We start from the raw sequence: 61632 nt of genomic DNA, 5'->3' as shown, positions 1-61632 counted from the left end.
GGACTGCCACACCGGCTGCTGCTGGAGCAGTCCTGCAGCCAGCCACAGGGATGGCTGCATGAGCTGCTGCTTAGTGGCCTCCAGCTGCTGGCTCTGGGGACAATGGCACCCCAGAATCCACCCCCCCCCCCAGAGCAGCCACAACCCTGGGCCCCCCAGCTAAGATTTAGTCAGGAGTATTTATAGAAAAGGTCACGGGCTGTGAAATTTTTGTTTATTGCCTGTGACCTGTCCATGACTTTTACTAAAAATTACTAAATTGTAGCCTTAACAATGAGCAGGTGTTGATGACTTCAGTTGTTGGGTCTCCTACATGAAGTCCAGCAGACTATCTCCCTTTGAGAATCCTACCCTCTTCTCACAAGCTGACGAGAAGCTTCACAATCTCAAAGACTCAAGGGCCATGCTGAAATCACTGGGAATTTACACTCCTTTCCCTAAGAAGAAAGGAAACAATTCTGCCTTCAGTTTTACCAACGTTACCTGCTTTTCCAGCTTAGAAAGCCTGACCATTCCACAAAAAAAGGGGAAAAATAACAGGAGACGGCCACTTCTTCAGTTTTCTTCTGCAACAGGTTCTTCCAGACACTTGGGAAATTCCAAGCAGTCTGTTTTGATTGTGTTGTCGAGGACAGAGTATCAGTTAGTTTTGTGCCAGTTTCTCCTGACCGTTTTTTCCAACAGTTTATCCCAATTCCTGTGAGCTCAGGCCCATATTACCATGGATCGACATGTTCTAAGTATTGTGGAACAGGAAACACCTTACAGCTAATTTCTATCACTCCATCCCACTCCCCTTTGTCAGGGACCACTCTTGCAAGGCTGATCTCTTCCAGGAGGCCAATCTCTCTTCCATTTGAGAGTTATAGAGGAGGTTTCCCCTCTCCAGTGAGGGAAGAAGTTTTATTCACTTCCAGATTCCTTAGGCAAAAGAAGGTCTCAGGCCCATTTTAGACCTGAGATATCTGAACAAATATATAAAGACAATAAGATTTCACATGGTCACCCTGGCCTTGGTTATCTCCATCCTGGAGATTAGTATGCTGCCCTTGACTTGAAGATGCATATTTCCATGTGCCTATGCTTCAAAATCATAGGAGATTCCTAAAATTTCTGGTTAACAGTAGTCATCAGTTTACAGTCCTGCCCTTTGGCTTCTCTGCAGCCTCAAGAGTATTTACAACATGCATGGCAATGGTGTCTGCTTTCCTAAGAAAAGCAGTTGTGCAAATATTTCCATACCTGGACAATCAGTCTTCTCTCTAGTTCAGAGGATAAAGCTTATAGGGGCAGTCTTGGATTCTACAGTAGCCAGCACGTTCCTACCTTAAGACAGATTTCAATGTTAACCATTTCCACAGACCTAAAAACCCATCTAACCACAACAATAAGAAACTGCCTCAGACTTCTGGGACACATGGCCTCCTGCATGCCAGACTTCATCTTAGAAAGTTATAGGGCTGGTTAAAGTCAGTATACTCCTTAGCTCGTCACCCATTGGATATGGTGATTCGAGTACCTGCAGGAGTATTAGCCTCCTTCGACTGGTGGGTGGATCCAGTTAATGTATTTATGGAAATTTCCTTTGCCCCTTTTTTACCCATATTGACTCTGGTTATGGACACTTCATTTGTAGTTTGAGAAGCTCGCTTAGGGAACCTATGTACTCAAGTTCTGTGGTCATGTCAAATTTTAACTCTCTGCATAAATGTGTGGTAGTTGTGAGTCATTCATCTGGCCTATTGGGCTTTTTTCCCTCACATCAAAGGAGAGGCCCTACATGTCCTCATGGAGAATGCTGCAGCAATGTTGTATTTGAATAGATAGGAAGGGGCCAAGTAGGACTCTCTTGGTCAAGAGGCGATACAGCTTTGGGAGTTTTGGATCACCAATGCAATTAATCTCAAAGCATCCAATCTGCCTGGTGTTCAGAACAGCTTGGTGGATCACCTGAGCAGATCATTCAGCAGAGCTCATGAGTGGTCTTTCAGGCAGATATTGTGAGATTTGTTTTTCAAAACTGGGGGCCCTTACATAGACTTATTTGCTACTCACCACAATAGGAAATACCCACTCTTTTGTTCAAGGGCAAGTCATTCAGGGATCTCTGATGTACATCTTCCTGCTGTCTTGGAAAGACAATCTGCTGTATGCTTACCTTCCATTCCACCCATTTCCTCAAGCAGGATTAGATTCACATTATCCTCATAGTACTGGCGTGGCTTCTCCAGCATTGGTTCTCCAGTCTGCAGAGCCTCTGCACCAGGCTCCTATGACACTACCTCCAGAACCTGACTTGAATTCCCAGGACCACGGTCACCTACTACATTCCAATCTGACTACTTTCCATTTTATGGTCTGGATGCTCCATAATTAATGCCTCAGGAAGGTCCAGTGTTTGGGGAAATGTACAAAACAGTCTCCTGAAAGCTTTCTACTAGATACACATAATTGTTAAAGTAGAAATGATTCTCCTTATGGTCACAGCAAAAGTGTTTAGACAGTCTAAGCATGTTTTGGACTACTTGTTCCACCTGAAACAACAAGGCCTGTCTATTAGTTCCCTCTGAGTTCACCTGTTAGTTATCTCCACTTTCCATCCTACAATTGCTGGCTGCTCAGTATTTTCAATTCTGATATCAATCAGGTTCTTAAAATGTCTGGAGAGTTTTTATCCTCAATTTGTGGATCCCATCCCTGCCTGGGTCTTGAATCTGGTGCTAGCAAGATTGATGAACCCTTTGAACCCGCTTTTCACTATCTATGAAAGCAGCATTTTGGTAGCTATTATCTCTGTGGGAAGAGTGGTGGAGTTACTAGCATTGGTAGCTGACCCTCCTTACAGCCTTTTATAAGGACAAAAGTCTACTTATTTTCACATCTAAAACTTTTGACTAAAGTAGTATCGGAATTCCACCTCAGTCAAGTGATATACTTACCAACTTTCTTTCCTAAGCGCCGTTCTCATAAAGATGAAGAGACTCCATGTCTTGTATGTTAGTGTGGAGATTAATGGAAGGAGGAGGCACACATTAGAGCCCTAGGGGGGCTCACGTCAGCGCCCTAGTGGGGCTCTGGGTGATCACTACTTCCCACCACCCTACACAGGTTGATGGTTATGAGGTTAATGAGGTTAAGTAGTGTCCGCAAAAGAGAAACTAAACAACTGATTATTCCTCAATAAAGGTTTTTAATGCTTCAAATATTAGTTAGTGGTTAGGATTAAAAACAGAGTGTGCCTTTTTGTTGCTTGGCAACCATATCTTCAAGAAAGTTAGGAATAATTCCAGCTGTTGCATCCCTGAAAGGTTAAAATAATTAATTTACTGGATTTATGTAAAGTAACATTTTTACCTTGTTTTCTCTTTGTTTGTTTGTTGTTTTGTTCTGTTTTCAATGCTTTATCCTTTGGAGGTTTCTGTAAAAACTATAACTTTTAAAACAAGGTGAGAGAGCTAAAGTGAGGAAAGGCAGGGGAAATGGGGGGTGAAGCAGCATTACAGACACCTGGAGGACACCACTATTTACCTCTCTCCATTCTGAAAACTGACCATTTATTCCTACCCTTTGTTTCCCATCTTTTAACCAGTTACTGATCCATGAGAGGACCTTCTCTGTTATCCCATGACAGCTTGCTTCTCTTAAGAGACTTTAGTGAGGGACCTTGTCAAAGGCTTTCTGAAAATCTAAGTACACTATATCCACTGGATCACCCTTTCCACATGCGTGTTGACCCCCTCAAAGAATTCTAGTAGATTGGCGAGAAACCATGTTGACTCTTCCCCAAGAAATTATGTTCATCTATGTGTCTGACAATTTTCTTCTTTACTATAGTTTCAACTAATTTGAAACAAGGCCTCTGGTCCGCACAAGAAATATCTCTCCACATCAATGTCCAGGAACTGAGGGCAGTGCGCCTAGCGTGTCAGGTATTCCATGAACACCTCCAAGGCCGTTGTGTTGCTGTCTTAACAGACAACCCGATGGCCATGTTTTACATCAACAGGCAAGGCGGAGTGCGATCGTCCCTACTATGCCAGGAAGCCATATGTCTCTGGGAGTTTTGCATAGCCCAATCAATCGACCTGGTGGCGCTGTTTCTCCCAGGAGCCCAGAACACCTTGGCAGATCGCCTCAGCAGGTCCTTTATGACTCACGGGTGGTCGATACGTCCAGACGTTATTCATTCCATTTTCCGAAGTTGGGGGTTTCCCCACATAGACCTCTTCGCCTCCCACGAGAATCGGAAGTGCCAAGTGTTCTGCTCTCTCCAGGGACGCTCTCCGGGCTCCCTGTCAGATGCCTTCCTGATACCGTGGAAAGACCAGCTGCTCTACGCCTTCCCTCCGTTGCCATTGGTCCACAAGGTCCTTCTGAAGTTACGCAGAGACGAGGCCCGCTTAATCTTGATCGCTCCAGCGTGGCCCAGACAACACTGGTACACCACACTCCTCGATCTGTCGGTGACCAAGCCAATTCCTCTCCCATTGTTGCCAGACCTGATCACTCAGGATCACGGCAGGTTATGCCATCCGGACCTGCAGTCCCTTCATCTCACAGCATGGATGCTGCATGGCTGACACAATCTGAGCTGTGCTGCTCCAGTTTGGTGCAGCAAGTCCTTCTAGGAAGTAGAAAGCCCTCCACTAGATCCACACATCTAGCCAAGTGGAAATGCTTCTCCTGCTGGTGTGCCCTAAAGAATGCTGTCCCCCTACAGGTTCCAGTACCTACCATCCTAGATTACCTTTTGTCACTCAAACAACAAGATCTAGTGGTATCATCCATCAAGGTACACCTGGCAGCGATTTCAGCTTTTCACCCGGGCGAAAATGGCCGCTCAATTTTCTCCAATCCCATGGTCAGCAGGTTCCTCAAGGGTTTGGAATGTTTGTATCCACAAATCCGTCATCCGACCCCTACGTGGGATCTCAACCTCGTCCTTTCTAGACTCATGGGTGCCCCCTTCGAGCCGATGGCCACCTGCTCGCTTCTGTACCTTTCCTGGAAAACAGCTTTCCTCATCGCTATCACATCGGCGAGATGAATATCGGAGCTTCGAGCTCTCACACTGGATCCACCATACACGGTGTTCCATAAGGACAAGGTACAGCTGCGACCACACCCCGCCTTCCTCTGTAAGGTGGTGTCTGCCTTCCATGTCAACCAAGACATCTTCCTTCCGGTCTTCTTTCTGAAGCCTCACGCTTCGCGACGTGAACAACAGCTACATTCCCTAGACGTTCGCAGGGCTCTCGCCTTTTACATCGAACGAACTAAGCCTTTTAGAAAGACATCCCAGTGGCAGACCGGATGAAAGGTCTCCCGGTCTCCACGCAGCGAATTTTGTCTTGGATTACATCGTGCATCCGTACATGTTGTGACTTGGCGGGTGTTCCAACTACCCGGCTCACTGCCCATTCTACTCGGGCTCAAGCGTCGTCCTCCGCCTTTCTAGCTCATGTCCCCATACAGGAGATCTGCAGGGCAGTGACTTGGTCATCCGTACATACCTTTGCTTCTCACTATGCTATAGTGCAGCAGTCCAGTGTTTGGTTCAGCGGTTCTTCACTCCGCAACATCTAACTCCGACCCCACCGCCTAGGTAGGGCTTGGGAATCACCTAATTGGAATCGATATGAGCAAGCACTCGAAGAATAAAAGACAGTTACTCACCTTTGTAACTGTTGTTCTTCGAGATGTGTTGCTCATATCCATTCCAAACCCGCCCTCCTTTCCCCACTGTCGGAGTAGCCGGCAAGAAGGAACTGAGGGGCGCTGGGTCGGCAGGGGCATATATCTGGCGCCATAAGGCGCCATAAGTCCAGGGGGCGCCTCAGCCGACCCACCGAGAGTTGCAAGGGTAAAAATCTTCCAACGATTGTGCACGCGGCGCGCGCGCGCACATCTAATTGGAATGGATATGAGCAACACATCTCGAAGAACAACAGTTACAAAGGTGAGTAACCGTCTTTTTTACACTTCACTTGCCAGAGTTTATGCTCCTTTCTATTTTCTTCAATAGGATTTAACTTCCAATTTTTGAAGGATTCCTTTTTGCTTCTAACTGCTTTTTTTACTTTATGGTTTAGCCACGATGGCACTTTGGGTTCTCTTACTATGTTTTTTAATTTGAGATATACATTTAAATTGAGCTTCTATTATGGTGTCTTTAAAAAGTTTCCATGCTGCTTGCAGGGATTTCACTTTTCACACAGTACCTTTTAATTTCTGTTTAACTAACTTCCTCATTTTTGTGTAGCTCCCCTTTCTGAAATTAAATGGTACTGTGATGGGCTTCTTTGGTGTCGTCCCTCCCTCCCCCCCCCCCGAGATGTTACATTTTATTATGTTATGATTACTATTGCCAAGTGTTTCATTTATATTCACCTCTTGGACTGGATCCTGTGCTCCACTTAGGACTAAATCGAGAATTGCTGCTCACCTTGTGGGTTCCAGGACTAGCTGCTCCAAGAAGCAGTCATTTAAGGTGTCAAGAAACTTTATCTCTGCATCCCGTCCTGAGCTGACATGTACCCTGTCAATATAGGGATAGTTGAAATCCCCCATTATTGAGTTTTTTATTTTTATAGCCTCTCTATCTCTCTGAGCATTTCACAGTCACTATCACCATCCTGGTCAGGTGGTCAGTAATATATCTCTACTGCCACATTCTTATTATCCAAGCATGGAATTACTATCCATGGAGATTCTATGGTACAGCTTGGTTCATTTAAGGTTTTTACTTCATTTGACTCTATGCTTTCTTTCACTTATAGTGTCACTCCCCCTGCCTCATGACCTTCCAATATATTTTATACCCTGGTATTACTGTGTCCCATAGATTATCCTCATTCCACCAAGTTTCTGTGATGCCTATTATATCAATATCTTAATTTAATGAGGCATTCAAGTTCACCCATCTTAGTATTTAGACTTCTAGCATTTGTATATAAGCACTTAAAAATTGTCACTTTTTACCTGTCTGCCATTATGTGATGTAATTGAAAAGGACTCTTTTTCATTTAGAGTCATAGACTTTAAGGTCAGAAGGGACTATTATGACCTCCTGCACAACACAGGCCATAGAATCTCACCCACCCACTCCTGTAATAAACCCCTAACCTATGTCTGAGCTATTGAAGTCCTCAAATCATGGTTTAAAGACTTCAAGGTGCAGAGAATCCTCCAGCAAGTGACCCGTGCCCCACGCTGCAGAGGAAGGCGAAAACCCCCCAGGACCTCTGCCAATCTGCCCTGGAGGAAAATTCCTTTCCGACCCCAAATATGGCGATCAGTTAAACCCTGAGCATGTGGTCAAGATTCACCAGCCAGACACCCAGGAAAGAATTCTTTGTAGTAACTCAGATCCCACCCCATCTAACATCCCGTCACAGGCCATTGGGCATATTTACCACTAATATTCAAAGATCAATTAATTGCCCAAATTAGGCTATCCCATCATACCATCCCCTCCATAAACTTATCAAGCTTAGTCTTGAAGCCAGATATGTCTTTTGCCCCCCACTGCTCCCCTTGGAAGACTGTTCCAGAACTTCACTCCTCTGATGGTTAGAAACCTTCGTCTAATTTCAAGTCTAAACTTCCTGATGGCCAGTTTATATCCATTTGTTCTTGTGTCCACATTGGTACTGAGCTTAAATAATTCCTCTCCCTCCCCGGTATTTATCCCTCTGATATATTTATGGAGAGCAATCATATCTCCCCTCAGCCTTCTTTTGGTTAGGCTAAACAAGCCAAGCTCTTTGAGTCTCCTTTCATAAGACCGATTTTCCATTCCTCAGATCATCCGAGTAGCCCTTCTCTGTACCTGTTCCAGTTTGAATTCATCCTTCTTAAACAGGGGAGACCAGAACTGCAACAGTATTCCAGATGAGGTCTCACCAGTGCCTTGTATAATGGTACTAACACCTCCTTATCTCTACTGGAAATACCTCGCCTGATGCATCCCAAGACCACCTTAGCTTTTTTCATGGCCATATCACATGGCGGCTCATAGTCATCCTGTGATCAACCAATACTCCGAGGTCCTTCTCCTCCTCTGTTACTTCCAACTGATGAGTCCCCATCTTATAACAAAAATTCTTGTTATTAATCCCTAAATGCATGACCTTGCACTTTTCACTATTAAATTTCATCCTATTACTATTACTCCAGTTTACAAGATCATCGAGATCTTCCTGTATGATATCCCGCTCCTTCTCTGTATTGGCAATACCTCCCAGCTTTGTGTCATCCAGAAACTTTATTAGCACACTTCCACTTTTTGTGCGAAGGTCAGTAATAAAAAGATTAAATAAGATTGGTCCTAAAACCGATCCCTGAGGAACTCCACTAGTAAACTCTCTCCAGCCTGACAGTTCACCTTTCAGTATGACCCGTTGTAGTCTCCCCTTTAACCAGTTCCTTATCCACCTTTCAATTTTCATATTGATCCCCATCTTTTCCAATTTAACTAATTCCGTATGTGGAACCATATCAAATGCCTTACTGAAATCGAGGTAAATTAGATCCACTGCATTTCCTTTGTCTAAAAAGTCTGTTACCTTCTCAAAGAAGATCAGGTTGGTTTGGCATGATCTACCTTTTGTAAAACCATGTTGTATTTTGTCCCAATTATCATTGACCTCAATATGCTTAACTACTTTTGCTTTCAAAAATTTTTCCAAGACCTTCCATACTACAGATGTCAAACTAACATGCCTGTAGTTACCCGGATCACTTTTTTCCTTTCTTAAAAATAGGAACTATGTTAGCAATTCTCCAGTCATATGGTACAACCCCTGAGTTTACAGATTAATTAAAAATTCTTGCTAATGGGCTTGCAATTTCATGTGCCAGTTCCTTTAATATTCTTGGATGAAGATTATCTGGGCCCCCCGATTTAGTCCCATTAAGCTGTTAGAGTTTGGCTTCTACCTCAAATATGGTAATATCTATCTCCATATCCTCATTCCCATTTGTCATCCTGCCATTATCCCTTTAAAAACTGAGGCAAAGTATTTGTGTAGATATTGGGCCATGCCTAGATTATCCTTTAACCTCCACTCTATACTCAGTGTTTTGCGGTCCCACTTCTTCTTTCTTTGCTTTCTTCTTATTTATATGGCTATAGAACCTTTTACTATTGGTTTTAATTCCCTTTGCAAGGTCCAACTCTACATGACTTTTGGCCTTTCTCACTTTATCCCTACATGTTTTGACTTCAATAAGGTAGCTTTCCTTGCTGATCCTTCCCATCTTCCACTCCTTGTAGGCTTTCTGCTTTTTCTTAATCACCTCTCTGAGATGCTTGCTCATCCAGCTTGGTCTACACCTCCTGCCTATGACTTTTTCCCCCTTTCTTGGGATGCAGGCTTCTGATAGTTTCTGCAACTTTGACTTGAAGTAATTCCAGGCCTCCTCCACGTTTAGATCCACAAGTTCTTCAGTCCAGTCCACTTCCCTAACTAATTTCCTTAATTTTTTGAAGTTATCCCTTTTGAAATCAAAAACCCTAGTCACAGATCTATTTTTGTTTATTCCTCCATTTAGTATGAACTGAATTAGCTCATGATTGCTCAAACCAAGGTTGTCCCCCTACAACTATTTCTTCTATGAGTTCCTCACTACTCACCAAAACCAAATCTAAAATGACATCCCCTCTTGTTGGTTCAGCGACTACTTGGTGAAGGAATCCATCAGCTATCACATCCAAGAAAATCTGAGCCCTATTATTATTACTAGCACTCGTCCTCTAGTCTGTATCTGGGAAGTTAAAGTCTCCCATGATCACACAATTCCCATTAGTATTTTCTTCATTAAAAACATTAAAGAGGTCTCTATACATATCCAAATCAGATCCCGGTGGTCTATAGCACAGCCCAAGCACTATCCCAGGGGAGACTCTAGTAGCTTTCTTCCCCAATGTGATTTTTGCCCAGACAGACTCTTTCTTATCCATTCCATCACTTCCTATTTCTTTACAGTCTACCTCATCATTGATATACAATGCTACTCCACCACCTTTGCCTTTATTTCTGTCTTTCCTAAACAGCACATACCCTTCAATACCTGTACTCCAGTCATGACTACTATTCCACCATATTTCTGTTATTTGACTGTTTCTTATCAGATCCTACCCGTATTTTATCTTCCATCCTCTCCTTCGTACAAGGATATAGAGACTCCATTAATAGATCCAACCCTAAGGAATGTTGCTGTCCAAACCATGTGCTCCTCTGCACCTGTCAGCTTTTCCCCACCCCTTAGTTTGAAAACTGCTCTATGACCTTTTTAATTTTATGTGCCAGCAATCTGGTTCCATTTTGATTTAGGTGGAGACCATCCTTCCTTTATAGGCTCCTCCTTTCCCAAAAGTTTCCCCAGTTCCTAATAAATCTACCTCCCTACACCATCATCTCATTCATGCAATGAGACCCTGCAGTTCTGCCTGTCTAACTGGCCATGCACATGGAACTGCAAGGATTTCAGAGAATCCTGCCATGAAAGCCCTGGACTTCAATCTCTTACCTAGCAATTTAAATTTGGCCTCCAGGACCTCTCTCCTGTCCTTCCCTATGTCATTGGTACCTACATGTACCAGGACCACTGGCTTCTCCCCAGCAGTACACATAAGTCTCTCTAAATGTCTTGAGAGATCCTCAACCTTTGTACCCGGTAGGCAAATCACCATGCAATTCTCCTGGTGATCGCAAACCCAGCTTTCTATGTTTCTAATAATTGAATCCCCCATTATTATTCAGAAAGGATTCAGAAAGGAGTTGTTATTCTCTGTCCCCAGTACCATTCAGGAGAGAAAAAATATCAGAGAACCCACATTATTCTAAATCTAAAAGATCTTCCTCATCAAGGAAATCTCAGTCCCCTTCTGTACTTGACTTACTCCTGAAAGATCCTGCCTAAAATGCTGGGGGGAGTCCCACATTAGTGACAAATGTCACATCTGTAAGGTATTCAAGCCTTGCTTTAAGAAGGCTAGAGCAGCCATGCTGAAGTATCTTCTTAGGGAGGCAGCTCACTATCAGAGTTATCGCATTTGGAACAGATGCCTAGTACTGAAGCTTCAATATGGAGCACCCCATCAGAGATGTTTATGGCACCACATTCTCTATCACTGGTGCCAAAGAAAAGACAGAGGCCTTTCAAAAACTCGGTACTCCATTTGGCAAGGATAAAGTTTACCTCCACCCTCACCCTAAGTTCCTAACGAATTTTCATGTTAACCAGGCAATTTGTTTGCCAATTTTCTTACTGAAGCCTCATTCTTATAGAGATGAGGAGAAACTTCATTCATTAGACATGAGAAGAACTTTAGCTTTCTGCCTTGACTGTACTAATTCCTTTAGGTCCTCAACACAGTTGTTTGTCATGGTCATGGATAGAATGAAAGACCAGCCAGATTCTATTCAGAGGATTTCATCCTGGATTTCTTCATGTATTTGTGTGTGTTATCAGTTAGCTAATGTGACTTCACCATCTAGAGTGTTGGCCCATTCGACTACGGTCCATGCAGCATCAGCAGCCTTCCTGGCACAAGTGCCTATTCTGGACATTTGCAAAGCGGCAATGTGGTTGTCAGTGCACACGTTTGCTTCTCATTATGCTATTGCAGTCAGTCCAGAAGTGATGCCACTTTTGGATGTGTTGTTCTACAATCTCTGTTCAAATTGACTCCAAGCCCACCTCCAGGTTAATCTGCTTGTGAGTCACCTACAGTGGAGTAGACATGTGCAATCACTCATAAAAATGAAACTTATCTACCTTTCCGTAACTACTGTTCTTTTATATGTGTTGTACATATCCATTCCACAACCTGCCCTTTGTCCCCTCTCTGTTGGAGTCGATCTGGTAGAAAGGAACTGAGGTTTCAGGGGGGCTCCAGCCTTTTATACCTGCAGTGGCATGTGATGGCAGAGGGCACTCATGTTGCTCCTATGATTATTGCTTGAGGGAAAAAGATCTCCAAGAATTGTGCATGGGGCACTCACACACCTATAGTGGAATGGACATGTGCAATACAATTCGAAGAACAAGTCACACAAAAGTAAGTAATCATTTTTTATACAGGAGGTAGACTTATCAGTACCCATCTACTTCACAAGTTCTGGTACTGTCTACATCCTTGGCACTGTATAACTCAATACAGGTTTTGATGCAGCAAATGTTAGTACCTACGATGAGAGAGGCTCCATGTAGCTATGACCTATATGTTCGGTACTGTCACTGGGAAACCTCAGGTGCTTCATCAGTACCTACTACATCTCATAGTAGAGCTTGATTGCTGGTCCCTTCTACACTCTCTGTTACCACACCTTCATGTTCTCTGACTATTCCTTTTCTTCTTTGGAGTTGGAGGTGGGATCTTATACATCCTAGTTCTATTATATGAGGTCACAAAATTCACCATCCTTTCCACAGAAATCCAGCTCTCAGCACTGATGATTACAGGAGCAGTTCTAGGAACAAATAGCCGTGGGATATTTTTGGAACCCATGGAGCATGTCACTAGCTTCCTGTGCTTCTCTGGTACCTTGCCTAGCTAAATCACCTCCAAGGCAATGTCAATCCTGGTATCCGTTTCAAAGCTGGATCTAGACCCAACTGACCAGTTCAGAATCTTCCTGTGCAGCCACCCCGGATACATCTTCCTCCTCTCTTGATGAGGCAATAGTCCCAAAATCATTGTACCTGACTCAGGATGATTATATACCAAGAATTATTTGAAAGATTGGCTAATTTCTTTGGTACATAAGGGGAGATAGTGCAGGAGAAGCCACATAAATTGGTGGATATCCTGCATACCTCAGGATCTTAAAGAGTAGCACTACCAATTAATTAAAAAACCCAATTATTAGAGATTGTGCAAACAGTATAAAATCCAGACCAGTGATATATATGTGGTGCTTTAAAAGGGCCAATTTCACAAAGCTGAAGACAATTATGAACCGAATGAGCTGGGAAGAATTAGAAAAATGTGAATGATAATTGTAAAAAGAAGAACAGGAGGACTTGTGGCACCTTAGAGACTAACAAATTTATTAGAGCATAAGCTTTCGTGGACTACAGCCCACTTCTTCGGAGTCCACGAAAGCTTATGCTCTAATAAATTTGTTAGTCTCTAAGGTGCCACAAGTCCTCCTGTTCTTCTTTTTGCGGATACAGACTAACACGGCTGCTACTCTGAAATGATAATTGTGAATCGTTTAAGAACACTTTAGTAGATGCCCAAAAGGCCACAATTGAGCAAGAAGGAGTATTGATTAATAAAAAAGTCTGGTTTAGAGGGGAAGCAGAAACAGCTATACAAATATAATATTACAAATCAAAGAAAGGGGAAGTTGATAGCCATAAATATAAATCTGAAGTTAAGAATTGTAAAAAATTGATAATGGAAGTGAAGGCCCACAAGGAGAAATCTATGGCTAGTTGAGTTAAGGACAATTAGAAGGCATTTTAAAGTACATTAGGAACAAAAAGAATCCTGAAAATGGTATTGGTCCATTACTAGATGGAAATGGTAAAATTATCAATAATAATGCAGAAAAGGCAGAAGTGTTCAATAAATATTTATGTTCTGGTTTTGAGGGGAAAAACAGATGATATAATCAGATCATATGATAACACTCTTTCCATTCCCCTAGTATCCTTGGAGGATGTCAAACACCTTTTTCATAGCTTCATAGATTATAGGACTGGAAGGGACCTCGAGAGGTCATCGAGTCCAGTCCCCTGCCCGCATGGCAGGACCAAATACTGTCTAGACCATCCCTGATAGACATTTATCTAACCTACTCTTAAATATCTCCAGAGACGGAGATTCCACAACCTCCCTAGGCAATTTGTTCCAGTGTTTAACCACCCTGACAGTTAGGAACTTTTTCCTAATGTCCAACCTAGACCTCCCTTGCTGCAGTTTAAACCCATTGTTTCTGGTTCTATCCTTAGAGGCTAAGGTGAACAAGTTCTCTCCCTCCTCCTTATGACACCCTTTTAGATACCTGAAAACTGCTATCATGTCCCCTCTCAGTCTTCTCTTCTCCAAACTAAACAAACCCAGTTCTTTCAGCCTTCCTTCATAGGTCATGTTCTCAAGACCTTTAATCATTCTTGTTGCTCTTCTTTGGACCCTTTCCAATTTCTCCACATCTTTTTTAAAATGCGGCGCCCAGAACTGGACACAATACTCCAGCTGAGGCCTAACCAGAGCAGAGTAGAGGGGAAGAATGACTTCTCGTGTCTTGCTCACAACACACCTGTTAATGCATCCCAGAATCATGTTTGCTTTTTTTGCAACAGCATCACACTGTTGACTCATATTTAGCTTGTGGTCCACTATAACCCCTAGATCCCTTTCTGCCGTACTCCTTCCTAGACAGTCTTTTCCCATTCTGTATGTGTGAAATTGATTTTTCCTTCCTAAGTGGAGCACTTTGCATTTGTCTTTGTTAAACTTCATCCTGTTTAACTCAGACCATTTCTCCAATTTGTCCAGATCATTTTGAATTATGACCCTGTCCTCCAAAGTAGTTGCAATCCCTCCCAGTTTGGTATCATCCGCAAACTTAATAAGCGTACTTTCTATGCCAATATCTAAGTCGTTGATGAAGATATTGAACAGAGCCGGTCCCAAAACAGACCCCTGCGGAACCCCACTCGTTACGCCTTTCCAGCAGGATTGGGAACCATTAATAACAACTCTCTGAGTACGGTTATCCAGCCAGTTATGCACCCACCTTATAGTAGCCCCATCTAATTTGTATTTGCCTAGTTTATCGATAAGAATATCATGCGAGACCGTATCAAATGCCTTACTAAAGTCTAGGTATACCACATCCACCGCTTCACCCTTATCCACAAGGCTCGTTATTCTATCAAAGAAAGCTATCAGATTGGTTTGACATGATTTGTTCTTCACAAATCCATGCTGGCTGTTCCCTATCACCTTACCACCTTCCAAGTGTTTGCAGATGATTTCCTTAATTACTTGCTCCATTATCTTCCCTGGCACAGAAGTTAAACTAACTGGTCTGTAGTTACCTGGGTTGTTTTTATTTCCCTTTTTATAGATGGGCACTATATTTGCCCTTTTCCAGTCTTCTGGAATCTCTCCCGTCTCCCATGACTTTCCAAAGATAATAGCTAGAGGCTCAGATACCTCCTCTATTAGCTCCTTGAGTATTCTAGGATGCATTTCATCAGGCCCGGGTGACTTGCAGGCATCTAACTTTTCTAAGTGATTTTTAACTTGTTCTTTTTTTATTTTATCTGCTAAACCTACCCCCTTCCCATTAGCATTCACTATGTTAGGCATTCCTTCAGACTTCTCGGTGAAGACCGAAACAAAGAAGTCATTAAGCATCTCTGCCATTTCCAAGTTTCCTGTTACTGTTTCTCCCTCTTCACTAAGCAGTGGGCCTACCCTGTCTTTGGTCTTCCTCTTGCTTCTAATGTATTGATAAAAAGTCTTCTTGTTTCCTTTTATTCCCGTAGCTAGTTTGAGCTCATTTTGTGCCTTTGCCTTTCTAATCTTGCCCCTGCATTCCTGTGTTGTTTGCCTATATTCATCCTTTGTAATCTGTCCTAGTTTCCATTTTTTATATGACTCCTTTTTATTTTTTAGATCGTGCAAGATCTCGTGGTTAAGCCAAGGTGGTCTTTTGCCACATTTTCTATCTTTCCTAACCAGCGGAATAGCTTGCTTTTGGGCCCTTAATAGTGTCCCTTTGAAAAACTGCCAACTCTCCTCAGTTGTTTTTCCCCTCAGTCTTGATTCCCATGGGACCTTACCTATCAGCTCTCTGAGCTTCCCAAAATCTGCCTTCCTGAAATCCATTGTCTCTATTTTGCTGTTCTCCCTTCTACCCTTCCTTAGAATTGCAAACTCTATGATTTCATGATCACTTTCACCCAGGCTGCCTTCTACTTTCACATTCTCAACGAGTTCCTCCCTATTTGTTAAAATCAAGTCTAGAACAGCTTCCCCCCTAGTAGCTTTTTCAACCTTCTGAAATAAAAAGTTGTCTCCAATGCAGTCCAAGAATTTGTTGGATAGTCTGTGCCCCGCTGTGTTATTTTCCCAACATATATCCGGATAGTTGAAGTCCCCCATCACCACCAAATCTTGGGCTTTGGATGATTTTGTTAGTTGCTTGAAAAAAGCCTCATCCACCTCTTCCACCTGGTTAGGTGGCCTGTAGTAGACTCCTAGCATGACATCTCCCTTGTTTTTTGCCCCTTTAAGCCTAACTAAGGCCTTGGCTACACTTACTCGCTAGTTCGGCGGCTGACAATCGAACTTCTGGGTTCGACTTATCGCGTCTAGTCTGGACGCGATAAGTCGAACCCGGAAGTGCTCGCCGTCGACTGCGGTACTCCAGCTCGCCGAGAGGAGTACCGCGGAGTCGACGGGGGAGCCTGCCTGCCGGGTGTGGACCAAGGTAAGTTCGAACTAAGGTACGTTGACTTCAGCTACATTATTCACGTAGCTGAAGTTGCGTACCTTAGTTCGAATTAGGGGGGTAGTGTAGACCAAGCCCCAGAGACTCTCAACACTTCCGTCTCCTATGTCCATCTCTACCTCAGTCCAAGTGTGTACATTTTTAATATATAAGGCAACACCTCCTCCCTTTTTCCCCTGTCTATCCTTCCTGAGCAAGCTGTACCCATCCACACCAACATTCCAATCATGTGTATTATCCCACCAAGTTTCAGTGATGCCAACAATGTCATAGTTGTATTTATTTATTAGCACTTCCAGTTCTTCCTGCTTATTCCCCATATTTCTCGCATTTGTATATAGGCATCTAAGATACTGGTTTGATCTTTCCTCCCAGTTTTGTCCTGACTCTCCTTTCTCTCTGCCAATATAGCCCACACTCCCTCTTGTTTCCGACCCATCTCCCCGGTCTCCATGTTCCCCACTTACCTGTGGGCTTTGCTCACCTGTCCCCGTCGAACCTAGTTTAAAGCCCTCCTCACTAGGTTAGCCAGTCTGTGTCCGAATAGGGTCTTTCCTCTCCTCGAAAGGTGAACGCCATCTCTGCCTAGCAGTCCTTCCTCAAATAGCATCCCGTGGTCTAGGAAGCCAAAGCCCTCCTGGCGACACCATCTTCGCAGCCAGGCATTCACCTCCATGATGCATCTGTCTCTGCCCCTACCTTTGACAGGAAGAATTGAAGAGAATACCACCTGCGCTCCAAACTCCTTCACCCGTACTCCCAGAGCCCTGTAGTCACTCTTGATCCGCTCAGTGTCACACCGCGCAGTATCATTTGTGCCCACATGGATGAGTAGCATGGGGTAGTAGTCAGAGGGCTGGATAATCCTCGACAATGCCTCCGTAACGTCTCGGATACGGGCCCCCGGCAGGCAGCATACCTCCCGAGATGAAATGTCAGGGCGACAGATGGGTGCCTCCGTCCCCCTCAGCAGAGAGTCTCCGACCACCACTACCCTACGTTTCCTATTCGCAGTGGTGGCAGCAGACTTTCCAGCCTTAGGGGTACGAGGCTTCTCCTCCTTTACTGTAGGGAGTGATTCCTTCTTTCCTGTATCAAGAAGAGCATAATGGTTACCTATAACCACGGCAGGAGGGTTCGGAGCAAGGGTGGAGCACTGCCTGCTGCCAGAAGTAACCAGCTGCCAGTGTCCACCCTGAGCCATCTCCTCCTCCACCAGTGGTGTATCAGCAGTCCTGTGTACTGGGACAGCTACCTCAGCTGTCTCCACATGGACACTGTCGAGGAATTGCTCGTGGATACGGATGCTCCTCAACCTTGCCACCTCCTCCTGTAGCTCTCCCACCTGCTGCCTGAGAGATTCCACCAGCAGGCACCTCTCACATTGGATGGTCCCCCCAGCCTGGATATCAGTAAGTGGAAATTGCAAGTTACAGTCTTTGCAAAACCACACCAGGATCTGGGTAGAGGCATCCATGCTTAGGCACTCTGTCTGGCTACAGGCACAGGTGGAGGAGACAGTAGCAGTGCTGGCACAGGTGTTGCGGGTCTTCCTAACCATCGTAAGCCTCCCTCTGTCAAACTCCCGTCTGCAGCCCCCTGTCAGCTGAAAGGGTTGTTTAAGCAAAAAGTTATGAATGTAGTTGCTTTATAGGTATTAAGGGGAATCAAGAGAAAACAGATGGAACTGGCAAGGGACCCTCGCCCCCTTCCTGCTCCCCTTCCAAACTCCCTTGTGAAACTCCCTGTTAGCAGCCCCTGGTCGCTTGTGCGCTGCTTTATAAAGCCCTGGCCTGTATGAATGCCCCGCCCACTGATGAAGGCTCAGCCACTTACCAGAGGCTTCTAGCTTTCAAACCTTCCAACTGCCAGCCACAGCACACGGTCCTTCAAACAACCAAAACAAACAAACAGACTGACAAACACAAGCTCAGCACACAGCAAGTAACCCTCAAACACAAACAAACACACACTACAGACAGTCACTTACCCCAAAAGGGTGCTGTATTGCTCCTCCTTCACCTGGAGAACTCCCTTATGAAACTCCCTGTTAGCAGCCCCTGTTCGCAAAGCTGAAGTTCACCTACTGAAGTTAGACATTTTTTAAATCACAGGTCTACATAACTTGCATACAAGAGTTTTAAAAGAGCTTGCTGGACCCTTAATGATGATTTTCAATAAGTCTTGGAACGCTGAGGAAGTTCCAGAAGACTGGAAGAAAGCTAATGTTATGTTAATATTTAATAACGGTAAACAGGATGTCCTGGATAATTATAGGCCTGTCAATCTGACATTGACCCCAGCTAAGATAATGGAATGTCTGATATGGGACTCGATTAATAAAGAATCAAAGTGGGCTTATGGAAAATAGATGCTATCAAACTTACTTGATATCTTTTATTGACGAGATTACAAGTGTGGTTGATAAAGGTAATAGTATTGATATAATCTACTTAGACAACATTTGACTTAGTACCACATGATTAAAAAACTAGAAAGATATAAAATTAACATGGCACACATTAAATGGATTAAGAGATGGCGAACTGATAGCTCTCAAAATGTAACTAAACAGAGAATCATCAAGTGTGTTTCCAGTGGGTTCCCACAGGGATTGGGTTTTGGTTCAGCATTTTTATCAATGACCTGGCAGAAAACATAAAATCATAATTAATAAAATTTACAGATTACCCCAAAATTGGGAGAATGGTAAACAAATAAGAGGGCAGGTCATTGATTCAGAGTGATCTGGATTTCTTAGTGTGCAAGCAAACAATATATGGCTAAATATAAATGTATATATCTTGGAACTAAGAACATTGGCCATACTTACAGGATGGGGACTCTATCCTGGGAAGCAGAGACTCTGAAAAAGATTTGATGGTCATGTTTATAATCAGCAGAACATGAGTTCCCCATGCAATGCTGTAGCCAAAAGGGCTAAAGCAATCTTTGAATGCATAAACTGGGGAATCTCAAGTAGAAGCAGAGAGGTTATTTTTCCCTCTGTATTTGGCACTGGTACAACTGTTGCTGGAATACTGTGTCCAGTTCTGGTGCCCACAGTTCAAGAAGGATGTTAATTAATAGGAAGCGGTCCAGAGAAGAACCACGAGAATGACTGAAGGATTAGAAAACATGCCTTATAGTAATTGAGCTCTCTGAATCTATTTTACTTAAAAAAGAGAAGGATAAAGAGTGAATCGTATCCTTTTCTAAAAGATATGCTCTAAGAATTATTTTGAGGAAGTTCTGTGGCCCAGGAGGTCAGACTAGATGATCACAATGGTCCCTTGTGGCCTTGGAATCTATGAATTTATATCAGACAATTTATTGCTGTCATGGAAAGACAAACTACTATATACTTTTTTCCTCCCATTCCTCTGAGTAATATGCAAATTCAGGCACAATCATGACATTATAATCCCGATAGCATCAGCCTGGTCTCATCAGCATTGGGTCTTAGATCTCATGAGTCTCTCTCTGGGATCCCATAACTCAACCTCAGACCTCAAACATAGTTTCACAAAACCACAGTCAGTGGTCCAGAGAATCAGTGGTCACATCCCAAACCATCCAGCCTGCACCTGATAGCATTGAATGCTCAGTGGTTAAAATCCCAGGAAACCATAGAGGTTCACAAAAACAACAAGGAGTCCAGTGGCACCTTAAACACTAACAGCTTTATTTGGGCATAAGCTTTCGTGGGTAAAAAGCCCACTTCAGAATGTTCTCTTAAACAGGAGAAAACCATCCACTAGATACACTTACCTGATGGAATGGAGGAGTTTCTCTATGTGGTGCCAGAAGGGGGCCATTCTTCCTCGAGTGATTGCTCCTGTATATTCCACAGTAGGTGTGCGTGCTCCCCACATGCACCAGTGCCGTAAGTTTTTCCCTTAGCAGTACCCGTAGTCGGGGAGCACCGCTGCGACCCCTGGAGTAGCACCTCTGTATCGCGCTATAAGGGGAGCTGTGCACTCCCCCCACCCTCAGTTCCTTCTTGCCACCAGTGAAGGTAGTCGGAACTTAGTGCTCCAGCTCTGCTGCAGCACTGCAAACCTTAGTAGTACAACTCTTCTTAGTAATCCGAATTTCTAGTTAGTGGCCGGGCTTGGGGCATGCCACATGCCCCAGGCTTCAAGTCGTGCAACTCCTGTCACAGTTCTATGCCCAGAAGCGATCCACACAGTGTCTTCGCTGTCTGGGCGAGACTCATGTAAGCGAGCGTTGTAAAATCTGCCGGTCGTTCAAACCAAGAACGAAACGCGAATGAGATATCCGTCTCCGGGCCTTACTAATGGAGTCAGCGATGCCCCCATCAACTAGTTGGCACCGCTCCCCCGCTAAGAAGCAAGGGAAGACTCAGCGGCGCCGAGAAAAGTACAGGGGTGAGGCCGCACCTGAGTTGGGCAGCCCACGATCCCCCTTGGGACCCAGAACTCCGACTTGCACTGAGCGGAGTAGTCCGGTCCTGTCAGTGCATGCCTTCCCTGCGGTGAGGGTGCCATTGACGCCGGAGGCAGCGCAGGCGGCGCGTGATATCATCGCCCTTCCGGTGCTGAGTGCGCCGACCGAGATGGGCCCTCGCTCCAGAGGGAATCCGCTGCTGGGAGCTCATTGACCCTCCCCGGTTCGGCATAGCCCCCGCTCTGAGGATGAGGTGCCTACCCATTCTGCGGGCCATCTCATAGCCTGCGCCAGACGCCCACGCCGTTGGCTGACTCGCCTGAGAGGGAGTCCCGAGGGTCCTCCGCTACCAGGAGGGGTCGCAGGCACCGAGACAGGAGGCATCGATGCTCCTCTTCCTACAGGAGTTATAGGAGCAGGTCTCGACACCATCGGCACCGACGCTCAGACTCGAGTGATCGCTCTGACAGGCATTGTTTGTGAAGCACCCCTCGGCCATCACTGGCACCTAGCCGTCGTAGCCACAGTCGCCATGGTGACTCTCGAAGCAGTACCTCTGATGGGTACAGGTCTTCTTCGTCGAGATCTAAATCTTGAGGCCGGCACCGACGCAGCCGTGGATGCTCCCGTCGCTCATTTGGCACTGTGCGGTCATCAGCAATGTCGGCCTTGGCACCCAGCTGCCCATCCCCGGGCCGCGCCACCCCGCACGACCAAGCGGCTCCACTAGGTCCCTAAGTGGGGCACTGGCAAGGGCAATGGTGTCAGTGGGCACCTTGGCTCTAACCGCTGGCACCGGCGAGACCCCGTTCGGTGGCCGGGGCATCGCAGGTGCATTCAACGTCCCCACCTTGTCACCAGGAGAAGTCAGCCGTACCGAGGCAGTGGCACCGCACTCGGACTCGGGGGATAGAACCACCGGTACTGCCCAACGCCCTGGGAGCAGATCCGGTCCCTTCACTGGTACCGGAGGAATCCATTGCGGCGCCACCACCTGCCTTGCAGGAAGATTTTAAGGCTCACCAGGAGCTCCTTAGGCGGGTCGCCTCCAATCTCCAGTTCCAGGCTGAAGAGATGGAGGAGCCGTTGGACACGTTGTTCAACATCTTGTCCTCTTCGGCACCGGGCCGTGTGGCCCTACCTCTCCACCAAGGGGTGGCCAATATCTCCATGTTGCTTTGGCAAACCCTGGCATCCTTGGCGCCTATTTCAAAAAAGGCGGAGAGGAAGTACTTTGTGCCAGCAAAGGGGCACGAATATTTGTACTCTCACCCGGTACCCAACTCTCTGGTGGTGGAGTCGGTAAACCACCGAGAGAGGCATGGCCAACCTGCGCCCACCCCCCAAAGATAAAGACGCCAGAAGACTGGATACCTTCGGCAGGAAGGTTTATTCATCGGCGAGCTTCCAGCTCAGTGTGGCAAATCATCAAGCCTTCTGAGCCGATATGATTTTAACCTGTGGAGGTCCTTGCCAAAGTTTGAACCTCTTCTTCAGGAAAGGGATAAGGAGTTCAGAGCTTTGGTCGACAAAGGCATGGCGGCGGCGGCAAAAGCGGCCCTCCAAGCGGCTTCAGAAGTGGCAGATACAGCATCCTGTTCGATGGTCTCTGCTGTTGCCATGTGCAGGGCGTCATGGCTCTCACTGTCAGGGCTGTCCGCGGAGTCCCAGTCCCTCATGCAGGACTTGCCTTTCAACGGGAAGGCCCTGTTTGCGGATCAGACAGAAACTGGTCTACACGGGATGAAGGACTCCCACACCACCCTGCAAACTCTGGGCCTATATGTCCCACCAGCTAAGGACAAACCCAGGCCACAGACCTCGGCTCCTCCAAGTAGGGGCAGATATGAGCCTCCACTTAAGAGGGTGAGGGAGCAGAGATGTTGGTCCCAGCGCCAGTCCCGCTTGGCCCCGCGACCTGGGCCCTCCAAGGGCAAAAGGCAGGGGAAGAGGTGCTTTTGACTCTTTGCGGGGGGCCACCGGGCCTGTTGCCAGGGGAGCCCCCCAGTTAATAAACTTTGTGTTCTACAACTGTTTATCTGCCTTCCGAGTGCAATGGTCCCAGATCACGTCAGACCAGTGGGTCCTCAGCACCATTTCTAGGGGCTACATGTTGCAGTTCACTTCGCCCCCCCCTCCACCACCCGCCACCCCCGGAGATCCCCAGGGACCCAGAGGGAGGTGACGCGCCTCCTCACCCTGGGGGCGGTGGAGAAGGTGCCTCGGGAATTCCAGGGCAGGGGTTTCTACTCCTGGTATTTCCTGATTCCAAAGGCGGGCTCAGGCCCATCCTCGACCTGCGGAGCCTCAACCAGTTTATGGTTCGTTACAAGTTCCACATGGTGTCCCTGGCCTCTATTATTCCATCCCTAGACCCGGGGGATTAGTTCGCAGCCCTGGACCTCCAGGATGCCTATTTCCACATCCATATTTTCGAGGGTCACAGGCGCTTCCTCCGCTTCCTGGTAGGGCGGGACCACTACCAGTTTACGGTCCTTTCCTTTGGCTTCTCCATGGCCCCCAGGGTTTTTACCAAATGCATGGCGGTAGTGGCAGCCTACCTCAGGAGGAATGGGCTGCAAATTTTCCCCTACCTGGATGACTGGCTGCTCAAAGGCAAGTCTCGGTCACAGGTGCAGGCCCAGATGAAATTCCTGCTGGTCACTTGCGAGAGTCTAGGCCTAGTGGTAAACGAGGACAAGTCCACGTTAGTGCCGGTTCAGCGCATACACTTCCTAGGAGCGCAGCTGGACTTGGGGGTGGCCGTGGCCTTTCTTCCCAGGGACAGGTTTGAGATGCTCAAAAGTCTCATAGCCTCAGTCACATCCTTCCCCGTGACAACAGCAAGGGTGTGCCTTCAACTCCTGGGCCACATGGCAGCCTGCACCTCCGTGGTGTGACATGCCAGGCTCAGAATGAGGCCCCTCCAACTGTGGCTGGCCTCCCAATATTCCCAGGCAAGGGACGGCCTGGACAAGGTTGTCACGGTACCTCCCAACGTAGTGGCCGACCTGCAATGGTGGTCTCTCCCGGACAACATGTTACAAGGGATCCCCTTCCGAGAGACCCCTCCCTCACTAGATCTAGTTTCGGATGCCTCGGACCTGGGGTGAGGAGCCCATGTGGGGAGCTTCCAAACCCAGGGCAGATGGTTGACCTCGAAATTGTCCCTGCACATAAACATCAGGGAACTCAGGGCAGTGCGCCTGGCGTGCATAGCGTTCAGCCTGCACCTTTGGGGAAAGATGTTCAGAATCCTCATGGACAATACGTCTGTGATGTATTACATCAACAGGCATGGGAGCATGCATTCCTCGGCCTTGTGCCAGGAAGCCCTGGACCTATGGGAATTTTGTATAGCCCACGACATCTCTCTGAGGGCTTTTCACCTACCCGGCACGCGCAATATGTGAGCCAATCACCTCAGCAGGGTTTTCTCCCACCAATACGAGTGGTCACTCCACTGGGAGGTCGCCCGGCAGCTCTTCCGAGAGTGGGGAGCTCCCCAGGTAGATCTCTTTGCTACCGCCCAGAATCGTCTCTGTCCCCAGTTCTGCTCCAGGGCAGGGGCAGAAAGGGGGGCGATCTCGGACGCATTCCTCCTACGGTGGTCAGACCAACTGTTCTGTGCGTTTCCACCTTTTCCACTGATAGGCAAGGTCCTGCAGAAAGTAAAGGCGGACAGGTCGAGGGTCATCCTCATAGCCCCCGATTGGGCCCACCAGCACTGGTTCGGGACCCTCCTGCAACTGTTAGCGGCCCCCCCATGGAGGCTGCCGCTCCACCCAGATCTCCTCTCCCAAGAGAGGGGATACCGTCTCCATCCCAACCTAGCCGCGCTTCGCTTGACGGCATGGTTGCTCCATGGTTAAACGAGGAGGAGAGAAGGTGTTTGGAGCATGTTAGACGAATTCTGCTGGAGAGCAGAAAACCGTCTACACGATGGACCTACCTTGCCAAATGGTTTAGGTTTTCTAGGTGGGCAAGGGAGCGGGGCGCCTCCCCATCATCCACATCCCTCCAATTTATTCTAGATTACCTCCTGTCCCTTAGGACCCAAGGGAGGGTCCTAGTTCCGGCCTCCGTCAGGGTACATTTAGCGGCCATTTCAGCTTTTCACCCTCCGGTGCAGGGTCACTCGGTGTTTTCCCATGAGATGACCTCCCGCTTTTTAAAGGGTCTAGATTGTACATTTCCATACTCCAGGGCCCCGGTCCCACACTGGGATCTGAACCTAGTGCTATCCCGCCTCACGGGCCCTCCCTTTGAACCCTTGGCCATGTGTTCCTGGTCCCACTTGTCCTGAACAGTAGCGTATGAGAGGGCAACCAGTCTCCACCCAGCGCCTTTCCCGCTGGATCACCTCGTGCATACGCACGTGTTACAACTTGGCAGGGGTTCCCCTGCCGCCTATCGTAAAGGCGCATTCTACGAGAGCGCAGGCCTCATCAGCCGCCTGTGTAGCCCACGTCCCTATCCAGGACATATGTAGGGCTACCACGTGGTCCTCTGTCCACACCTTTTCCTCGCACTATGCGATCGTCTCCCAAGCATGGGAAGACTCTGGGTTTGGTAGGGCAGTACTCCGTCCCAATAACCTTTAAACTCCTACCCATCTCCATCAGATTTAGCTTGGAGTCACCTACTGTGGAATACACAGGAGCAATCACTCGAAGAAGAAAGGACAGTTACCTGTTCCGTAACTGGCATTCTTCGAGATGTGTTGCTCCTGTCTGTTCCACACTCCGCCCTCCTTCCCCTCTGTCGGAGTTGTCTGGCAAGAAGGAACTGAGGGTAGGGGGAGTGCGCAGCTCCCCTTATAGCGTGGTATAGAGGCGCTACTCCAGGGGTCGCAGTGGTGCTCCCCCACTACGGGTACTGCTAAGGGGTACGGGTACTGTGGAATAGACAGGAGCAACACATCTCGAAGAACACCAGTTACAGAACAGCTAACTGTCCTTTCCTCCCTCACAGTTTTCACTTCACCTTATTTTCTATTATTTACTGTACCTAAAAGAAAAAGGTCTCTACCAGTTCACTCAGAGTTCACTTGGTTGCTACTTCTGCTTTCCATCCCCCTATAGAAAGGAAGTCTGTTTTTCTAATCCTTCGATTGTGCAACTTTTGAAGGGTTTGGACAGACTTTTTCCACCTGTGAGGGAGCCTATGTCTCCATGGGATTTACATCTAGTTTTGTTGGCTCTAATGGGTCCATTTTTTGAGCCTATGTCTTTGTGTTCCTTTTTACGTCTCTCCATGAAAGTGGCATTCCTGGGGGCTATTACTTTGGCCAGGAGAATAGCAGAACTACTTGCATTAATTGCTGACCCTTCATACTGACAATTTTAAAATCAAAAGAAGATGTTTTTCTTAAAGCTACACTTCAGGTATTATTTTTGGGAAGTTCCATGGCCTGTGATATATATAGGTCAGACTAGATGATCACAGTGGTCCTTTCTGGCCTTAGAATCTATGAATATGATTTTGTGTAATCCTTTTGTTTGCATCCTTATACTACATTTCTGACTGAAGTAGTGTCACACTTCCATCTTAATAAGGCTATCTACTTGCCAACCTTTCTTCTGAGCTTCACTGTCATAAGGATGAGGTGAGGCTACATATTTTGGATGTTGGCAGCTCACTGGCTTTTTACATATACAGGACTAAACAAATGGTCTCCTTAGCTATTCATTTTCTTCACTGACAAAATGAAGGGTCATCCAGTCTCTTCACAAATAATATTTCCCAGGATTTTATCTTGCATTCTGTTATACAATGGCATGCATTGCTAAAGTTTCTCCACTTCAGAGAGTGTCAGCACATTCTACAAGAGCACAAGCAGCATCAGCTTCATTCTTGGTTTAGACACCCATCCAGTGATATTTGTAGAACTGCAACCTGATCATCAGCACACATTTTCACTGGGCATTTGCTGTCTCCCAAGCCTCAGGAGATAATGCTAGGTGGGAGAGCTGTGTTGCAGTCCTTGTTCAGACTAAAATCCTCCACCTTATCAAACTGTAAGTCACCTGAAATGAATGGATATGTAAATCATGCAAGGAAGAAAAAACTTACCTATTCTGTAACTGTTGTTCTTTGAGATGTTTTGCACATGTCCATTCCATGACCCACCCTCCTTCTCATTTACATTGGAATCTAACTTACTGGATACTGGCGAGAAGGAACGGAGTGGGAGGGTTAGGGCAACACCATCTCTTTATACCATAGGCTAGCAGCATGAGTATGTGGAGGGTGCATGTGTTGCCCCAACAGGTACTGCAATGGGGAAAAGCTCCAGCTTCAGTGCACTGGGGGTGCACACCCCTGAAGTGGAAAGGATATGTGCCACACATCTCTAAGAACCACAGTTATAGAATAAATAACTATTTTCTCAAACCACAAACTGAATTTTTTGTTTTGCCATGACCTGTACACTTTCTGGTTTCAGCTGGATCTTGAATCAGAAGTGCCAAAATAGCAAGAACTTGTAGTTCTTTCCTGTAGTATATATTTGGTCCAGTTGGAAGCTAAAAGAATTACAGCTCTTTTGAAAGCCCGTTTCCATGAGAGCCTCAATTCAGCAAAGCACATAAGTATGTGCATAACTTTAAGCTTCCTTAAATCCTTCCCTGTTCAGTGTAAGTCCCATTTACTTCAATGGAACTTAAGTCCATACTGAATTGTTTTGCTGAACTGGGGCCCAGATATCCTGCCCTTGCATATTCATGAATTTTTAATATTATTTAGAATAGAATCATAGAATATCAGGGTTGGAAGGGACCTCAAGAGGTTATCTAGTCCAACCCCCTGCTCAAAGCAGGACCAATTCCCAACTAAATCATCCCAGCCTGGGCTTTGTCAAGCCGGGCCTTAAAAACCTCCAAGGAAGGAGACTCCACCACCTCCCTAGGTAACACCTCCAGTGTTTCACCACCCTCCTAGTGAAATAGTGTTTCCTAATATCCAACCTAGACCTCCCCCCACTGCAACTTGAGACCATTGCTCCTTGTTCTGTCATCTGCCACCACTGAGAACAGCCAAGCTCCATCCTCTTTGGAACCCCCTTCAGGTAGTTGAAGGCTGCTATCAAATCCCCCCTCATTCTTCTCTTCTGGAGACTAAACAATCCCAGTTCCCTCAGCTTCTCCTCATAAGTCATGTACTCCAGACCCCTAATCATTTTTTTTGCCCTCTGCTGGACTCTTTCCAATTTTTCCACATCCTTCTTGTAATGTGGGGGCCCAAAACTGGACACAGTATTCCAAATGAGGCCTCACCAATGTTGAATAAAGGGGAACGATCACCTTCCTTGATCTGCTGGCAATGCCCCTACTTATACAGCCCAAAATGCTGTTAGCCTTCTTGGCAACAAGAGCACACTGTTGACTCATATCCAGCTTCTCGTCCACTGTGACCCCTAGGTCCTTTTCTGCAGAACTGCTACCTAGCCATTCGGTCCCTAGTCTGTAGCAGTGCATGGGATTCTTCCATCCTAAGTGCAGGACTCTGCACTTGTCCTTGTTGAACCTCATCAAGTTTTTTTTGGCCCAGTCCTCTAATTTGACTAGGTCCCTCTGTATCCAATAACTACCCTCTAGTGTATCTACCACGCCTCCTAGTTTAGTGTCATCTGCAAACTTGCTGAGAGTGCAGTCCACACCATCCTCCAGATCATTAATAAAGATATTAAATAAAACCGGCCCCAGGACCGACCCTTGGGGCACTCCGCTTGAAACCGGCTGCCAACTAGACATGGAGCCATTGATCACTACCCGTTGAGCCCGACGATCTAGCCAGCTTTCTATCCACCTTACAGTCCATTCATCCAGCCCATACTTCTTTAACTTGGCGGCAAGAATACTGTGGGAGACCGTATCAAAAGCTTTGCTAAAGTCAAGGAATAACACATCCACTGCTTTCCCCTCATCCACAGAGCCAGTTATCTCATCATAGAAGGCAATTAGGTTAGTCAGGCACGACTTCCTCTTGGTGAATCCATGCTGACTGTTCCTAATCACTTTCCTCTCCTCTAAGTGTTTTCATAATTGATTCCTTGAGGACCTGCTCCATGATTTTTCCAGGGACTGAGGTGAGGCTGACTGGCCTATAGTTCCCCGGATCCTCCTCCTTCCCTTTTTTAAAGATGGGCACTACATTAGCCTTTTCCCAGTCATCTGGGACCTCCCCCGATTGCCATGAGTTTTCAAAAATAATGGCTAATGGCTCTGCAATCTCATCCGCCAACTCCTTTAGCACCCTCGGATGCAGCACATCCGGCCCCATGGACTTGTGCACGTCCAGTTTTTCTAAATAGTCCCGAACCACTTCTTTCTCCACAGAGGGCTGGTCACTTTCTCCCCATATTGTGCTGCCCAGTGCAGCAGTCTGGGAGCTGACCTTGTTCGTGAAGACAGAGGCAAAAAAAGCATTGAGTACATTAGCTTTTTCCACATCCTCGGTCACTAGGTTGCCTCCCTCATTCAGTAAGGGGCCCACACTTTCCTTGACTTTCTTCTTGTTGCTAACATACCTGAAGAAACCCTTCTTGTTACTCTTAACATCTCTTGCTAGCTGCAACTCCAAGTGTGATTTGGCCTTCCTGATTTCACTCCTGCATGCCTGAGCAATATTTTTATACTCCTCCCTGGTCATTTGTCCAATCTTCCACTTCTTGTAAGCTTCTTTTTTGCGTTTAAGATCAGCAAGGATTTCACTGTTTAGCCAAGCTGGTCGCCTGCCATATTTACTATTCTTTCTACACATCGGGATGGTTTGTTCCTGCAACTGCAATAAGGATTCTTTAAAATACAGCCAGCTCTCCTGGACCCCTTTGCCCTTCATGTTATTCTCCCAGGGGATCCTGCCTATCTCTTCCCTGAGGGAGTCAAAGTCTGCTTTTCTGAAGTCCAGGGTCCGTATTCTGCTGCTCTCCTTTCTTCCTTGTGTCAGGATCCTGAACTCGACCATCTCATGGTCACTGCCTCCCAGGTTCCCATCCACTTTTGCTTCCCCTACTAATTCTTCCCTGTTTGTGAGCAGCAGGTCAAGAAAAGCTCTGCCCCTAGTTGGTTTCTCCAGCACTTGCACCAAGAAATTGTCCCCTACACTTTCCAAAAACTTCCTGGATTGTCTGTGCACCGCTGTATTGTTCTCCCAGCAGATATCAGGGTGATTAAAGTCTCCCATGAGAACCAGGGCCTGCGATCTAGTAACTTCTGCTAGTTGCCAGAAGAAAATCTCGTCTACCTCATCCCCCTGGTCTGGTGGTCTATAGCAGACTCCAACCACGACATCACCCTTGTTGCTCACACTTCTCAACTTTATCCAGAGACTCTCAGGTTTTTCTGCAGTTTCATACCGGAGCTCTGAGCAGTCATACTCCTCTCTTACATACAACGCAACTCCCCCACCTTTTCTGCCCTGCCTGTCCTTCCTGAACAGTTTATATCCATCCATGATAGTACTCCAGTCATGTGAGTTATCCCACCAAGTCTCTGTTATTCCAATCGCATCATAGTTCCCTGACTGTGCCAGGACTTCCAGTTCTCCCTGCTTGTTTCCCAGGCTTCTTGCATTTGTGTATAGGCACTTAAGATAACTCATCGATCGTCCCTCTTTCTCAGTATGAGACAGGAGTCCTCCCCTCTTGTGCTCTCCTGCTTGTGCTTCCTCCCAGGATCCCATTTCCCCACTTACCTCAGGGGTTTGGTCTCCTTCTCCCGGTGAACCTAGTTTAAAGCCCTCCTCACTAGGTTAGCCGGCCTGCTGGCGAAGATGCTCTTCCCCCTCTTCGTTAGGTGGAGCCCATCTCTGCCTAGCACTCCTCCTTCTTGGAACACCATCCCATGGTCGAAGAATCCAAAGCCTTCTCTCCAACACCACCTGCATAGCATTCGTTGACTTCCACGATTCGATGGTCTCTACCCAGGCCTTTTCCTTGCACAGGGAGGATGGACGAGAACACCACTTGCGCCTCAGACTCCTTTATCATTCTTCCCAGAGCCACGTAGTCTGCAGTGATCTGCTCAAGGTCATTCTTGGCAGTATCATTGGTGCCCACGTGGAGAAGCAGGAAGGGGTAGCGATCCGAGGGCTTGATGAGTCTCGGCAGTCTCTCCGTCACATCGTGTATCCTAGCTCCTGGCAGGCAGCAGACCTCTCGGTTTTCCCGGTCAGGGCGGCAGATAGATGACTCAGTCCCCCTGAGGAGGGAGTCCCCGACCACCACCACCCTCCTCCTCCTCTTGGGAGTGGTGGTTGTGGAACCCCCATCCCTAGGACAGTGCATCTTTTGCCTTCCAATTGGTGGAGTCTCCTTCTGCTCCCTTCCCTCAGATGGGTCATCTAGTCCACTCTCCGCATTAGTACCTGTAGAGAGAACATGGAAACGATTGCTCACCTGTATCTCCATTGCTGGTGCATGGACGCTCCTCTTTCTCCTTCTGGAGGTCACATGCTGCCAAACCTCTTCACAGTCCTTCTGTCCCTGCTGCGCCTGCTCTGAATCTTCAGAACATTGTGGCCGTAGAAGCATCTCCTGAGGTCTGTCCAGGAAATCTTTATTTTCCCTTATGCAACACATCTGAACCATTTGAGTTTCATCAGTTACTAATAACTAATGCATATTTGCATTCCTTCAGAAGACGCCAACACTAACTATCACCTCAGATGCTTCGCTCTTGGGATGGGGGGCACACCTGCATCCACATTCTGTCCAGGGCCACTGGTCCCCTGCAGAATCCTTTAACCATATAAATCTGTTAGAACTGCAAGCCATCCACAACGTCCTCCCACTTCCTGCCAATCATCAAAGGCAAGGCCATTCAGATCCTTACGGACAATGTAGCTTGTATGTTTTACATAGACAAGGGGGAGCACGATCACACTCCCTATGCATGGAGGCCATGAGGCTCTGGCAATGGTGCATCAGACACAATATCCACATCTCAGCTTCATACCTACCTGGATGCCAGAACACCACAGTGGATACCCTAAGCAGGCACTTTTTCAGGACCATGAGTGGGAGCTTGACAACCACGTACTCCAACACATATTTCCACAGTGGGGGTTCCCAGCAATAGACCTCTTTGAGCCTAATTTCCGACACACCAATTTTGGTTAGTTGATTTCTGGTTCCACATTTCTCTTATCATGTATAATCTTAGTACAGTCCTTGAATTATATCAGTAGCCCTGTCCATTGGCACTCGGGGCATAACACACAAAAGTCTCACACCTCTGAATGGGTGCCAGCCAGTAGAACTGCATAGCCATTCTGTCAAGTGTCATTTCTCTTCCCAGGTGGCCCCTATGTGGTATTACCTGGGCCAGCTGGACCACTGGCTTTTGGAACTTTCTTGGTTCTTAGCAGCAGCATTCTATCCTCCTCTATCTTGGAATCCCTCATGACCTGATATGCCCTTTTCTCAACCAGCTCAAAATGGGACCACTGTTTCAATAGCTGAAGGTCTAGTACTGTGTTATCTGCACAAACGAGCTGTTCAAAAACCTGGTCCCCAGTTTGGTTACTGAGGGGTGGAGTCAGACCCTTACTGTTCTGATTAGGCCCTGTTGTGTGGTCATTCATTTGTAAGGAGGGTCCTTCACCCAGGACTTCGTCCTCCTCTCAAGCACTGTCCTCATGGTGTCCTTTCCTAGCCACCATGGTTATCTTGTGCCTTCCAGGGTCTTTTGGCCTTTGCCACCGTGTCTCTGAACAACCTCCAGTGTCTTTCCAGGATGACCGGATAGGCCAAATCTTTGGCCACTCTGGCCTGCACCATCTTGGTGTGGTTTTGCACGATCAACCTCATCCCTCTCATTAAGTAGGGTCATCTGTCTCTGTGGATACAATGGAGGTATATTGTACCTCTGTGCTTCCCCTGCCCACCCCACCAGTTGTTCCCTGACCAGGGTCTGGTTTCAGTCAGAGTCTATCAGACTTTGTACAGTTACTCCATCCACTTGTATGGGGATGAACATTTTCCCTGGGCCTCTCTTCTGAGCCTGGCTGTCTGCTGTCCATGCTTGCCTGTAATTACAATCCGTGAACTGGTAGTCCTGCTGGAAATGGCCTTGTTGCCCACAGCTGAAGCAAGCCCATGTAGTTGAATGTTAATTCATTAATTCTCCTGAGGGGATAAGGTTTCCCCACTAGGCTTGGATCTCTCCTTATCAGGCTGAGGGTGGGCTTCTGGACCACTCTCAATGTGAATGTACTCCCCTTACTGGGGTTTGATGCCCCAGTTCCCCAGGATCCCTCCAGTTGGATTCAGGGATTGGTAGTGCATGGGCCCCAGGGGTACACTGGACCAACCTTTGCTGTTTTTGCTTCAGGACATCAGATAGTTTTCCATCAGGGCAACAGCCTCTGTGAGAGTTTTGGGATGGTGCCTCACCACTCATTCATGCCCCCCCTCACCCATGGGGAGGAACTTCATGAACTGCTCCCATTATGACCTTCTCTGGCACCTGAACACCTGTGCAGCCCTCTGGCCAGAGCCACTGCCAGCAATGTTCTTTCAGACTCTAGGCGACAGCCCAGGGCCGAGCCCCAAGCGAGAATTTCTTATGGAAGAACCACTGCTGGTTGGTTTCAGGAAAGATGGTCTAGGTATCTAGGATGGCTGCCTTGACTTGGATGTAGTCCTGGCTGGCCATGGGCCTGAGCCAGACCTATCAATTAGGGGGCCAATAGGGCCCAGCTTTCCATGGACCATTGAACTTCCATGCTGACCCTCTTGAATGTGATGAGGGTCATCCGTGGGCCCCTTCTTAGCTTCACCAGGATGGATGGCTTTGGGATGGAGCCTCCCCCTCACGTGATGAGATTTGCTGCCATGGGTGGTTGTAGGAGCATTGTCACCTGCTAGATGAGCCGCTACTCCTGCTTCTGCTGCTGCAACACTATTTCTTTAATCAGCGACTGTTGCTGCAGCAATACTGTCCAAGGACAAGGAAAGGATTTGTGCCTTGGGGAAGTTTTAACCTAAACTGGTAGAAATAAGCTTAGGGGGTCTTTCATGCGGGTCCCCACAACTGTACCCCAGAGTTCAGAGTGGGGAGGGAACCCTGACAGTAGGTGTCAGCTTGCAAGGTGCACTTGTTAAAAATGCTTGGAGATTAACAACAAGAGCCGCTGACACACTTGATACGACAAGTCAAAAGCAAAGAAGAAGAGGTAATCCAGAATAAACTGTATGGAAGTCTGCGAAGGAGGTGTACTTTTCTTCTAGAACCATACAGAATAATCTTCTCCATTTCATTAAAGTAAATATATCTGGTGGATGGCTATCTGCTATTTAAAAGAATGCTTTGAACCATTAGGGAACACTCCGTTTCTTGAGAAGATAGCCACTGAGCATCCATAACAGATGGAGGATGAGGGTCAGGATGTGTCATCTGGTCATAGGTCTGTGATGCTATGTTCGAAACCTGAAGCAGAAATATGGGATCCCAAATGAAAAGATTTAAAAGGTCCAAGGTCCAACACTGATGAAGTCAGGCTGGTGTTATCATAATTAGCATGGTGTGAGCCTGTCTGAGTTTGAATGAAATTCTTCAAACTGGAGGAATGGTAGGGAAAGCATATAGAAGTTTGCTCTTCCAATACAGTAGAAAGGTGTCTGATATGCATCCTGGGCTGTGATCTGCTTTGGAACATGCTTCCTTTTGTCATATAGCCAAGAGGTCTATTTCGTCCATTCTCTGGGTCTGAAAAATGCACCTTACTATGTACGTTCTGAGGAACCATTCATGGTCTCTGCTGAATGTCCTGTTGAGATGGTCTGACACAGTTCTGAACCCCTGGGAAGTGAGAGGCCTTGAGTATGATCATATTCTTTGTGAAGAAACTACAGTGGTCCTTTGCCTGTTGACAGAGCGTTGTTGTGATAATTGAACCTACAAATTCTGGACCTTCTCACTGAGATGAGAGAAGAACAGGATTCCAGGGCAACTAGCATGGTGTGATGCATTATCCAGCTCAGAAAGAAGTTGAAGATCCTGGGGAGATTTTCAAGGGAAAACCTGCACAACCAAGAGCAGGCTTATTGTAAGGAGGCCCATCTACGTGAGTTCCAGCGAGGAGACTGATTATTGTTTCTGCTGCCAATGTCAGAATCCAACCTATTGGCCTGATGACACTGTCATTTTGAGGTATTGAGACATGTTGGGAGTATGATTATGAGATCTGGCAACCTGCGAGGTAGAATCAGAATATTAGGGACTATGGGTCTCAAACCCAGGACCACAGGTCTTCTAAGAGCTGGTAAGCGCCAACCTGCCACCCACTAACAGTTGCTAGGGCAGAAGCTGACCCCCAGAGAAGACTCCAGTCCTGGAACCTGATTGACAGAAGGCTGGGGCAATCCTGATTGGTCCACAGCTTCTATATAACCCTAGCACAGGAACAGGAATTTGTCCATGCAACCTTGCTCTGGACTGTGTGTCTTGGGACTCTGTTCCTGCTCCCCTGGCTTGACTTTCTGGTGGCCTGTCTCTGCTCTCAAGGTTGTCTCCTGCTTCTGGTCTCCTGGTAACCTGACCCTGCCTGCCTTCCAACACTTGACTCTCAGTTTGCCCTCTGACCTCCTGGTATCAGACTTGGCTTGACTCCTAGTTTGACCACTAGGTCAGACAGCCCACATCCCAATCCTGACACAGACCGAGGTATATCACATCAACTTATTAAAGGCGTGGAAGGGCCAGGAGGGTCTCCTCATCATTCCACTACCCCCCCAACCCCAAACTCAGCCCTCAGTCTTCTGTGCTGCAAGATCATAACCTTGCACTGGTAAGGAAACATCTGTGGCCTGAGCAAGATCAGCAAATTTGTCAGCTGGATGCTTCATTCCCAGAGGTATTCTTGGCAATGCCTGGGCAAATATATGTGGTGTTCCAGCATACTGACACTGTACTCAGATGGAGGTGTGCAAGGGTCTGCAGCCTCTTCCAAATAAGATGTGGGAGACAGTGGACCAGGAGCTCTAGACCATGTTAGATGTAGGGAAGGCGGAAGAGTTGCACGACATGTGGAGAAGCCCAATTGTGCTCATGCCCAAACAGGATGGATCAAGCTGGTTCTGCATCAGTTTTCACAAGGTGAATGCAATTTTGAAATGTAGTGCATTGCAAGGCCAATGAAGTATTAGAAAGACTGGGGGTGGCCACTCTCACCAAAGGATCTCCTTGATGCCCAAGTCTAAACAGAAGACTGTCTTCTCCACTCCATTCAGGTTATACCAGTCTGAAAACCAGGTCCTTTGGGCTCCAGGGAGCTTCTGCCAACTGTCAGCAGTTGATTAATAGAGTGTTGGGGCCATATGGGTCATATGCAACTGTCTACATTGATGATATCATCATATATAATGATGGGTGGGCTGGCCATATAAGGCACATTACTGCAATCCTACAGGCTTCTACGGAGACAGGGTTGATGGCCAGTCCAACCAAGTGCTGCCTGGCCACCCAGGAAGTCACCTACCTAAAGTATACCATGGGAGGGGGACAGTTACGACCCCTAATGGACAAAGTCCAAGCTCTAGTGGACTGCCCTGTCCCCTTCATCAAACAACAAGTTTGCCATTTCTTGGGATTAGTGGGGTACTATGGGGGATTCATCCCAAACTTCACTACCATTGGTGCCCCTTTAAAGGATTCTACAACCCAAAAATCCATTGGATGACAAACTGCAATGAGTCATTCAGAACACTGAAAGACCAGTTGAGCCAGGAACTGGTGCTGTTCCACCCAGACTTCACAAAGACATTTATCGTACAAACCAATGTATCCAACGTTGCACCTGGAGCAGTGTTGTCTCAAGAATTTGGAGGAAGAGAACATCCCATCTTCTTTCTCAATAAAAAGTTTTTTTTCCCATGGGAGGTGCCATACTAGTCATTGAGAAGGAAGCCCTGGCAGTGAAATGGGCTGTTGATGTACTGCAATATTATTTATGGGGATAGTCCTTCCACCTAGTGACTGACCATGCGCCACTCTAGTGGCTGAACTCCATGAAACATCACAACCTGTGCATGGTATAATGGGGCAGAGCTACCCTAACTCTCCCTCAGTTCCTTCTCACTGGAATCCAATAAATTAGACTCCTATGTAGAAGGGAAGGAGGATGAGTTGTGGAATGGACATGAGCAACACATCTTAAAGAGCAACAGTTACAGAACAGGTAAATAACAGTTTTTCCTTCTTTGAGTGATTGCCCATGTCAATTCTTCTTCAGATGACTGACAAGCAGTTCAAGGTGGAGGAGGCTTTCACAGCCTATCTGAACAGAGACTGTGTAATGGGGTGGCACCCACCTCTCACGAGTGCCCCTGGTCAAGTGTGTGTGTGCCTGCAGTTTTCTCATCAGTTTCTCAACTCACAGTGTCTCCTGTCAGCTGCTGCCCTTGTCAGGTGGGTCTTTGTTGACTCATCCCTCTAGCCAAGTCACACTCTGTCCATGTGCAAAAAATAAACAACCCCCTTCCAGGGTATACAATTCAACCGGGCTTAGCTCAATGCCCTCGGTAATGTCCTTTAACAGTCTAATTGAGCTCATCATGGTACTCCTCTGTTGGCAATGTCTCTGTAGCCCTCCCCAGGCTCAATCCTCAGTCTGACCAATAGGGCCTATCTCAGTACCCTAACTGGCCAGTTTATATGTGAAGGTTCCAGCTTTGGGTTGGAGTAGCACCCCTCAGGGTCTTTGCCTGCCCTTTAGTCCTTTGACCCCAGATCTTCAGCTGGGTCAGTCTCAATTCAGTCCCCTTCCAGGGGTAACAGTTCCATGGACAGTACCTTCCCTGGGCCTGTCTAAATTCCCTTCTCTGAGGGCACAGCAACTTCCCCAATGGCTTTGGGGGGGACTCAGGCCCACCCACTACTCTGAGTCCCAACCCAGGGACCCTCTAAGTAGCAGCCATGTGCCATATCCCTTTAACTAACTGCTTTTCGGTGGGCCACTTCTGCATAACCCCTCTTAATTGTTTCCTGGCAGCCAGCCAGAAGCTATTCCCTCGCTTCCTCAATCCCTGCCAGCAACTACCTGCCTTAGCCTTGCAGCCAGCAGGAGAATCTCTTGCTCCCCCAGTCCCTGCTAGCAGACTGATTTATCCAGCCCTTTCCGCTCCTGCAGCCAGCCAGGAGCACCTCTTGCTCCCAGGTTCCCTACAAGCAGACTGAACTCACTCTGGCCCTGCAGTTCCTTTTACATGAACCTGCTGGGCCCTCATTGGCTACTCCCTGCTGCCTCTCTGATTGACTGCTTCCCCTGCAGCCACTCTAGTCTGCTTGGAGGACCTCTCCACTGCTCCTTTTCTGGGATGGGTGTGGGAGGACCCTGAGGCCTCCAGCGGGGGGCCTTTGGGCCTAGTCCACCCCATCACAGACCTTGACACTTGGGAGACAGCATAATGAGCAGAGAACTTGTGATAAGGTGCTCAGAAGGATGGGCACCCTAGCAGTTGGCGCTCCAGACTTCTGGCCCATTCCCTGTCTGTCAGGGTGGGAAAGGTGCCTGTTTCCTGACCCCAAGCAAGTAATCTTCAGGCTTCCACCTGCATCTGGGCGACAGCCCTTAAGGGAGTGTGGTGGGGGACCTAGGCCTTCCCTTTCCTCCAGAACCCAACCCAGGGTTATATGGGAAGCAACCCTGTTAGGGTGCTCCCTGCAGAGTCTAAGGCCTTGTCTACACTACAGGGGAAATTTGATCTAAGCTATGCAATTTGAGTTATGTGAATAGTGTAACTCAAATTGACATAGCTTAGATCTACTTACCGTGGGGTCCACACTACATGCATCTCCCATCGACTCCCCCTACTCTTCTCGATCCAGCGCTGTACAGGAATCAACGGGAGAGTGATCTGCGGTTGAAGCCCTAAATTAAGGAATGTCTGGGCTTTATAAACGTTTATGAAGGCTCAGGTTGGAGCCCAGAACACAGAGAGGAAGCTGCTGGGGAGATAGCTCCTCAGAGGAGCTGGTTAGGAAGCTACTCCCAGTGATGTCTCCCCCGAGAGCAGAAGCTCCTGGACAGAGAAACAACCCCAGAACACAAAGAGAGAAAGCTCCAGAGGAGAGAGACTACAAAGCTCTCTAGACAGGGCGTGCCTGAGAGTTACCCTGAGTCAGCAGGGAAGAGACTGCAGAGCTTTAAGCCAGTGGTTCTCAACCAGGGATATGTGTACCCCTAAGGGTGCATGGAGGTCTTCCAGGGGGTACATCAACTTATCTAGATATTTGCCCAGTTTTACAACAGGCTACATAAAAATCACAAGCAAGGTCAGTACAAACTAAAATTTCATTCAGACTATGACTTTTTTATACTGCTCAATATACTATATACTGAAATGTAAGTACAATATTTATATTCCAATTGACTTATTTTATAAGTATACAGTAAAATGAGAAAGTCAGCAATTTTTCAGTAATAGTGTGCTGTGACACTTTTGCATTTTTATGTCTGATTTTGTAAGCAAGTAGTTTTTATGTTAGGTGAAACTTGGGGGTACGCAAGACAAATCAGACTTCTTAAAGGGGTGCAGTAGTCTGTAAAGGTTGAGAGCAACTGCTCTAAGCAATGGAGAATCCTTTTTTTGTAGTTGATTAAATAAATTAGACCCCTGAGGACAATGTTCCCTGTATACAAGCTTTACTGAACTTATTAAAAGCTGACTAAGGGAAACTGAGGCATGGATGTAATCGTGATTCCGCACCAGGGTCACTCCAAAGGTGAGTGCCAACCATTATACCATGATATAAAGGAGGGCCAACTAAACGATCTATAACGGTTCCTTCTGGCTTTCGACTGGTTGGTAAATGTTTTTTGTTCCCATGAACAATTTCAGTAAAAGCACAAATTTTTGTTTTCCTTAACATTTTTCTTTAAAAAAAGTAAGGTTTTGGTCAAAAACTGGTTTTCAAGCTTTCACTTTTTGATGAAAACCTGTAAGTTTAAATCAAAATCAGACCTAAGAGTTAAACCCTAAGCTATGGTATATATTTTGCAAGTCACAAGTAATATAAAAATTGAATGAAACATTTAAGATAGTTGCTGGTTATATAATTGCTTCTAGTGACTTCATAGACTTCACTCCCTATATATTTGGTTTGTTTTTAGAACTGAAACTGAAAATATTCACAATGGAAGCAAGTCAAAAGGTGACTTCAGAATGGTAAGCCACAGAAAATACATAATGAATAAATACCTTCTTTTACAGCCAGGTTTTCAGAATTGCAAGTATAAAAGCACATATTAGGGCTGTCAAGCAGTTACAAAATTAATTGTGATTAATCACAAGATTAAAAAAAAATAATGGCATTTTTAATCGCACTGTTAAACAATAATAGAATACCATTTATTTAAATATTTTTGGATGTTTACTACATTTTCAAATATATTAATTACAATTACAACACAGAATACAAAGTGTACAGTGCTCACATTATGTTATTATTTTTATTACAAATATTTGCTATGTAAAAAAGATAAAAGTAGTAGTAGTTAAGTTCACCTCATACAAGTATTGTAGTGCAATCTCTTTATTATGAAAGTTGAACTTATAAATGTAGAATTATTATTGTTATTTTTGTACATAACTGCACTCAAAAATAAAACAATGTAAAATTTTAGAGCCTACAAGTCAACTCAGAAAGTCAGTATTCTGGAGATGGGAGGGCTTGAGTTGTGCAGGAGAAGGGTCAGTTGTGCAGGAGAAAGGTGAATTCTTGATGCTGCTCCTGTTGGGCTGGGTTTCTGAGCTCACCAGGCTTGCCTCCTGTCCAAAGAGGAAGAGTTTCATCATAGAAATCTGCATTCAATGTTCAGGGAGGATGTGTGGGGAGGAGGGGAGGACAAGCAATGACTTGTGCAGGAGGAGGGTGAGGGAGGTGTCTTGCTGCTGCTTCTGGAAGGGTGGTTTCTGGTACTGGGTTCGCCAGGCTTGCCTCCTTTTCCTGAGCTAGGTGGGCTCCCTTCAGCTGAGTGAGCTCTTGTTTGCAATGGAGGGTGGAGAGGAGAGGTTGGTGCAGTGAGGCTGAGCTCACCAGGCCCCAGTTCTCTCTGGGGTATCCCCCCACAGCAAGGAGCCAGCCAGGGACAATGAGGCCCGGCATGGGGGAAGGGTCGGTCCCCGGAGTGAGGTGCTGGCCAGAGGAAATAGGGCATGGCAGGGTCAGGATTGCTACCTCTCCACTGGAGCTGGGATGGGAACCACTTCCTCTTCTCTTCCTGCCCTCCAGAGGTGTACTGGGTTACTGTGCCTCACTGGACACTGTCAGGTCCCTTCGCAACTGATGCTTCCCTCCCCACCCAGTGTTTTCAGTTAATCACAGGCAGTAACTGTGATTAATTGACAGCCCTAGTACATATACATAATTTTAATATTCCTTTCCACCAGAAACTCACTTAGCACATTTGCTATTAATGTCTGGTCAGAATTTTTGAAATCAAAATATTTAATTGAAAACTGCTCTTTTTATTGAAATGTGTAATGAAAGTACATTATTTGACATTTTCAAATTTTCTATGCACGCACAGACTTCTCTAGCTTAGTCACTCTGAAAAGCACAGTATATATTGAATGTAACTGAAGTTTAGGTTTGTCATGTTGGAGAGCTGGGTTCTCTGCCTGTTAATGTCTTTTTAAAAAATGGGAGGAATTGTTCAGTGGCTGTTCCCAAACTGTCTTCTAGGTTGGGGATCATGCCTGTCCTCAGTAAGTATAGTGAATTTGAATTCCTGGTCTCCTCTTTTCCAACTCAGGGAACTCTTTCCTAGGCTACAGAGTGTTTGATTAATCAGTCTTTCTCTCTCTTATGTTAAGACTCTCTAGAAGTGAGTGATTGTGATCTCACTGCTGTGAGATCATGTATTTTGTTATCAAATTATAATTTGGCACTTTCAGGTGGGTACACAAACTTGCCTTTAACAACTTAAAATACTTTTAAAAATATGCCACACATGTACCTAAAAATAGTATTTTAGGAATCCTTGTCACAGAAATTATATCTATGCAAATTTGAACCATAATCATACCATTATGTTAGAGGAGTACAGAAAAAAGTGAGACTTTCCTCTGAACAAAATAAAATGGAAGTTCTTAAAGGAAGCTTAATTATGATGCAGTTGCCACAGCACCATAATATGTAAATAGTTAATAATTAATAATTAAGTATAATTAAGTTGCCAGTACACCTCTACCCTGATATAACACTGTCCTTGGGAGCCAAAAAATCTTACCACGTTATAGGTGAAATCGCGTTATATCAAACTTGCTTTGATCCACCGGAGCACGCAGCCCCGCCCCCCCGGAGCGCTGCTTTACCGTGTTATATCCGAATTCGTGTTATATCGGGTCGCGTTATATCAGGGTAGAGGTGTATATGTAGATCAAGGATATATAGCATAGATCTTGGGTTTTGTCAGAGCAATACAACTAGTTCACTATAAATGGTTTTCTTGGTGTAGCCCTCTACATCAGCTCGTAACATGGTGTCAGAAATAAAGGAGTTTTTACTCCTTTTTTTGTTGTGGCTGATGAGCACTGAATCATTTTTGGCAATAGCTGTGAACAACTTTCCACTCCATGCTATATTGCAAATGTATGGAGAGATCTGTGAAAACTGTAGTTTATTCTGGGGCTCATAGATAAAATGCAAAGTGGCTGCAAAACTGGATTATGAAACCACAGTAATCTGAGTGGCTACACTGAATACAGCAATGGGTAAGGCCTGCTTCCTAATTAGTTAGCACAGATATCCAGCAAATGCAAAACAAAAACACAAAAAACCAAAAACTCAATGTGACAGTGCACCCCATAAGGCTTTATGGAAATATGCTTAGGAATGTATATATATGACATAACTGGAATATGTTTTATACTACATATTCCATGTGACATATCTCTGTAAAGGTTATGATCTACTGAATCTATTCATCCTATTTGTATGCATGCATTGTTTTTGTATTCGAAGACAGGGACACTTCTTAAGTTGCTTTCGGTTAAGTCTGCAGCTTTGGGGCACGTGGTTCAGACCCTGGGTCTGTGTTGGAGCAGATTGGCATGTCTGTACCCCAGACTAAAAGACAAGTCCAATCCTTCATAGGCTTGGCAAACTATTACAGGAGGTTTGTAGAGGGGTTCAGTGACATTGTATCCCCAATCACAGACTTATGTAAAAAGCATCAACCTAATTTGGTAATTTGGTCAGAGGCGTGCCAGAAAGGCTTCAACAAAGTAAAAGCACTACGGAGCCTGTGCTGGCCAGCCCTGACTTCTATAAGCCTTTTGAATTGTGTACTGATGCATCAGACACAGAGTTGGGTGCTGTGCTGATGCAGATGGGAGGACAGCAAGAAGCATTCCATTGCCTTCCTAAGCAAAAAGCTGTCCGCTGCCGAACATAATTACTCTGTCATAGAGAAGGAGTGCTATGCCATTGTGTGGGCCGTCAAACAATTAAGGCCTTACCTCTTTAATAGGAGGTTCAGAATTCTAACTGATCATTCACTTTTGGTATGCCTTCACCGGACTAAGGGTACAAACCCCAAACTGCTACCCTGGAGCCTGGTCTTACAGGAATTTGACATGGAGATTATGCATATTAAAGGAAAGGAGAACTGGGTAGCAGATGCCCTGTCCAGAAAAGAGGAATTTTAGGTATACTGCCTCCGCCGTGGACAGTGTCCAAGCCTCTGGCAGTAAGTTCAGGAGGAGGGTGTGACAGTGCACACCATAAGGATAGCAAGCATGTAGCCATGGTTTCAAGTGGTTCAAGCCATGGGTTCAAGCGGCCTCTGCTATTTCCACTCATCGGATGTGCCAGCGAAATGCAGTTCAGACAGTGGAACTTTAGTTATCAGTGCCCACTGGAGTACTCAGGTACCCCTCCACATGTCTCCTCAGGATTCGTGAAGGTTCTGAGACGAGGCTATAAAAGGGGGCGTGGCCCTCAAGACGCCTCAGTTCCTTCCAACCACATCCAGCCGATGGATTCAGGAACAAGTCAGGAAGATTGTTTTCTTCAGTGCCCTAGATAGTTAAATAGAATGGTAGTGCTTGAGTAATCTTTTCTATAGTTTTAATAATTAATTGGTTTTGTGAAGTTTTAGAATAGTACAGTTAGTTAGAGAGTCTTATTGTCTTTTGATTCCATTATGGCAGTTCCAAAAGTGAAGAGGCCAGGCTTCAAGAGGTTTGCTTCTTGTTCCTCTGTTTTCTCAACTTGGATGCACACAATATACTTGGCTTCCCTTGGAGAGGAACTTGGCTTGCCTTGGAGATGGACATTAACCTTCAAGATGCTCTATTTGCTTGACACTCATGCCTGGAAGGAGAGGCAGAACAGACTGCAAGCTCTATTACTGCAGCAAGGGTTGGCAGTCAAGCCATCCAGATCCAGAATGGTAAAGGTATCCTCCGCTGCCCCTAGGGTTAAGAGACAATAAAAGCCAGTACAGGTTGTGGCAGCTGGTGAGTTGGGATCTAAAAAGGTACCCACCCAGAGGAAGGATCCAAAACCAGTGGATCCAAAGCCTGCAATGGATCCGTAGCCTAAACACTAGGAATCATCAGTGGTATTGGACTCTGTATCTAAATAGAGGTTCTTCAGTACCAGGCGCATCAACTCCCAAGGACTGATCAGAGAGAAGAGAGTTGGTGCCAAGAGCCTTGAATCCAATGGATGTTATTTCCTATGGATCCAAAGGTTTGACTCCAGATGGAAGTACAACGGGGACGAAGGCTCCTCAACCATAGGGATTGTGTGTTAGTTCTGACCCATCCAACAATATTATTACAGTCATGGCCGACGTTCATTACAGAAAGATGGTGACTTTTGGGTACCACCAGTTTGGAGTCAGTGCAGAGACCTCTCTCTATCTGGCATAAGAAAACATGTGTCTGACCTTAGGATCTCAATTGTCACCCACAGAATTTAGGCTCCTACCCCCTACCCTCCCTGAACCTGGGGTCCACTGGCCCTCTACAGGTTGGTGGGGCCTTTTCCCAATGACAGAGCTTCACACAATGGTACCTAAGCTACTATTTATTAACTATACACAATGGAATACACACACCAACCTTGCAATGCTCACCACTCCCAATATACAAATTAATTTCACCCAAGGCCAGTCGAGGTCTGCTCGTTTGGGGCTCTGGTGCCTCTGCACGTCACAGTTGTGCGAAGGCCAAGAGTTCTGCCAGCTCAATCTTAAACTGAAGTCCAGAGTTGGTTCCAAAGAGCTTTACATTTCACACACATTATATTGGTAAAACCACTTTGTCTATACCTCAATCTATCACCTTTCTAAAAACCTTTAAAATAACATATTTTAACCAATCATACAAATTCCCCTTTGTTCTATGTTTATTTATTGCTTTACGCATTACAGCTTAACTTTACGACTTTGTTTTGCCAGATGGTCAGCACAAAAGGTTTTCTTTCAAGGTTTAGCTAATCTATGACCAGTGGTTCTTGGGTTTCTCTGGTCCCTCCCAAAAATTCCTCAGCATCAGTTTATCTTTTGGTATGACTGTTGGTGAGTGCGTTCCTGAGGTGAGAGTGCTTTATCAGCAGTGGAACGTTCTGTTTTAGTGATTTAGTGCGCTACCATCCGGTTTTACTTGGTCACAGATGGGCTGAGGGGTGGGTAAGTCGTCATCATGGCAACACAATGATCCATTGAGCTCCCTTAGTAAGGCTCTATTCCCAATTTTGATTGTATCTCTGTTACCTGGGATTCTTTCAACCCAAAGCTCTTCGTAACTTTTACTCTGTGCAACGTGGTGTCAGGAAATAAATCAATGGAGACATGGGCGTCCAACTGATAGATGGTTGGCACAAACAGTACAAGAGTGCTCTCACTTAAAGCTATACTTTATTTAATCTCAAACACTTATACACATCTGCCACAGATTAGTAAAACGCCCCAAAAATCCAACATTCAGATTTATCCAGGGTCTTGGGGAGGTCTCAAGTGGATAACTGCAAGTTCAGTGGTTGGCCTTCCATATGCAGGGGAACTTTAGAGGTGTGCAAGCATTCAAGTGTCCATCGAGCTCATATTTCTTCCTCTTTTTATAGCTAACTTGTTAGTATTACATAGCTTGTTCATCAAAAAAACTGCTTAGGAGATGCTAAGTTAAGTGTGGAGATTTCCAGCCTGTCAGGTAGGGAATTTTCCATCAGTTAACCAGCTATATAGCAATAGTTAACTATTGCCAGAATTTCCATCTTGCAAAAATCGCATGCTTCAGAAAAAACAACTCAAGGCAGAAGGTCATATTTACTCCTTGAGGTCACTCACTTCATCCTCTCCTCCTGGTCTGTTAGTTGTGCTGAGGTTTCAGAAAGGCCTCCTTTTAGCTGTTTTCAGAAGTAAGCATAACAGTTGGTATTACAGCTGCTGGCAGTGTTTTAAACATGTTACTGGGCTCTGGGCTATCAAAAATCTCATCTCCTGGAACACTCTTATTTCCAGCACCATCAATTGCAGATCCAAGGTCCATCTGCAGTCCAACTCCTATCAGGAAATGCATTGCATAGTAAGACCTTCTTTTAGAGGATGGTATGAAGATGATTCATATCACTAAAGGTCATATTATCTGGATCTGGGTATAGATTTCTGGCAAGATTGGAAATCCTAATGTGGACCAGGTGAATCCCTACCATTATCATATTTGGGCTGGGTGCCTGCTTAAGATCATCTGGACTGCCTCCTAGTATCAGGTCAAAATTAGAGGACTCCCCCTTTGAAGATGAAGTTTTATTTAGCTCCAAAACTGATGAAATCCTGGAGAGGATGATGGGGTGTTCAGATCTTCTTAATGAATGAATGTACTGAACTATGGAAATGGGCTGTTAGTTGTGGGTATAGGCAAAGTGGATCCATGCTGTTTGAGAACGCTTTAATGAATGTGCATGATCTTTTCAGAGAAGTAGGATACTGAGCACTTGGTGCTCAGCTCTGATGCAGGTTATAGGCATTCAGGATTGATGAAACAGTTTACCACTGAGATAGCTTCTTGGGGCACAATTTGACAGCCTCAATGGAAGGCGACAGGAAGGTCCTATTGGCCTAAAATATAGCCTCAGCATAGGCTTTTAGAAATGTATTATTTATCATCCAGTCTGAATCAGCCTTTTCTGCCTGCCATTGGTGCTCAAGTTTCCACCCCTCTCTCCAGGATATCTGTGTGGGCAATGGGGAAGAAGAGTCCATTTGGAGGCTAGCATGCTAGTTTATAATGGCAATGATTCACCAGGTCCTTGACTCCTCATCCTTTGGATGTGGTGCTGTTGTCCTGTGGCAGGCTTTGGAATTTGTTCAAGTCCAAGAGTCTTCCTGGTGAATCAGGATCACTGGTCTTTTTTGTTGCCTGGACACAGAAAGGTCTCTGACTACTGCCTTAATGAACTGGAGGTCTGTCCAAGACAGTGTCTGGTTTGGGATGTCCTCTATTTTGATATCTAGGCTGTAGATCAGGGCCAGGCTGTGACCAGCTGTGTGGTTTGGACCAGAGATGATCTCTGAAAGTGCTAAGGAGGCAAGTGAGGAGATGAGTTTTGGGGCTTGTGCATCTGCAAGCCTTGTCAATATGCGTTTTAAAATCTCCAGGATGATAAAAGACTGGAGCATTTCACCACTACGGTTGACAAGATATTAGCAAGCTCCTGTATGAATCCTTTGTCTATATTGGTCTGTAAATGAGCATAAAGTCTATTAGCTTTGGCTGTGGTTTCTGCTGTCAGATGAATGAATTTGAATGAAATTGCCTTACCTGCATTTGATGTCTGCAGAGAATTTGAACGCTGTGCTGCCTTTCTTCTTGTCTTATATGTCTGTGATTTTCTGAGTATCTTGGAGGGCATGAGATGGGCTAGCATGGGACCTGCAGTGTCATTTAGGCAGGTCTCAGTGATACAGACTATATTGGATGCTTCATCACTGATGAGCTCATATATTGTTGTTTGTTAACAGCAGATCTTGCATTGATAAGCATCAGTTTTAGTTTAAAGAACAGGAGTACTTGTGGCACCTGAGAGACTAACAAATTTATTAGAGCATAAGCTTTCGTGGACTACAGCCCACTTCTTCGGATGCATATAGAATGGAACATATATTGAGGAGATATATATATATATATATACACATAAACAGGTGGGAGTTTTAGTTTAGGATGCTTTGTACTGTCTACTTCCAGCCCCTTTTTAGGTAGTGGTCCTTTGCAGTATATAGGTGTTAGACGTCTGGAACCTGGCTTCCTATTTCTGCTTTTCTGTTTCCTGGGACAGTTCCTCCCAATTTGAACTGTGATAGGAGATGAAATGGATGTTGCCATGAGATGGGCCAAATGGAGATTGGTTGTCTCATTCACCAGATGCCATGGGAAGGGCAGGTCTGTTGGATATCCGTGGAGTTGTAACCTGGTTGAGTCCTGGGAATGGGCAGAGCTGGAGTAGTGTGTTCCTGGAGTAGTGGAAGGTGTGCTGGAAGCATGGTGGCATAACAGCAATGGAAACAGTAATAAATTACAATAATAACAGGTAAGGCTGAGCTGAGCAAGAGGAAGAGTCAATTGCATCAGACATCTATTTCCTTGAAGTAAGCTATCTGTGTTATCATGACATCCCTGTTACTCTTCCCTGCTTAGGGAAGGAGGTGGAAAGGAGAGGGGAAGAGAGAGAGCACGTACCATTTGTCTTGTCTGAGGGCTTGTTTACATTAACCATTAGTTCATGGCAAGTTGGGATGTAAATCTGCCCCTCACTAGCCTGATTCACATTAAGTGTCTGTGTGGACCCTGATGCTGCACACTAAAAGTGCTATGTGTGTTTTGATCTGTTCCTGTTTCAAAGCAGGCTAGATCAAAATGCAGTACAGAACTTTTAGTGTGTGGCAGCAGGGTCCACATGGGCACTAGTGTGTGGCAGGGTCAATTTACACCTCAGTTTGCTGCAAACTAAGTGTACAGACAAGCTCGGAGTTAGAGCTGTAAAATGGCCTCCTGACCTTCAGGTGGGGACAGGGATTTGTACTTGTAAAGAGAGTTGAGTCCTTTTGGCAGCCTTCTGCCTAGTGATGGTTCCTGTGTTGAGAGAGGAGCTAGAGAGGAGTCACAGCCTCATTTTCACCTTTTAGAAAATGTCTTTCAATTTTCAAAAAGTTAAGATGTGACCAAAGGTACTCCCCTGCTATTTCCACTGGTGCTGGCCAGCCGCAGAGCCAGCTGGAGCCCACTGCTACTGTGTTCCTGCTGGAGTGAGGAAGGAGAAAGTGGTCAGAGGAACAGAGACCTGACCTTTTAAGGGCTCTCAGGCTTCTCAAGAGGCAAGTAGCTGGAGTAGCTGGTCCCAGTTATGAGGGTGCAGACATACAGAGATACAAATAAAGCAGAAGTCTCGCCTTAGGTAGAGACATCAGTCTCTCCAGTTTGGGAGGATTTCAGACTTCGTTTTAATTCTGTTTGATTTGTTTTCTGTAGCATCAGCTGTGCCTTTTTTTTAAAAAGTAAGCATAGATTCAAATATTTTAAGGCCAGAAGTGACAATTGTGATCATGTGGTCTGACTTCCTGTATAACACAGACCATAGAACTTCCCAAAAACATTTCCTAGAGTGTATCCTGATTTAAAAATTGTCAGTGAAGGAGAATACACCACGCCACTTGGTAAATTGTTCCATGAGTTAATTACTTTCACTGTTAAAAATATATGCCTTATTTCTAGCAGCCCAAAGAGCTGAGGCCCTTTGCATGAAGAGAGCTTTTACTGGGTATTGGCTCAGCAGAGAAGAGATCCCTTTTTCCCAGAAAAGGGTTTATTTCCCTCCAACAGACTGTCTCCTAGTTTTTGTGTTAGGAATATTGGAATTGGGATCACTGTAGAGCTCCCAGAGTGATATTGTAGCTAAAGGGGCTAATGCTTGCATTGATCCTTGGATGTATAAATAGGGTAATATTCAGAGATAGAGTGATATAAAATTATCTCTGAATGTGGCATTACTGAGACCATTACTAAAATACTAGTTATACTTTGGGTTCAACTCAGATGAATAAGGGGTTATATCACCACCTGCCCTGCAATTCTGGATGCCTTAAACATTATGCTTCTGTGGCTCACAGCACTGACACCAGCAGCCAGCCTACAAGCATGCAGGTCATACCCTGGCTTCCACTGCCAAGTTACATTTTGAAGAGTGACCCCAACACCCTCCCATTATCAAATTTCCCCCAAACCATCTGCCAATGTGACAATCTGCTGGGGTTCCCAGAATCGTGAGTTATTGTGGTACCCCTCTCAGCCTCAGCAAGTGATCGTTTTGCTATTGCTAAGCTGCATGACAAATCACTGACACACCAGCTTATCTGCCTTAGGACAAAAACTTTTGTCCTCTGACTTTAAATTCTGTGACAACAGGGATGTTAACGGGCCACTTCATCTTGAATGGTCCCTTAAAATATGCACTATCTGTTCAACCTTGTATTTAGCTGTGACACTCTTAGTATTTTCCCCAGACCCAAGGAAGAGTCAACGGAAGTTGGTCCATTAAAAAATACTACCTCACCCACTTTTGTATCTCTTGCATCAGAGACACGTTCAAGCATGTGGAACCACATTCCCTTTTCTCAGGTGGGGTATTATGTCCTGTTTGCACACATTTTAAGAACATAATTTCAGCATATGTTTGTAATTTTGCATATGTTACTCCTACATACACCACACAATAATATTAATTATCAATGAGTTACGAGTTTTCCAAATATATATTACATAGCACTTTTGGGATCTATAACATGAAAACAGTGTTTTAAGTGTAGTGAAGATGTCTGGCTTGATAAGAGTTGCTGTTTTATAGAGTAGTGAACCACCTATGGGCCTCTGTCTCACATTACTTTGCCCTAGTTCTGGTGTCTACACTTCTAAAAGGAAGTTGAAAAAATTGGAGAGGATTCAGAGAAGAGCTACAAGAATGATTCAAGGTGTGGAAACCTGCCTTACGGTGAGAGAGACTAGTTCAATCTATGTAGTTTATCAAAGAGAAGATTAAGATGTGACTTAATCATGGTCTAGAAGTCCCTGCATGGGAAGAAGATGTTTGATTCTAGAGATCTACCAGACAAAGGCATAATAAGATCCAATGGAAAGAACCATCAAATTTTTTAATAGTGAAGGTAATTAACCGTTGGAACATCTTACCAAGGGATGTAGTGGATTCTTCATCACATTAACTCTTTAAATCCAGATTGGATGTATTTCTAAAATATATACTCTTGCTCAACCAGCAGCTGCAAGAATGCAAGAATCAGGAGGTCAGACTAGATGATCGTAATGCTTGTTTCTGGACTTAAAATCTTTGATTTTGTATCTTATAATTCTGATTATTATTGACTGTCTCATCTCCCATCCCCTTTTCACATTTGTGGTTATGCTGAGGGTATGTCTACATTGCAATCATAAATTGGGATTAATGTAGCTATCTGAGGTACAAGTAGCAATGAAGCTGCAGCAGCATGGGCTTCAGCACAGCCTAGCTGCCCAAGTAATTACCATAAGTTCCGGGTGATCTTGTACAGCCTCCATTGAAGCCCATGCTACTGTGACTTCACTCCTGTTAGTGCCCAATCTAGCTAGATTAAAGCTATCTTGGGTATGTTTACACAAGATGCATTTGGGGAGGAGGGATAGCTCAGTGGTTTGAGCATTGGCCTGTTAAACCCAGGGTTATGAGTTTAATCCTTGACTGGAGCAAAGTCCCAGCAGAGGTGTGCTGTCATGACTGCACTAGTATAGCATACTCTAGTTTGAAATTGGTGTAAGGGGGATTAGTGTTAGTCACAGTTTACATTGGTATTATGCAACTAGTTTAAGAGTGTGAACCAAGTCTTCCATGATTTCTTGCTACTCATCCATTCAGGAACTGACTGGAAGTTTCTAGTGAGGGATTGAAGCACTAATGGATAGAGTGGGTGGGGGTTTGTGTTCAATTATCAGCACCAGAGGACCACAACTTTAAAAGCCAGGTTGAGTTCTCATTCTGTCTTGTGCTGGAAGCTCAAGAACTAGGAATGGGAATCTCCTGTGAAGATCAATCCTGTCTATGTTGGTGCAGTGAAAAACCTGAGTGGAAAAATGCATATAATTTATATTTGCATAACATCTTTCCTCTCAACTCTCTCAATTATCCTACCACACACATACCTCGATTCCTCCCTGCACATGCTGTTCACCAATGTTCCCTTTTGGCTCTTCCACACTGCACCAGTATTCTTTCTGTCTCCCCTAACCAATACATCAACATACTATGCAATGAAAATTTAGCTTATATAAGCATTTTAATAATTCAAATTTATGTTTTAAGGATTGAAATGATAGATTCTGTAAATGATAGATAAAACTATAATGCACAACAGAAATTCCAAAAACATCTATTGTAAAAATGCAGGCTGGTAGTAACAATAAAAAATCATAAATGAGAGAATAGATTTTTTTCACTGTTTATTTTTTTTTAAAGTGTAAAACACAATTTAGCAAATTTAACAATGTAGATTTCTCCCCTTACTGCCTCCCCTCCCCCCCAAAATCAGTCAGAAGATATTCAGCAGAAATATCAGGATCCTGCAGCCCTTAGGAAGGACTATGGCCATATGAGTGTATGTAAGTATGAAATTATCAGTATGCTTACTGTGTTTGAACTGGTCACATTGATTATTTGAAGGCTGCACTGATTAAATTGGTTCAGCTTTTCTTTTAAAAACAATTTTGGTGTGACAATAGCATGAAAGCTCTAGAATCTCAGCTGGTGTAAATCAGCATACACCGATTTACACCAGCTAAGTATCTGGGCCAAAGTAACTTCTCTGCTCCTCTAATCAAACTGTCTCTTCTTGCTCTTATTTGTTGTAGGGGAACCTGTGGAATATAACATCGAACAAAGCACAGAAACCACCCAGAAAGAAGGTAAAATGCAACTGCAACAGCACATCAGCCCCATTAGAAATGAAGGAAGAGGTTTCCTTGAGTTAGTGAAAAGGTACTATAATAGCTTTAAACCATCTAGAGACAGATTTATCCATGGCAGGGAGCAGGGGCAATGCCCATTCATTAATTCATTATAGCTGAATGGTAGTTGAGGTTGGGACTTGCTTACTGTTTAACAGCTGTTTTTTTCAGTGCTCTACAATCCACATGCTTAATGGATGGTCCTGAAAATTGCTCTTTGCCGAGGGGGTTTTGGGGCAGGGCTAGTGGTCCAAATTTGGGTTCAGTTCGGTTCCCAAGCTACAGTTTCCACTAGAAGTCCAATGATATGAAAACATTACATTTATTTTTATGTTTTTGTGCACAATGGGGATTAAACTATATAACTCTAATACTTCCAAAACTTGGAATTAACCTCAGCTAGTGCTGGGCAACCACTGGCTCTTTGGAGACACAATATTTCAAAAGTTCTTCAGGATAAAGTTTGAAACTACAATATAGGTTGAATGAAAGTGATATGCCAAAGAGATTGAAGTGTGCATAAGCAACAGGATTAGGGTTCTGCTGTAAGACAGAACCCAAGCACAACCCATGTATTTTGAGGTTTAATCCTGTCCTCGGCAGCTTTCTGATAATAGGTGTTATGCATATCAGTTGCATTCTTCATGTGCTCTTTCTAGAATTTTTGCTCTGACAGCAAAGCTTGTTCAAGAGCTGAGATTTCAAAGTGCTCTAAAATGCATATGCTTACTCAAATTTTACTTTAGAAGTATTGTCATAGAAAATAATATTAACTAAATAAAGGGAAGATGAAAGATTCTAGTAAGCAGCTGCATTACGGTAATGTAATCATAAGTCATGCTGTTCCCTAGTTTTCAGAAGTATTCAGTGTGAGTGTGATCAGAGAAAAGCAAATAGCTATGACTCATCAATGTCAACATGATCAAAGCTGCTGTTCTGCATCAGGAAACACATCAATTATAGAGAGTCCTGTTCTAAGGACTGATGTAAAGTCCACAGTGACTAATGTTGTACCAAAATACTGTCATCAGTCAAAGCAGTAACTTACGTTTATCATGAAAAATAAACATATAAAACAAATGTAAACTTTCTTCAGTAATTCACCCAATCTACACAAAGCAAGGATCACACCCATCAATTTCACCCCTCAACGTGCTGGAATTCCTTGGAAAGGGGGCTCTGAAGGAAATGTCAGACACTAGAAAAATCTTAGTTGTGTAGGGCTAGATCCACAGAGGGATTTAGGCATGGCAGGGCTGAGTATTATAGTGCCTACCCTTTAGACATCCTGTCACCTAGTAGAATTCCCAGCCCCAGGTTAGGCACCCAGGCTCCCTATACAATGTCTGGGGAGAGTTAGGTGCCTAAGAATGGGATCCTTTGGCAACGTCTACACTACAGAGTTTTGTCGACAAAAGTTACATCGACAACCAAAAAACGCTATAGTAACATCGCTATTGCATGTTCACACTACGCTCCCTCTGTTGGCAGAGCACATCCGCACCTAGTGCTCTAGCATTGACAGTGAGAGTGGTGCACTGTGGGTACCTATCCCACAGTCCCACTCACCACCTTATGCTGCTATGACTTGTGGGTTGGCGGAATGGATCGCAGCGCATCATGGTTGTGGGCTCAACGTCCCATGATGCATTGTTTTCTGTCCCAACATTCCATGGTCTTCCAGCCATCTGTGTGTGAAAGGAGGGATCCCAAACTGCTCTCCAGTGCTCTGCTAGTTGTCATTAACACATCGTGGTTGGCAGTTTAGTTAATTATAAAGTTTCTAACTGAACAGTATTCAGAGTTGCCTGACCTGCTGGGTGACATGGATAGGAGTGACATATGATTACTTTTGGCATTCATGGAACAGCTGCACGCAGTGGACTGGCACTTTTGGGCTCAGGAAACAAGCACTGAGTGGTGGGATTGCATCATTATGCAGATCTGGGATGATGAGCAGAGGCTGCAGAACTTTCAAATGCGGAGAGCCACCTTCCTGGAACTGTGTGCAGAGCTTGCCCCAGCACTGCGGTGCAAGGACACCAAAATGAGAACTGCCCTCTCAGTGGAGAAGCATGTGGCAATTGCAGTATGGAAACTGGTGACTCCAGACTGCTACTGGTTGGTTGCTAATCACTTTGGAGTGATGAAGTCGACTGTTGGGGCCGCTTTAAGGCAAGTGTGCAAGGCCATTAATCACACCCTGCTGCGAAGAACCATGACTCTTGGCAATGTGTGTGAAATAATGAATGGCTTTGCAGAAATGGGTTTCCCTAACTGCAGAGGGGTGATAGATGGCACACACATCGCAATTTTGGCACTGGATTACCTTGCAACGAAATACATCAATAGAAAGGCGTACTTTTCCGCAGGCATTTCACTGACTGTCAGGATGGTTGTGAACCCATTGGACTTGGATAGTTCTACTACAAAGGCTAAGACTGTCCAGGGGCCAGGTGGAATCTCAAGGAGTTGTGGGAGTCCCAGGGATTTATTGTGCAGTGCCTTGGAGCGGGCACATACATTGCAAGAGGCCGCATAGGCCTGCACTGTGTCCTGTAAGCAAAGTCACTAGAAGAAATGAATTTTAAAGTGGCCAAAATGTTCTGCCACAGGGGAATCATGGCATACCTGTAGGGTGGTAGCCTCAGAGGTCCAAGGGGATATATATGCCCTTTTACATAGGTTACCCCATCTAGGCCCTTGTGGGGTTCCTTACTTATGGTTTCCTGGTCAGCAGGAGGGATCCCATGCACAGAGGCTGATCTTATGAGGGTGAACAGATCTTGGGGAGGAGCTACACCCAGAAAGTTCTGAAGCTTGAGGATGCAGGAGGTTTTCAGGTTCAGGTCTTTCAAGTCAGTGTAATACTCACTCTTCTGGGACAAAGCATCAGCTTTGCTGATTTTGGTTACTGGGTAACAAGAGATTACAAAATTAAAGTGCAAAAAGAATAAGGCCCACTGAAGTTGTCATTGGTTGAGGACCTTAGCCCTATGCAGATATTCAAGGTCCTTGTGGTCAGTGTACAGCTGGACAGGAAACTGGACCCCTTCTAGATAGTGGCACCACTTCTGAAAAGCGGTCTTAATTGCCAGTAGTTCTTTGTCTAAAATGTTGTAGTTCTTCTAGGGGAGTTTGAGTTTTCTGGAATGGAAGATGCAAAGATGTAGCAGTTGTTGAGGACCATGCGTTTGGGATAGCACAGCTCCGATCGCTAAGTTGTAAGCATCTGCCTTGAGGATGAAGGCTTGCATGGTGTCGGGGTGGACCAATATGGGAGCAGTCATATAGGTGAGCTTCAATTGTTTGAAGGTCTACTAGACCTCAGGGGAGAATTGGAACCTGATGTTTTTGAGGAGCAGGACAGTGAGAGGGTTGATCCACTCTGAGAACTTCAGAATGAACTGCTGATAGGAGTTTGTGAACACCAAGGAGCATTGTAGTTCATGAACATTCTGTAGTGCTGCACACTGTATGGATTCATTTTGATACCAGCAGGAGAGAGGATGAAACCTAGGAATTCTATGGAGGACTGATCAAAAGCACATTTTTCTAGTTTGGCATAGAGGCCATGTTGGCATAACCTGTCCACAATGGAACAGACTTGCATGGTGTGCTCTTCAGCATTGTCTGAGAAAATAAGCATGTCATCCTGCTATTGGTCCAAGTGTCCTAGAGTACATCATTTATAAATTGATGGTTGGTGCACTTATCAACCCAAATGGCATCACAAGATACGCAAAGTGTCCATAACGTGTTCAAAAGACGGTGTTCCATTTGTTCCCAACTCTAATACATACTAGGTTGTAGACCAGTGATTCTCAACCCGCGGCCCATGGGCCACATGTGGCCAATTAGCACACAGCTGTGGCCCAGCCCAGGAGTCGGGGTTGGGGCTCCGGCTGCCCCCGGCCCCGTGCAGCGGCAGGGTCAGGGTCCCGGTTTCTCCCCCCGTGCAGCGGCAAGGTCAGTGGCAGGGCTGTCAGCTGTCCCCCGGCACCATGCAGTGGCATGGTCAGGGTCTGGGGTCCCAGCTGCCCCCTGGCCTTGTGCAGCGACAGGGTCAGGGTCTGGGGTCCCGGTTGCACCCTGGCCCCACACAGTGGGGTCCAGGATCCCTGCACAGTTGGGGTCTGGGTCCCTGCCACCTGCCCCGCATTCTGCTTCTGGCCTCATTCTGTGGAGGGGTCTCTGGGCAGAGGGGTCTGTGATAGCAGCCAGCCAGGAATTCCTCTAGTTCAGTAGTTCTCAAACTTATTTGATTGTGTCCCCCTTCTTTGTGTCTGTAATCATCTGTAATCCCTGCCCCCCCTCCCCCAGTACATATACTGCCATCCAGCTCTGAAGGCAGCACCGTGCCAGCAGCAGCAAAGAAGTAAGGGTGGCAATGTGAAAAGCGATATTCTTCAATTCACTTTTCACAGCAGACTTAGCGCTGCATTGCCATCCTTACTTTATTGTGACTGCTGCCACCCCCAGGCTGACAGCTGAGCCCCGCTGCGTCCAGGTGAGGGATCAGGGGTGCGGGGAGAAGCAGAGCCTGAGTTCAGGCTGCCTCCTGGTGAGCGAATGGGAGGGAAGGAGAGCCTGAGCCTGGGTGGTGGGCTGTCCCCTTTTATCCCTGCCTCCTGGCTGTGCATGGCCCTTCTGCATGTGCCCCAACCACCCGGGGCTGAGAGCCTCTTTAAAAAAAATAAAAGCGCACAGCTCAACCTCCCTTGACACATTCCCATGCCTCCCTTGAGAGGCCCACCCCATAGTTTGAGAACCACTGCCCGAGTTGCTCAGACAACTTCCTGATGTTACTTCCTCATTTATATAGAATCCCTCAGCCAATCAGGGGGCTGAATGTTTCACCCAATCGTGAGCTTTGGGGCAGGGTCTTCTGCAAGCTAACCTTTCACTGGACCCTTCCCTGGTTTCTCACGTGAGCTGCTGTGTGGCAGTCACGGCCTGGGCACTTTCCGGGGACCCATGGGCCTCGGTTCAAGGTCTATGATCCCTCACATTATTCAGCTGCAAAAGATCTACTGAGCCTCTTGGTACTGTCCTCACCAGTCATCCAGACCAACCGTGCCCTGCTGGCTCCATCACATGTGGTGCACACATTGGCACCTATGTTGGTGCTGGTGACCTCATGTCTGGTACTTCTTTTCTCAATCTCCTCAATGTTGGCTCCAGGGCCACTGGTAACTGCTCCACCCCAGTGTACAGTACTGGTAGCTGGGAAGCCCCTGATGTTGCTACTAGTACTGGAGTCCTATTGCTGATCACAGTCCTGATCTCCAGTGACACCACCTGGTACCACACCACCACGACTTTCTTAATACTCCGACTCCTCAGAGTGCAAAGTGGGTTCTTGTGTATTCCCACTTCAGGGAATCTATGGTGTCCTCCAGGAATTGTTCCCCATCCTGTAGACATTATGCTGACAAGAGCAGGTTGAAGGACTGGAGTGCCTGATCTAGGTGCAACTGGCCTCTAGTTCAGTATCAGCCCCATCATTGGCCTTACTGGGTACCTTGGGGGATGCTGCCAACATTCAGGTCCTCGTTTCCTCTGTGATACAGAAATATATCCCCGAGAGGGAGGGGAAGTTTGCCCATGCGATATTGATAGGCAGATCGAGGTCAGGGTCAGTACTGAGCTCTTCATTAGCAGGGAAGCCCAGGACTGCCTGTTACCTGCATTAGACACCTGCCATCTGCATCTGCCGTTCAAGACCAGCCTCAAGAAGGTAATCCCCTGCCTCCTCGGAACATCTCATCTTTGTTACCAGATGAGGAAATGTCTTCTTTAGTATTAGATGATTTTAAGTTCTACCAAGATCTCCTGGATGGTTATGTCCTTTGATGTACAAATGGAGCTTGTGGAGGAGAATCCTTGTAAGCTCAGACATTTTACACCCTGCCATGATAGGGAAAGTTGCCCTTCCTATAAATGAGGCAGTAATGCAGCCTATTAAGACCTATGGCAAACCCCATCGTCCATCACGTCTGTGGCGATTGTGCATGGAATGCAAATACCGAGTTCCATCCCAAGGGTTTGAACAGTTCTATGAGCATCCCACTCTGGGCTCTCTGGTAGTAAATGAAAGTTAAGGTAGAGCAAAAGCTGCCCCTAAACAAAAGGATGGAAAGAAATTAGAACTTTTCAGTGGAAGGTTTATTTTTCTGCAGATTTACAGCTCCCTGTTGACTGTTATAATTATTCAAACTTGGACATAGGAGGCTATGTCCAAGTTCCTCAGTAAGCTGCCTGAAGATTCTAGAGGCAAGTTCCTGTCACTTCTGGTGGAAGGTTGGCAGGTCTTCAGGTCAGCTCTGCAGATTTTGGACTCAGCTTCCAGCATTGCAGTGACAACAGTAACCATGCACTTCTCATTCTGGCTCAAGTTGTTGGGGATCCCTGCAGAAGTAGGCAGACTATTGAAGACCTCCCCTTTGAGGTCCGTGCTTTGTTCTCCTCTAGACTGAAGAAGCACTGCATATATTAAAAAATTCTAGGGCAGTGTTAAAATTTCCTTCCCCAAAGATAACAATGTTTTGGCCTCAATTTCAGTATTATATGCCTAGCCGGGTTCAATAGATTCCATGGCCAGAGGGACCATTGTGATCATCTAGTCTGAGCTGCTGTATAACAGGCCATAGAACTTTCCCAAAATAATTCCAAAATCATATCTCTTGGAGAAGCATCCAAACTTGATCTAAAAATTGTCAGGGTTGGAGAATCCACCACAATCATTGGTAAATTGTTCCAATGGTTAATTACTCTCATAATTAAGAATTAACACCTTATTTCCTGTCTGAATTTGTCTAACTTCAATTTCCAGCCATTGGATCAAGTTATACCTTTCTCTGCTAGATTGAAGAGCCCTTTATTAAATATTTGTTCTTCATGTAGATACTTACAGAATGTAATCAAGTCACCCTGTAGTGAGATTGAGACTCACCACCACGGCATCTCCAGCTGGTCGTCCTGGGAATTAGCTCTTCCAGCCCGGAGAGCCCTCTGCAGGCCGGTGTCTTGCCTGCCACTGGCCCCTGTGTCCCTCCCAGACCCTGATGCCCCTCTATGTCAGGGTTCTGCCCCCAGTTGTAACCCACAATATGGGTCTCCCCAACCCCCGCTAACCTTCTCTAGCCCGAGAGCTAAAGAAAAAAAAAAAGCTTGTAAATTCCCTTGCGGTAGTTTAACTATTCTGCCTTCAGGCACAAATTCCTTTCCTTGTCCTTGGTTGGTATTGCTGCCACCACCAAGTGATTTACACAAAAATTCAGGGGAGGGTACTTGGAATCCCTATCCCCCCAAAATATCCCCCAAAGCCCCTTCACCCCCTTTCCTGGGAAGGCTTGAGAATAATATACCAACTAATTGCCTTAGCAACATGAGTATGGACCAGACCCTTTATCTTTAGGACGCTAAAATCAATCAGGTTCTTAAAAGAAGAACTTTATAATAAAGTATCAGAGGGGTAGCCGTGTTAGTCTGGATGTGTAAAAAGTGACAAAGAGTCCTGTGGCACCTTATAGACTAACAGATGTATTGGAGCATAAGCTTTCGTGGGTGAATACCCACTTTTCAGATGTGTCTGACGAAGTGGGTATTCACCCACGAAAGCTTATGCTCCAATACGTCTGTTAGTCTATAAGGTGCCACAGGACTCTGTCGCTTTTATTATAAAGAAAAAAGTAAAAGAATCACACCTGCAAAATCAAGATGGAAGGTAACTTTACAGAGTAATAAAAAGATTTAAAACACAGAAGAATCCCCTCTGGACTCAGCTTCACAGTTACAAAAACAGGAATAAAACTAGCTTTGTAGCATAGGAAAATGTACAAGCCAAAACAAAAGATAATCTAACACATTTCCTAGCCTTACTTACAATTTCTGTAATTTTAGATGGATCATTCCAGGTATGTTTTCAGGAGATGTTGTACCTGCTTGGTCTCTCCCTCTGTCCGGAAAGGGAACAAAACAAAGAGAGATGCAACAAATTCTCCTCCCCTCCCCCAGATTTGAAAGTATCTTCTTTCCTCATTGGTTCTTCTGGTCAGGTGCCAACTAGGTGATTTGAGCTACTTAACTCCTTACAGATAAAGCGATTCAGTACTGCTGCCAAGGAGGGATTTTATGCTACCCTTTTCTTTATATTTATGACAGGCCATCTTCCTCATTTGTGGTATTTTGTGGCTTTTTGGACATCTAGTAAGGTGTTCTTAAATGATTGCCAGTTATCATTCACATTTTCTGATTAAATTCTTCCTCCCAGCTGATTTGTCTCATAATTGTTTTCAGCTTCCTGGACCAAAGCAAAAACACAAGTAGTAAAGGAGATCCCCATCGTCTGCCTCAGTTGTTGCTTCATCCAAACAGCCCTAGGCCTGTTTGACTCCTGAATCAAGGATAGCATACCGACCATACTGGATCTCACCAACAATCTCCTCCCTCCCCCCACAGGAGCAAGTTTTCACAGTTCCTGAGCATGTCCATCACCTCAAACAAGTGTGTTCTGAGCATGGTGGAATTGGAATACACCCTGCAGTTCCTGGTTATGTCTACATGGCAGCTGGGAGTGCGATTCCCAGCACAGGTCATGCTAGTTGTGTTCAAGCCAGCATGCTAAGTATAGGAGGGTAGCTGTGGTTATACAGACAGTAGCTCGGTCTAGTTGCCTGAATATGTAACCCACCCAGACCCTCTTGATACGCATCTGTGCTACCCTGGCTACGCTACTAT

At 45.6% G+C, this 61632-nt stretch overlaps 1 long non-coding RNA gene across 1 annotated transcript; it reads left to right on the top strand.

The window, feature by feature from the left end:
- Positions 1–39988: 39988 nt before the first annotated feature.
- LOC135981121 (uncharacterized) lies at positions 39989–52921 on the top strand. Its single transcript, XR_010598084.1, has 3 exons — positions 39989–40062; positions 52476–52545; positions 52795–52921. It is a non-coding gene; the product is annotated as an uncharacterized LOC135981121 (long non-coding RNA).
- Positions 52922–61632: the final 8711 nt, after the last annotated feature.

The sequence above is a fragment of the Chrysemys picta genome, chromosome 2, assembly GCF_011386835.1.
Source record: "Chrysemys picta bellii isolate R12L10 chromosome 2, ASM1138683v2, whole genome shotgun sequence".
Lineage (NCBI taxonomy): Eukaryota > Metazoa > Chordata > Testudines > Emydidae > Chrysemys > Chrysemys picta.
This window is presented reverse-complemented; position numbering and strand designations above follow the sequence as displayed.